This window comes from Mercenaria mercenaria, chromosome 9 (assembly GCF_021730395.1).
Source record: "Mercenaria mercenaria strain notata chromosome 9, MADL_Memer_1, whole genome shotgun sequence".
In the NCBI taxonomy this organism is placed as follows: domain Eukaryota; kingdom Metazoa; phylum Mollusca; class Bivalvia; order Venerida; family Veneridae; genus Mercenaria; species Mercenaria mercenaria.
Window position 1 is genome coordinate 1,751,698 of NC_069369.1, and position 72,089 is coordinate 1,823,786.

A 72,089-nucleotide genomic window follows, 5' to 3' on the forward strand; every position below is an offset into this window, starting at 1 on the left:
ATCAGTATTACAGATAACCAGTTCTGGCTGTTTTTGTGGTTCAGTAACAACAGTGGGAGCATAGTAAATATTGTACTCTAGATAACCAAACCCTATCGTGTGGCAGGTGTGTATCAACAGGAAGAGCATGGTAAATACATCAGTTAATTACACATATACCATTTTCTGGCTGTTTTTTGTGGTTCATTAACAACATGGGAGCATATAATTATGTGTACTAAGATATCCATGCCCTAACTGGTGGCAGGTGTGTATCAACCAGAAAGAGCATGGTTAATATCAGTATTACAGATAAACCATATTCGGCTGTTTTTTGGTTCAGTTAACTACAGTGGGAGCATAGTAAATATGTGTACTATATATAACCATGCCCTAACTCTTGTAATGTTTGGTTAACAACTGGGAAGAGCATGTAATATATCAGTATTACAGATAACCAGTTCTGCTGTTGAGTGTGGTTCAGTAACAACAGTGGGAGCATGGGTAAATACTAGTACTTTAATCACCATGTCCCAACTTTTGTCATAGTTTTGGTACAACAGGAAGAGCATGGTATAATATCAGTATTACAGATGATAATGTTCCCTGGCTGTTGGTTGTGGCTCGATAACACAGCTTGATCACGGTAAATTGAGTACGATAGATAACCAAGCCTAACTGTGTCCATTGTTAGTAACAACAAGAAGACATGGTTTAATATATTATTACAGATGAATATGTTCTGGCTGTTGTTGAGGTTCATATGTATGATTCTTTTGATAACAATGCTCTAATTAATGTCATAGTTTGGTGACAACAGCTGGAACATGTATATATCAATACTATAGTTTTACCATGACCACCATAGCACAGCGGAACATGGTATAACATGAATGCTATAAATAACCATGCACTGACGCTTTTCAGTTTGGAATAACAACAGTCATGCGGTAGTTATGCCCGGTAGCAGCAACTGTAACATGATATATGATACTATGAAAGTAGAGAGTAGTATGTTATCAGTAACGATAGTTAAACATGACCCAACAGTATGGTGGTTTCGGTAAGCAAAAGACTGAGTATGTTTATAATGAAGTACAATAGATAACCAAACCCCAATCCTGTTGTCATGGGTGGGATCAACAGGAAGAGCATGGTTAAATACATATTACAGATCACCATTTTCTGGCGTTTTTTGTGTCACTAACAACAGTGGGAGCATAGTAAATATGTAGTACTATAGATAACCATGCCCTAACTGTTTCATGGTTTGGTAGCAACAGAAGAGCATGGTTAATATCAGTATTACAGATAACCATGTTCTGTCTGTGTTGTGTTCATAACTACAGTTGGGGAGCATAAGTAAATGTGTTACTATAGATAACCATCCCTAACATCTTGTAATTGTTGGTAACAACTGAAGAGCATTGTAATATAGCAGTATTACAATAACCATGTTTCTGGCTGTTGTTGTGTTCAGTAACAACTAGTGGGACATGGTAAATATAGTACTTTAGATAACCATGTCCCAACAGTGTCATGGTTTGGTAACAACAGGAAGAGCAAGGTATATATCAGTATGACAGATGAATATGTTCTGGCTGTTGTTGTGGCTCGATAACAACAGCTGGATCACGGTAAATTTGAGTAGCGATAGATAACCATGCCCTAACTGTTGTCATTGTTTGGTAACAACAGGAAGAGCATGTTTTATATCAGTAGTACAGATAACTATGTTCCTGGCTGTTGTTTGTGGTTTGATATATATGAATTCCTATTGGAGTAACATGCGTTTACTAATGTCATAGTTGTAACAACAGCTGGAAGCATGGTATATATCAGTAACTATAGTTTTACCATGGCCGCCAACTAGCAACAGCTTGAACATATGATACAAGAATGATATAAATAGCCATGCACCGACGCTTTTCATGGTTTGATAACAAAAGTCATGCTGTAGTTATTGTCCGGTAGCAGCAACTGTAACATGATATATGAGTACTATTAAGGTAGAGAGTAGTAATTATCAGTAATATGTAAACATTGACGGTAAATTGAGTACGATAGATGACCATGCCCAACGTTGTCATTGTTTGGTAACAACAAGAAGAGCATGGTTTATATATGTATACAGATGAATATTTCTGCGGTTGTTGATGTTCGATATATATGATTCTTTTGGATAACAATGCTCTAAACTATTGTCATAGTTTGGTGAAAACAGCTGGAACTGGTATATATCAGTACTATAGTTTTACCATGACCACCAATAGCAACAGCTGGAACATGGTAATACATGAATAATTTTTTCGGGTTTGATAACAACAAGTCCATGCGAGTTATTGGCCCGGAAGCAGCAACGTAACATGATATATAGCACTATTATAGGATAAGAGAGTAAATTTATCAGTACTATAGTTAAACATGACCCAACTGTAGTGGTGGTTTCGGTAGCAAAAGACTGAGTACGGGTTATATAGTACAATAGATCACCAAACCCTATCTGTTTGTCATGGTTTGGTACAACAGGAAGAGCATGGTAAAAATACAGTATTACAGATAACCATTTCTGGCTGTTTTTGTGGTTCAGTAACAACATGGAGCATAGTAAATATGTGTACTATACTAACCAAACCCTATCTGTTCTCATGGTTGGTATCAACAGGAAGACATGGTAAAATATTCAGTATTACAGATAACCATTTTCTGGCTGTTTTTGTGTTCAGTAACAACAGTGGGAGCATAGTAAATATGTGTACTATAGATAACCATGCCCTAACTGTTGTACATAGGGTTGGTATCAACAGGAAGCGCATGGCTAATATCAGTATTACAATATCCAGTTCTGGCTGTTTTGTGGTTCAGTAACTACAGTGGGAAGCAAGAAATATGGTGTACTATAAGAAACCATGCCCTAACTCTTGTAATGGTTTGGTAACAACTGAAGACATGGTATATATCAGTAATACAGCTAACCATGTCCTGCTGTTGTTTGTTCCAGTACAACAGTGGGAGCATGGTAAATAATACGAGTAATTTAGATAACCTTGTTCCCAACTGTTGTCATGGTTTTGGTAACAACAGGAAGAGCAGGTATATATCAGTATTACAGATGATAATGTTCTGGCTGTTGTTGTGGCTCGATAACAACAGTGGGAGCATGGTAAATTTGAGTACGATAGATAACCATGCCCTAACGTTGTCATTGTTTGGTAACAACAAGAAAGCATGGTTTATATATGATTACAGATGAATATGTTCTGGCTGTTGTTGAAGGGTCGATAGTATGAGTTTTCTTTCGATAACAATGCTCTAACTATTTGTCATAGTTTGGTGACAACAGCTGGAACATGGTATATATCAGTACTATAGTTTACCATGAATGACCACCAATACCACAGCTGGAACATGGTAACATAATGATATAAATAACGCATGCACTGACGCTTTTTGTGGTTTGATAACAACAGTCATGCTTTAGTTATTGCCCGGTAGCAGCAACTGTAACATGATATATGAGTACTATTATAGGTAAGAGTAGTATTTTATCAGTACTATAGTAAAACATGACCCAACTGTTGTGGTGGTTTCGGTAAGCAAAAGACTGAGTATTGTTTATAGAGTACAATAGATAACCAACCCTAAACTGTTTGTCATGGTTTGGTATCAACAGGAAAGCATGGTAATATCAGTATTACAGATAACCATTTTCCTGGCTGTTTTTTTGTGGTTCAGTAACAACAGTGAGGGAGCATAGTAAATATTGTACTATAGATAACCATGCCTACTGTTGTCTTATGGTTTGGTATCAACAGAAGAAGCTGGTAATATCAGTATTACAATATCCATGGTTCTGGCTGCTGTTTTGTGGTTCAGTAACTACAGAGGAGCATAGTAATATGTTACTATAGATAAACCATCCTAACTGTTGTAATGGTTTGGTAACACCGAAGAGCATGGTATACTACAGTATTACAGAAACCATGTTCCGCTGTTGCTGTGGTTCAGTACAACAGTGGGAGCATGACATATCTCATATACAGATAACCATGTTCTGGCTGTTTTTTGTGGTTCAGGAACAATATGGAGCATGGTAAATATGAGAACTATAGATACCCATGCCCCAACTATTTCATGTTTGGTAACAACAGGATGAAGATGCTAAATATCTGTATACAGATGACCATGTTCTGGCTGTTGTTGTGTTTCAGTAACGACAGTGGGAGCATGGTAAATTTTGAGTACTTTAGATAACCGTACCAAGGCCCCAACAGGGTTATCATGGTTTAGTAACAACGAGTGGAGCATGGTATATATCAGTATTTACAGATGACCATGTTCTGGTTTGTTGTTGCGGTTCGATAACATCTGCTGATGACGATAACTATGAGTACAATATTAACTACCCCTAACATATAATGGTTGGGTAACAACATGAAAAGCATGGTAGATATCAGTATTACAAATGACGATGTTCTGGCTGTTGTTGTATTCGATAACACCAATGATGCCGTAAATAGAGTAGAATAGATTACCATGCCATAACTGTTGTCCATTGTTTTGAAACAACAGAAAGAGCAATGGTTTATATCTATACAGATAAATATGTTTTCTGCTGTTGTTGTGGTTGCTATATATGATTACTATTGATAACAATGCTTTTACTACTGTCATAGTTTGGTAACAACACTGGAGCATGGTAATATCAGTACTAAAGTTTTTACCATGGCCGCCACTAGCAACAGCTTTGAACAATTAAACAGAATGATATAAAATAGCCATGCACCGTCCATTTTCTGGTTTGATAACTAAAGTCCATGCTGTAGTTATTGTTCGGTAGCCAACAACTGTTACATGATATATGATACTATAGGTAGAAGTAGTTATTTATCAGTACAATATTAAACATGACCAAACTGTAGTGTGTTCTGGTACAAGAGACTGAGTACATTTATAATGATACAATAGATAACCAAGCCCTATCTGGTTGTCATGGGTTTGTAGCAATAGTAAAGAGCATGGTATATATCAGTATTAGAGATAACAATGTTTCTGGCTTTTTTGTGGTTCAGTACACAGTTGGAGCATTGTAATATATGGTTCTATAATAACCAAGCCCTAACTTGTTTGTCATGGTTTGGTTAACAACAGGAAGAGCACGGTATATACAAAGTAATACAATAACCCATGTTCTGGCTGTTTTTGTGTTCAGTAACAACAAGTTGAGCATTGTAAATATGTGTTCTATAGATAACCAAAGCCCTAACTGTTGTCCCATGTTTGGTACAACAGGAAGAGCATGGTATATATCAGTTTATTACAGAAACCATGTTCTGGCGTTTTTATGGTTCAGTAACAACAGTGGGAGCATAGTAAATATGTGTACTATAGATTAACCATGTACCTAACTGTGTCATCGTTTTTGATAACAGACAGGAAGAGCACGGTATAATATCATTATTAACAGATAACCATGATCTGGCTGTTTTGTGTTCAGTAACAACAGTGGGAGCATGTAAATATGGTACAATAAAAAACCATGCCCTAACTGTTTGTTATGGTTTGGTATCAAACAAGGAATAGCATTGTATATATTCAGTATTATTACAGCTGACCATGTTCTGGCTGTTTTTGTGGTTCAGATACAACATGGGAGGCATGGTAAATATAGATAACCATGCCCCAACTGTTGTCATGGTTTTGGTAACAACAACAGGAATAGCATGTTATATCAGTATTACATATGACCATGTTCTGGCTGTAGCAAAAGATTGAGTACGGTATATATGAGTTATATAGATAACCATGCCCTAACTGTTGTCATGGTTTGGTAACAACAGAAAGAAGTTTATTATCAAATTACATATGACTATGTTCTGGCTTTGTATGGTTCGATAACAACTGCTGGATCAAGGTAAATATGATAACTATAGATAACTTATGCCTAACGGTTGTCATGGTTTGAAATGCACAGGAAGAGCACGGTAATATTATCGGTATTCAAATAACCTTGTTCTGGCTGTTGTTGTAGAACAATTACCAGTTGAGAGTTTTCTTTCAATAAAGAGCATTGCAACGTATAATTCCCAAAAATGCTTAGATAAAAAGGGAACCGAAAGAGTGTAAAAACTATAAAGGTTAAAGTTTACAGAAGGTAAACCTGAAAATGAATATATTTCTATGACCTACATTTCCACTGTAACAAAACTGAATCACAACAAGGAAAGGAGCTTCTATAAAATCTGATTTACTGCCGATCTACAATCAAGACGTTCCATTATATAAAAAAGGAAGGACCTTCTCTCTAGCTTTGATCTGATGGAACATTATCTTCAGAATTCCATCAGTACTTTCAAGAAATCATGCTTCTGAAAAAGCAGCCAGAGACTGCCTAATCAGACCAGACAATGTTGGAAGTAATGATAACCTGATATTGAAATAGTTGTTAAAACTACAAAAGGAGTTTTTTGGTTTTAAGAGGTAACATCTACTAGAAAACAGATGGAAAACATTCTTTTACTAATATCTAAATGGATTGTTGAAGCTTTGTGTGAGTAATTGTATACAAGTAAACATAATCTTTATTTTATACACCTTTACTCAACATTTCTATTTGTACAAAGTGCACATATTTCCTTAGTCTTTGTAAATCATGCCATAGGGAGCTGTGTGAAATTGGCTAAACAAACCACATAGTTACGATATATGACATTCGAATAATTCAATTTTTTTTTTTGTCGAAGTTCGAATGTCGTATGTCCAATGTCATTTTTTGCAAGACATTCAACTTTTTTTGAATGTCTTATGTCGCGCACTGAATGACATTTAATTTTTTTGGTCAAAGTTCGAATGTCGTATGTCACGCTATGGGCGACATTCAAAATTTTCGAATTTCGTATGTTGTATGTTGCACACTGAACGACATTCAATTTTTTTGTCAAAGTTCGAATGTCGTATGTCGTTTTTTGCACGACATTTAAATTTTTCCGAATGTCGTATGTCGCACACTGAATGACATTCAATTTTATTTTTTTTTTGCAAAGTTCAAATGTCGTATGTCCAATGTCGCTTTTTGCACGACATTCAACCTTTTTCAAATGTATGTCGAAAGTCGTGCACAGAACGACATTCAAATTTTTATGTCGAAGTTCGAATATCGTACGTCCAATGTCGTTTTCTGCACGACATTCAACATTTTTCGAATGTCGTATGTCGCACACTGAACGACATTCAATCTTTTTGTCAAAGTTCGAATGTCGTATGTCATATGTCACACACTGAACGACATTCAATTTTTTTTGTCAAATTTCAAATGTTGTATGTCCATTGTCGTTTTTTGCACGACATTCAACTTTTTTCAAATGTCGTATGTCGAAAGTCGTGCACTGAACGACATTCAACAAATTTTTATGTCAAAGTTCAAATGTCGTACTCAATTCGTTTTCTGCACGACATCCACATTTTTCGAGTATGTCGTATGTTCGCACACAGAACGACATTCAATTTTTATTTGTCCAAAGTTCAATGTCGTATGTTGCACACTGAACGACATTCAAATCTTTGTCAAAGTTTCGAATGTCGTATGTCAAATGTCCAACCACTGAACGACATTCAAAATTTCTTGTCAAGTTCGAATGTCGTAATGTCCATTGTCGTTTTTTGCACGACATTCAACTTTTTTCGAATGTCGTATGTTGCCCTCTGAACGACATTCATCTTTTTTTGTCAAAGTTCGAATGTTGTATGTCGCACAATGAACGACATTCGATCTTTTTGTCAAAGTACGAAGGTCGTTCTAATTCGTATTTTTGCACGACATTCAACTTTTCTCGAATTCTATGGTCATGCCTAAACGACATTCAATTGTTATTTTTGTCAAAGATCGAATGTCGTATGTTGCGCAATGGGACACCTTCAAATGTTCGAAAGTCATATGTCGCGCAAATGGGCACGACATTCAGAATTTTAGAATGTCATCATGTCCCGCACACTGAACGACATTCATTTTTCTGGTCAAAGTTCGAATGTCGTATAAATCCAATGTCGTTTTTGCATGAATATTACATTCAACTTTTTTCGAATGCCGTATGTCGTGCACTGAACGACATTTCAAAAGTTTTGGTCAAAGTTCGAATGTCGCGCATGAATAACATTCAAATTTTTCGAATGTCCGTTTGTCCGCGCAATGGACGACATTTCAAAATTTCGAATGTTTATGTCGTAATGTCTCGAATGACGACATTCAAAAGTTTCGAATTGTCGTATGTCGTTTGTTTTAGCCAACTTCACACCAGCTTTTGTATAAGGCAACTTGTAATCATAGCTCGGTGTTTTTTTCTACCAAATTTGGTGCAGGTATAAATCCGTATACACTGACTTCATGTGCGGTAACTAAATGTGCAGGTATTTAATACCTCTCACAGCTAGTTTACCGCACTGTTGGATAGAAGGGTATGGCCAGCGTGTCTGAACAGTAGACAGCGAAGTGTAATTTTATGGATTTTCTGCTCTCGCATTGGTTTATATTTTACCGGCTTTACACATTTGTAATGCTAAGGATTTCAAGTACTCACTGACTGCTGTATATGCAATGAGAACGACTACATCGACCATAAATGGAAGGCTATGTACAAAACAAAAGACCATTAAAACTCTCGGGTAAACGATTTTATACTCGGGGGCACGCCCCCTCGTACAAATCGTTACCCTTGAGTTCAATGCTCCTTTCGATTATTTAACACATTGAACCCTCCCGAATTATTTGCACTTTGTTTGTATGCCAGATTGAGTTAAGTACAATTTTAACTATAAAATTTACAAAATTTACTATTTAATTTGTGAGAAGTCCTTTTATAGTCTTCCCATATTATAACAACATTGTTGACTATAATATAACTAAATCATACCTAAATATTCCGCATTCGCAATAAAAAGTTTTAGGGGTCTAAAAAAAAAAAAGCCTTTTTTTTTATTTTTTGTTCCCTGTTGCGTTTCTCTCCACATTTGAAAAATGGACTTATACCGTCTGGCTTTAACCCCTCGATATCAGTATTACAGATAAACATGTTCTGGCTGTTTTTGTGGTTCGGTAACACAAGCTGGAGCATGTATATATGAGTACTATAGATAACCATGCACCGACTTTACAATGGTATCGGTAATAGCATCTACAGCAATGGTATATAGAGTACTAAAGAATAACCATACTCCGCTTTCGTAATGGTCGGTAATAGCATTCTGCAAGCATAGTATGATTCTGATAACAAAACAATGCTCCAGCTGTGTGTAACACTACCATGACAACAATTGTGCCCTAATTATCTTTATACTGAAACAGATGCTCCGGCTGTTGGTATCGGACCATACAAACAGTTAGAGCATTTTATCTCCCAGTACTGATACAAACAATGATCAATTGTTGTTACACAACCATGAGAATAGTTGGATCCAGCGTATCTAAAGTAGCTGATACAACCGTACTCTAGCTGTTGTTACAACACACACATGACTACAGTTGCGCCTGTTTATCTATAGTACTAATATAGACAATTCCAGCTGTTGTAACACAACCATGATAACATTTTCGGGCCTAGTTGTCTATGTCCTGTACAAACCATGCTTCTAGCTGTTGTTACCCAACCACGTCAACAATTTGGGCCTGTAACTTGTAGTACTGATGAAACCATGCACTAGCTGTTTGTACCCGGTCAATGACAACAGGCGGACATGTTTATCTATTGTACTGATACAGAACATGCTCCAAGCTTGTTGCTACCGGACCCTGACAACAGCCGAGCAGGTTATTGTACTGATTACAAACCATACTCCTAGCTGTTGTTAACCACAACCACGACAAATAGTTGGGACCTGGTTATCTACAATACTATCTACAGATCATGCTGTACTGTTGTTACCGGACCATACAACAGCCGAGAAGTTTATATATAGTACTGATACATAACCATGCTCAGCTGTTATAACTCAACTTTGACATTGGTTTGGCCTGTTTATCTATAGTACTAAACAGACCATGCTCTACCTGTTCTTACAGACAACCGTGAGAACAGTTGGGCCAAGGTTATCTTAAGCATTGATACAGACCATCTCCGTCTACAATTGCTTCCGGACCATGACAACATCAAAGCAGTTACCTATAGTACGGATACAGATCATGCGCCTCTACTTTTATGTTTACTTATTTTGTTGGGTTTAACTCCGCACACAAACCGCCACCATTTACAGTCATATACGACTTTCCAGCTTTGGATATGTGGAGGGAGACCCAAGTGACCTCCGTGCATTATTTTCATCTCATGAGAGCGGGGACCTGGTAGAACCACACCGACCCTTCAGTAATGGCCAGCTTTGAAGGTTTTCCTCACATGAAGAATTCCGGACCATGGGACCACAAGCCGTAGCAGTTAATTGTACTGATACGGACCATTCCTCAGCTGTGTAACACAACCATGACGGAATTTTGGGTCCTAGGATCTACCGTACTAATACAGACCTGCTGTAGCTGTTGTAACCATACATGTCAACACCGAGCATGTTCATCTATAGTACTGATACAACCATGCTCCAGCTGTTGTTTCCAGGATCAATGACAACAGCCACAGTTATCTATAGACTGATACATATCATGCTCCAGCAGTTGAACGCAACCTTGACATTGGTTGGGCCTTTTATCTATAGTACTAATACAGTCCATTGCTATACCTGTTCTTACACAACCAGTCATCAGTTAGGACAGGCTATCTTTAGTACTGATACAGATTATGCTCCGGCTCTTGATACCAGACTCATGACCACTGTCAGAGCATGTTTAACTATAGGACTAAAACAGAACATGCTCTAACTTTTTGTTACCCAACCATGACAACAGTTGGGTCTGATTATCTATAGTACTATACAGAAACCATGCTTTAGCTGTTGTAACCGGATCATCAACAACACCGAGCATGTTCATGCTATAGTACTAATACAGACCATGGCTCCATTGTTGTTACAACAACCATGACACAGTTGAGGGCTGTGTAATATATAGTACTAATACAGACATGCTCCAATCTGTTGTTCCGTCCATGAAAACGGCGGAGCATTGTATCTGTGCACTGATATAGACCTTGTACTAGCTGTTGCTACCGACCAATGAGAAACACCCGGCACATGTTTATATACTGTACTGATACAAGGCCATGCTCTAGCTGTTGTAACACAACCATACAAAGTTGGGTTCCTGGGATCTGTAGTAACTAAACAGACCATGCTTCTAGTTGTTGTTACACAACTGGATAGTTGGGACCTGGTTATCTACAATATTGATGCAGACCATGACGTAGCTGTTGTTGCTGACCATGACAACAGCCGTAGCCTGTTTCTCTATATTACTAATACAGCCCATGCTCTAGCTGTTTAACCACAACCATGACAACAGTTGGGCCAGGTTATCGGTTGTACTACATACAGATTAATCTCTGGCTATTGTAAACCCGGACCATGCCACAGTCAAGCCTGTTACCTATATACTGCTACAGACCATGTCCTAACTGTTGTTACACAATCATGACAACAGTTGGGGTCGAATATCATAGTACTGATACAGACCGAGGATGTAGCTTTGTAACACAACCATGACACAGTTGGGGTCGGGGTATCTAAAGTAATGATGCAACATGGCTGTAACTGTTGTAACAAACCATGACAATAATTAGGGGTCCTGGGTAATTCTAAAGTAACTGATACAGACCATGAATGTACGTTGTTACACAACCATAGTGACAACAGTTGGGGCCTTGTTAACCATAGTACTAATACAACCATGCTCCATCTTTGCTTACATCCGATCAATAACTACCAGCCGGAACATTTTTAATTTTATGCACCTGATATAGACCATGCTCTAGCTGTTGTTTCCGGATCATGACAACAGCCGAGCATGTTCATCTAAATACTGATACAGACCATGCCAGCTGGTGTTTCCGGATCATACCAACACCGGGCATGTTTATGTGTAGACTGATACATATCATGCTCCAGCTGTTGTAACGCAACCTTGACAATTGTTGGGGCCTGTTTATCTATAGTCCTAATACAGACCATGCTCTAGCTGTTGTTACACAACCATGACATCGTTAAGGTCTGGTTATCATTAGTAACTGATACAGATATGCTCCAGCGTTGTACCAGAACCATGACCACAGTCAGAGCATTTTACCTATAGACTTAAAAAACAGAACATGCTCTAACTGTGTACCCAAACCATGCAACAGTTTTTGGGTCAGGTTATCTATAGATTGATCAATAAATACTGCATCTGTTGTAACACAACCATGACAACATTTGGGATATGGTTTTATCTCAATTAATGATGCTGCCCATGATGGTAGCATGATTAATTTAGTACTGATACAGACATCTCTAGGCTGTTGTTACAGCCAATGACAACAGCCTGCAGCAATATTTTATCTATTGGAATGATATAGACTATGTTCTAGCTACTGCTACCCCGGAAAATGACAACAGACTGGCATTTATCTATTGTAACTGCTACAGACCAATGCTCTAGCTGTTGTAACACAACCTTGAGAAAAGTTGGCGTTGGTATCTTAGTACCAATGCAGAATATGCCCACTATCTGTTGTTACACAACCATGAAAAGTTTGGGACCATGATACAATACCTGATCCAGACCATGCTGGTAGCTGTTGTAACCGGACAGACAACAGCCGAAGCATGTTCATCTATAGTACTAATACAACAGCTGGAGCATGTGTATCTATTGTACTGATTTATACCATACTCCAGCTGTTGTAACACAACCATGACAACAGTTGGGGCCAGGTTATCGTTAGTACTAATACAGATTATTCTCAGGGTATTGTTACCGGACCATGGCCACAGTCAGAGCCTGTTTACATGTAATACTGCTACAGACCATTCTGTAGCATTGTAACACAAAACCGTGACAACAGTTGGGGTCTGGTATCTAAATTAATGAGCAGACCTATTCTGTACTGTTGTAACACAACCATGACAATAATGGGGTCTGGTATCTAAAGTACTGATACAGACCATGATGTAGCTTCTGTAACACAACCATGACAACAGTTCGGGGTCTGGTATCTAAATTACTGCTACAAGACATGCGTAGCTTTTGTAACACAACCATACAACAGTGGGGTCGGTATCTAAAGTAATGATGCAGACTATTCTGTACCTGTTTGTAACACAACCTGACAATAATTTGGGGTCTGGTATCTAAAGTACTGATACAGACCATGATGTAGCATCTGTAACAAAACATGACAAAGTTTGGCATGTTATCTTAAATACGGAACAGACAATGTTTCCAGCTTGTTGTAACACCAATCATGAAAGCAAGTTGGGACCTGTTTATATTTAGTACAGATATCAGATCATGCCTAGCTGTTGTTACAACAACCATGACAAACAGTTTGGGATTAGTATTCTATTAGTACTGATACAGACCATGCTGTATGCTGTTTGTTACGCAATGACAACAGCCGCACATGTTTATATCTATTGTAATGATATAGACTATGCTCTCGCTGATGCTACAACGGTCAATGACACAGCCGGAGCAGGTTTATCTATTGTAACTGATACAGACCAGCTCTAGCTGTGTAACACCAACATAAGAAAAGTTTGATCGTTGGTATCTATAGGATTAATCCAGACCATGCTCTAGCCGTTGTTACACAACCATGACAACAGTTGAGCTTTGATTAACTATAGGTACTTATACACACCAAGCACTAAACTGTTGTTACACACATGACAACAGCGTTGGGGCCTGGTTTATCTATAGTACATTACAGACCTACTTTAGCTATCGTTACCGGACAATGACATCAGTTTTGGAAGCCTTTGTATCTGTAATTTATATACAGATCTTGCTCTGACCATGACAACGTGGCGCATGGCAAAGTAATTTCAAAACAGAACAAATAACGTTTGTAGAAGAAAATGATGCAAATATGATCAAATTCTGCACAATTAACTTTTATGTCTACCATTCGATACAGCACTAATATTTCAAATGGTGCGTGTCGTAGAAAGAATTGTGAGACCGTATCTTCATATATATGTCAATATTGAAGTAGCCATTTCAGTGTATGTTGCCACAAAAAGTAACTATGATACCGTGGTTTTTTAGCCTCGTAAAATTGGCTTATAGGCTGCTCCATGAGGGATATTCACTGGTGAGAAAAATGTACAGCGTGACCAGGACTCGAACTCGGGGCTTTCGCTTACAGGGACAACTCTTTTGACAGAGTACCCCCGATCCCCTTTACACATTTTATCCCACTTCAAACATAGTTTGAATTTTAGAGAACGGCATTCATTTTTCTCATTAGTTATCCAAGGGCCAGTGACTTGTGAAAGCTGGCAATAACCTCTTAAAGGGATATGCAAGATTTAGAATTAATCATAATAAACACACAATTAGGTTTATGGAAATACTGCTGTTTTGCTTTCCTTGAATGCATGTCCTAACTAACAGTTTTATAACTTGAAAGCAATGATTTCTATTCTACAAAAGGAAACACTAAGTTACAGGAGTTTTGTTGCATAGTTTTATATTGAAACATTATTTTAAATGTTCTGCTGGCGATTGTGTTTAATGTATGTCTGTCTACTTTTGATTTACATGAATTTAAATATTTTGAACCATACCTCAAACTTACTATTTCAAGGTAATTAGTAATTATTTTGAACAAATTGCATAGACGTGGCAGTTTCAATGGGTTTATGTAACCTATGTATATAAGAAAAAATTAAAATACGAATTCCAATTGCACCTAACCTGATTCCAGGTAAAATGAAACTACTACATCGTTATTTCAACCGCAGACGTGTCCACTGAGATTTTCAAGGCCACATAAACGAAATAAATGCGACATATCAGCTATAATCATTTTTTGTATGTTACATAACTTGATAACCCAGCTAAGTCCATACTGTAGCGGTAGATTACGACACACTATGGACTTAAATGTGATATGTAAATATTCGGAATTTCCGACATCTATAAAAGTAACTAAGGACGCATGGCCGCATTTGCAACCATGCGCGGCCTGTTGTCGTTATCCCTCTCCCGACTAATAGCAATAATGAAATTTCAAATAAGTCCTATAAGTACTTACTGATATAAATCCATTCTGATTAGGGGAGGTAATCAGATATAAAATAACTCTGGAACCTACGATTGGATCTGATTTGTTATGGAATCAAAGATTTATTGTTGCTGAAGATATTTTGGAAGTTTGTATCAAATAAAACCATAAATGAAGTCTCTATATGGCTGCAAAAGCCAAAATAGCCAATTTTGGACCTTTAAGGGGCCATAACTCTGGAACCCATGATGGAATCTGGCCAGTTGAAGAAAGGAAGCAAGATCTTGTGGTGATACAAGTTGTGTGCAAGTTTGGTTAAAATCAAATCATAAATGAAGCTGCTATTGTGCAGACAAGGTCAAAACAGCTAATTTTGGCCCTTTCAAGGGCCATAACTCTGGAACCCATTATGGGATCTGGCCGGTTCAAGAAAGGAAATAAGATCTTGTGGTGACACAAGTTTTGTGCAAGTCTAATTAAATTCAAATCATAAAAGAAGCTGCTATTGTGCAGACAAGGTCAAAATAGCTAATTCTGGCCCTTTCAGGGGCCATCACTCTGGAACCCATAATGGAATCTGGCCAGTTCAAAAAAGGAACCAAGATCTTATGGTGATACAAGTTGTGTGCAAGTTTGGTTAAAATCAAATCATAAACGAAGCTGATATTGTGCAGATAAGGTCAAAATAGCTAATTCTGGCCCTTTCAGGCGCCATAACTCTGGAACCCATAATGGAATCTGGTCAGTTCAAGAAAGGAACCAAGATCTTATGGTGATACAAGTTGTGTGCCAGTTTGGTAAAAATCAAATCATAAATAAAACTGATATTGTGCAGACAAGGTCAAAATAGCTAATTTTGGCCCTTTCAGGGGCCATAACTCTGGAACCCATAATGGGATCTGGCCAGTTCAAGAAAGGAACCGTGATCTTATGGTGATACAAGTTGTGTGCAAGTTTGGTTAAAATAAAATCATAAATGAAACCACTATCGTGCAGGCAAGAAATTGTTGACGCACGGACTGACGACGGACGACGGACGAAGGGTGATCACAAAAGCTCACCTTGTCACTATGTGACAGGTGAGCTAAAAATAGGGGGTGGAGCCAGACAAAAAATAGGAGGTGCACAAGTTCATATCATGATTAAGACGCATGCAAGGTTTCATGAATCTATATCAAATACTTTTTCAGATAGGCGTGTCACAAGGTGAAAATGTGCATTTTTGACTATTTCAGGGGCCATAACTCTGACAAGAGCTCGTCGAACACGAAATGCCCCACTTGATTTATTCAGTAATTGCACAAGGAACAGAAATTATATGCTCACTGTAAACAAAAGTTCTACCATTCTGGTTTAATCTGACATTGACCTTTAACCTATTAACCTAACAAGAGATAACAGAGTGATTTTGGCGCCATCCACTGAGCCATTTTTGAATGTTCCAAATTTCAAGACTAGCTCAAAGTCAAAATCAAGGTCAAATTTCATTTCGGTACAAAACGATGTGTATGTGGTCCAAATTTGAAAGCTGTGGCTTGAGAAATGAGAAAGTAGGTCACTAGATCAATTTCAAGGTCAAAGTTCATTTCGGTAGACAGAACTATGCATGTGCTTCAAATTTGGAGGCTGTAGCTTGAGAAATGTGAAAGTAGGTAATAGGTAAAAATCAATGTCAAATTTCAATTCAGAACACAACAAGAGCTGTCTATGCCCCCGATGGCACTTTGAATGAATAGTTATGGCCGATGTTAGAGTTTAGGACCATTGACCTACGGACCTGGGTCTTGCACGCGACATGTCGTCTTACTGTGCCACACATTCATGTGTAGTTATTTTAAAATCCATGCATGAATGACAAAGATATGGACCGGACATGCCCATCATTGCACCATCATGAAATATGACCTTTAACGTCTAAGTGTGACCTTGACTTTTGAGCTACGGACCAGGGTCTTGCGTGCAACATGTCGTCTTACTGTGGTACACATTCATGCCCAATAATTTTAAAATCCATGCATGAATGACAAAGATATGGACCTGACATGCCCATCAATGCACTATCATGAAATATGACCTTTAACGTCTAAGTGTGACCTTGACCTTTGAGCTACAGACCTGAGTCTTGCGCGTGACACGTCGTCTTACTGTGGTACACATTCATGCCAAGTTATTTGAAAATCCATCCATGGATGACAAAGATATGGACCGGACACGAAAATTGCGGACAGACCGGCAGACGGTTCAAAAACTATATGCCTCCCTTTGGGGGCATAAAAATATGCATGCAGTCCAAATTTGAAGCCTGTAACTTCAGAAATGTGAAAGTAGGTCACTAGGTCAATCTCAAGATCAAAGTTCATTTCAGTACACAAAGCTATGCTTGTGGTTCAAACCTGAAGGCTGTAGCTTGAGAAATGTGAAAGTAGGTCACTAGATCAAAATCAAGGTCAAACTTTATTTTGGAACAAAAAACTATGCATGTGGTCCAAATTTGAAGCCTGTAGCTTCAAAAATGTGAAAGTAGGTCACTAGGTCAATAACAAGGTCAAAGTTTTTTCAGTACACAAACCTATGCATGTGGTCCAAACTTGAAGGCTGTAGCTACAGAAATGTGAAAGTAGGTCACTAGGTCAAGATCAAGGTCAACTCCTGTCAAGGTTCATCTTGCCACTCAAAACTATACATGTGGTCCAAATTTGAATGATGTAAGTTATGGACATGAAGATTCTAAGTTTTTCCCTATATAAGTATATATGAACCATGTGACCCCTGGTGTGGGGCCATATTTGACCCTAGAGGGATAATTTGAACAAACTTGGTAGAGAACCACAAGATGATGCTACATTACAAAATATCAAAGCCATAGTCTTTGTGGTTTGGACAAGAAGATTTTCAAAGTTTTTCCATGTATAAGTCTATGTAAACCATGAGACCCCCAGGGCAGAGCCATATTTGACCCTAGGGGAATAATTTTAACAATCTTAGTAGAGGACCACTAGATGATGTCATATACAAAATATCAAAGCCCTAGGCCCTGTGGTTTTGGACAAGAGGTTTTTCAAAGTTTTTTTTCCTATATAAGTCTATATAAACCATGTGACCACAGGGGTGGGGCCATATTTGACCCCACGTAAATAATCTGAACAATCTTGGTAGAGGACCACTAGATTGTGCTACATACCAAATATCAAAGCCCTAGGCCCTATGGTTTTGGATAAGAAGATCAAAAACCGTTTAACTGTTCCTGGCCGATGTGACCTTGACCTAATGACCTCAAAATCAATAGGGGTCATCTGCTGGTCGTGGCCAACCTAACTATCAATTTTCCTGACACTAGGCCCAAGCGTTCTTGAGTTATTGCCCGGAAACCATTTTACTGTTCCTGGTCATGTGACCTTGACCTTTGACATACTGACCTCAAAATCAATAGGGGTCATCTGCTGGTCATAACCAATCTCCCTATCAACTTTTGTGACCCTAAGCCCAAGTGTTCTATAGTTATCATCCGGAAACCGTTTAACTATTCAGGGTCACTGTGACCTTGACCTTTGACATACAGACCTCAAAATCAATATGGGTCATCTGCTGGTGATGACCAACCTCCCTATCAACTTTCCTAGGCCCAAGAGTTCTTGAGTTATCATCCGGAAACGGATTGGTCTACATTCCGACCGACGACCGACATCTGCAAAACAATATACCCCTCCTTCTTCAAAGGGGGGCATAAAAATAGGGGGTGGAGCCTGACGAAAAATATGAGATGGGCAAGTTCATATCATGATAAAGACTCAAGCAAGGTTTCATCAATATATATCAAATACTTTTCGAGCTAGGCGTGTCACAAACTTCGGACGGATGGACGGACACACAGACAAGACAAAATCTATATGCCCCCACCACTCATAAGGGGGCCCACAAAAAGAAGTGTGCAAGTTTATATCATGATAAAGACTTTTGCAAGTTTTCAACCATTTATATATCACACTTTTTGAGCTAGGTGCATCACAAGGTGAAAATGTGCACTTTTGACTATTTCAGGGGCCATAACTCTAAAAATAGGGGGCGGACCCAAAGAAAAATAGAAGATGTGCAAGTTCATATTATGATTAAAACTCATGCAAGGTTTCATGAATCTATATCAAACTCTTTTTGTGCTAGGCCTGTCACAAGGTGAACAAGAGGACCATGATGGTCCTGAATCGCTCACCACTCTTCCCACATGACCCAGTTTTGAGTATGACGTAGTTTTTTCTATTATTTGACATAGTGACCTAGTTTTTGAGCTCATGTGACCCAGTTTTGAACTTGACCTAGATATCACCAAGATAAAAATTCTGACCAATTTTCATGAAGATCCATTGAAAAATACGGTCTCTAGAGAGGTCACAAGGTTTTTCTATTATTTGACCTATCGACCTAGTTTTCGAAGGTACGTGACCCTGTTTTGAAATTTACCTAGATTTCATCAAGGTGAACATTCTCACTAATTTTCATGAAGATCTCATGAAAAATATGGCCTCTAGAGAGGTCACAAGGTTTTTCTATTATTTGACCTACTGACCTAGTTTTTGATGGCACGTGACCCACTTTCGAATTTGACCTAGACATCATCAAGGTGAACATTCTGACCAATTTTCATGAAGATCTCATGAAATATATGGCCTCTAAAGAGGTCACAAGGCTTTTCTATTTTTAGACCTACTGACCTAGTTTTTGACCGCACGTGACCCAGTTTCGAACTTGACCTAGATATCATCAAGATGAACATTCAGACAAACTTTCATACATATCCCATGAAAAATATGGCCTTTAGAGAGGTCACAAGGTTTTTCTATTATCTGACCTACTGACCTAGTTTTTGAAGGCATGTGACCCAGTTTCAAACTTGACCTATATATCATCAAGGTGAAAGTTCTGACCAATTTCCATGAAGATCTTGTGAAATATATGGCCTCTAGAGAGTTCACAAGGTTTTTCTATTTTTAGACCTACTGACCTAGTTTTTGACGGCACGTGACCCAGTTTGAAACTTGACCTAGATATCATCAAGATGAACATTCTGACCAATTTTCATAAAGATCCCATGAAAAATGTGACCTCTAGAGTGGTCACAAGCAAAAGTTTACGGACGCACGCACGCACGCACGGACACCGCGTGATCACAAAAGCTCACCTTGTCACTCTGTGACAGGTGAGCTAAAAATGAGCATTTTTAACTATTTCAGGGGCCAAAACTCAGAAAATAGGGGGCGGAGCCAGATGAAAAATAAGAGGTGCGCAAGTCCATATCATGATAAAGACTCATGCAAGGTTTAATCAATTTATACGAAATACTTTTTTAGCTCGGTGCATCACAAGGTGAAAATGTGCATTTCTGACTATTTCAGGGGCCATAACTCTAAAAATAGGGGGCAGATCAATATGAAAAATAGTAGGTGCACACGTTCATATCATGATTAAGACTCATGCAAGGTTTCATGAATCTATATCGAATACTTTTTGAGCTAGGCGTGTCACAAGGTGAAAATGTGCATTTTTTACTATATCAGGGGCTATAACTCTAACAAGAGATCACAGAGTGATCTTGGCGCCCACCAATGTGCCATTTTTGAGTGTTCCAATTTCAAGACTTACTGACTAGCTCAAGGTCAAATTTCATTTCCGTACACAACACTGTGCATGTGGTCCAAATTCTAAAGCTGTAGCTTGAGAAATGTGAATGAAAGTAGGTCACTAGATCAATCTTAAGGTCAAAGTTTAATTCGGTACACAAAACAATGCAAGTGGTCCAAATTTGAAGGCTTAGCTTGAGAAATGTGTAAGTAGGTCACTAGGTCAAAATCAAGGGTCAAATTTCATTTCAGAACACAAATCTATGCATGTGGTCCAAATCTGAAGCCTGTACCTTCAAAAATGTGAAAGTAGGTCACTAGGTCAATGTCAAGGTCAAAGTTTGTTTCGGTACACAATCCTATGCATGTGGTCTAAATTTGAAGCCTGTAGCTACAGAAATGTGAAAGTAGGTCACTAGGTCAATCTTAAGGTCAAAGTTCATTTCAGTACACAAAGATATGCATGTGGTCGAAATTTGAAGGCTGTAGCTTGAGAAATGTGAAAGTAGGTCACTAGGTCAAAATCAAGGTCAAATTTTATTTCAGAATACAGAACTATGCATGTGGTCCAAATTTGAAGCTTGTACCTTCAAAAATGTGAAAGTAGGTCACTAGGTCAATGTAAAGGTCAAAGTTTGTTTCGGTACATAAAATCATGCATGTGGTCCAAATTTGAAGGCTGTAGCTTGAGAAATGAGAAAGTAGGTCACTGGGTCAAAATCAAGGTCAAATTTCATTTCGGAACACAAAACTATGCATGTGGTCCAAATTTGAAGACTGTACCTTCAAAAATGTGAAAGTAGGTCACTAGGTCAAAATCAATGTCAAATTTCATTTTGAAACACGGAACTATGCATATGGTCCAAATTTGATACCTGTACCTTCAAAAATGTGGAAGTAGGTCACTAGGTCAAAATCAAGGTCAAAGTTTTTTCAAGTGCACAAAACTATGCACGTGGTCCAAATTTGAAGGTTGTAGCTACAGAAATGTGAAAGTAGGTCACTAGGTCAAAATCAATGTCAAATTTCATTTTGAAACACGGAACTATGCATATGGTCCAAATTTGATACCTGTACCTTCAAAAATGTGGAAGTAGGTCACTAGGTCAAAATCAAGGTCAAAGTTTTTTCAAGTGCACAAAACTATGCATGTGGTCCAAATTTGAAGGCTGTAGCTACAGAAATGTGAAAGTAGGTCACTAGGTCAAAATCAAGGTCAACTCATGTCAAGGTTCATCTTGCCACTCAAAAATATACATGTGGTCCAAATTTGAATGTTGTAGTTATTGACAAGAAGATTTTAAAAGCTTTTCCCTATATAAGTCTATATGAACCATGTGACCCCCGGGGCAGGGCCATATTTGACCCTAGGGGGATAATTTGAACAAACTTGGTAGAGAACCACTAGATGATGCTACATTACAATTATCAAAGCCCTAGGCTTTGTGGTTTGGACAAGAAGATTTTCAAAGTTTTTCCCTATATAAGTCTATGTAAACCATATGACCCCCAGGGTGGGGCCATATTTGACCCTAGGGGTATAATTTGAACAATCTTAGTTGAAGACCACTAGATGATGTCACATACAAAATATCAAAGCCCTAGGCCCTGTGGTTTTGGACAAGAGGTTTTTCAAAGTTTTTCCCTATATAAGTCTATATAAACCATGTGACCTCCAGGGCGGGGCCATATTTGAACCCAGAGAAAAAATTTGAATCATCTTGGTAGAGGACCACTAGATAATGCTTCATACCAAACATCAAAGCCCTAGGCTCTGTGGTTTTGGACAAGAAGGTTTTCAAAGTTTTTCCCTATATAAATCTATGTAAATTATAGAAATAAACAAAGAGCCATAACTCACTCATAAATTGTTGAACCAGACTGATTTTCAGGGGGACAAAACTAGGGTACCAATACATCATTCTTACAAAGTTTGGTCAAAATCCCCCCAGCAGTTTCTGAGGAGATGCGATAACGAGAAATTGTTAACGGACGGACGGACGGACGGACTGACGGACGGACGGACGGACCACGGACGCAGAGTGATTTTAATAGCCCACCATCTGATGATGGTGGGCTAAAAATAGGGGGCAGAGCCAGACGAAAAATAGGAGGTCTGCAAGTTCATATCATGATAAAGACTCATGCAAGGTTTCATCAATTTGTATCAAATACTTTTTGAGCTAGGCGCGTCACGAACTTCGGACAGACGTCCGGAAGCACAGATGGACAGACGCACACACGAACGCACAGACAAGACCAAATCTATATGCCCCCTCCATTCATGGGGGGGGGGGGGGGGGCGGGGCGGCGGCACAAAAAGCAATATTCTGGCTTCAACACATTGAAAAAAAAAATCTCCTCATATAACTGAAATGATTTTGTTTCCACATCAGACTTTCAAAGAAAGATGTTTACCCTGACAGCATTGTTATTCAAGAAAATCATAAATATGTCTCTATATATTTTCAGTTAATTAAAGTATGGCCAGTAGTTCTGATGTATATCAATTAAATTGCATGTGCATAGTAGAGTGATTTAAATACTTGCATCTGAATGACTACCCATATCTAACTAGAAAATGCTTTTGTAAAAAAGCGCATGTCTCCCCCAATGCAAAGGCCTATAGGCAAGAAGTCAATAGGGGTCAGGAGCGAAAGTCAAAGAGACACTGATGGTTGGCTGCAATAGGGATCATCTACTTGGCATGTCCAGTCATCCCGCTAAATTTCAACACTCTTGGCCTAGTGGTTCTCAAGTCACTGTTCAGGCTCCTGTGACCTTGACCTTTGATCAAGTGACCTCAAAATAAATAGGGGTCGGTCATCTACTCTGCATGTCCAATCATCCTATTAAGTTTCAACATTGTAGGTCAAGTGGTTCTCAAATTATTTCCACAAAACGATTTTACATGAACAGGCCACTGTGACCTTGATCTTTAATAGACTGACCCCAAAATCAATAGGGGTCATCTACTCTGCATGTTCAATCATCCTATGAAGTTTCAACATTCTGGATCAAGTGGTTCTCAAGTTATTGATCGGAACTGGTTATCAATGTTCAGGCCTCTGTGACCTTGACCTTTAACGGAGTGACCCCAAAAACAATAGGGGTCATTTACTCTGCATGAACAATCATCCTATAAAGTTTCAACATTCTGGGTCGAGAGGTTCTCAAGTTATTGATTGGAAATGGTTTTCCATGTTCAGGCCCCTGTGACCTTGACCTTTAACAGAGTGACCCTAAAATCGTTAGGGGTCATATACTCTGCATGACCAATCATCCTATGAAGTTTCATCATTCTGGGTCAAGTGGTTCTCAAGTTACTGACCGGAAATGGTTTTCAATGTTCAGGCCCCTGTGACCTTGACCTTTCACAGAGTGACCCCAAAATCATAAGGGGTCATCTACTCGGCATGACCAATCATCCTATTAAGTTTCAACATTCTGGGTCAAGTGGTTCTCTAGTTATTGATCGGAAATGGTTTTCCATGTTCAGGCCCCTGTGACCTTGACCTTTGATGGAGTGACCCCAAAATCAATAGGGGTCATCTACTCTGCATGACCAATCATCCTATTAAGTTTCAACATTCTGGGTCAAGTGGTTCTCTAGTTATTGATCGGAAATGGTTTTCCATGTTCAGGCCCCTGTGACCTTGACCTTTGACGGAGTGACCCCAAAAACAATAGGGGTCGTCTACTCCAGCAGCCCTACAATCCTATGAAGTTTGAAGGTTCTAGGTCAAATGGTTCTCCAGTTATTGCTCGGAAATGAAGTGTGACGTACGGACGGACGGACGGAAGGAAGGACGGACAGACAGGGCAAAAACAATATGTCTCCTGGGGGAGACATAATTAACTGAGAAAATTATTGGATATATTTATTATTTCAATTCAAACCGCCCTTCAGCACTACTTTTTTGCTAAATATGTCTTTCAGCTGGCCTTTTACTGTTATATAAACACCTCCCCTGCCTTGGAAAGTGATGCACAACCGAAAATTTCTGATATTTACTAGTTTTAAATTAAAGTAGAAAACAGTTACAAATGTAAAAATAAAATTGGAAATAAATACTTTTCAAATATTCAAACTTTATGAAGTCTTTGCAGATGGGTGTCCATAGGACACAAGTGCCCCCCACCCCCCTCCTGCCACTGTAACATGGTTTTATGACTCAGGTTAAATAATTTTTAAGATGTTTGCAACACAAACTTTTAAGAACCTTATGTGTATTTTTCACTTAGTTAGCCGTAACTCTGGCCTAGCTGAGTAAAATCCTAAAGAGAACACTTCACAGGCTATAAAACAATCTTCTAATGTTTTATGATTCTAGGTCAAGTACATTTTAACATACATGTTTCACAAACTTCTTTTTTTTTGAGTAAGTCTGGTCTTGTGTAATGAAAAAATTTAAAAAACAAAATAAGTCAGGGGCCATAACTCCTATATGACTGAATGAATCCGGATGCGAAACCCCAGGTGCACAACTGCACATGCTGACCAACATTCCTGTAAACTTTGGCGACTCTAGGTCAAATACTTTTGGAGCTACGCGCAACACAACATTAAAATAACCAATTTTTTACTAAGTCAGGGGCCATAACTCCTACACAACTGAATGAATCCGGATGCAAAACCCCAGATGCACAACTACATATGCTGACCAGCATTCCTGTAAAGTTTGGTGACTCTATGTCAAATACTTTTGGAGCTAGGTGCGACATAACACTTAAATGACCAATTTTTACAAAAGCAGGGGCCATAACGCCTACATGACTGAATGAATCTGCATGCGAAATCCCAGGTGCAGAACTACACATGCTGACCAACATTGCTGTAAAGTTTTGTGACTCTACGTTAAATACTTTTGGAGCTAGGCGCGACACAACATTCTCGGAAGGACGGACAGAAGGACGGACAAGAGCAAATCTATATGCCCCCACCACTCATGGGTGGGCACAAAAAGGCATATGACTTATGATGACACTCGAATACACAAACAGTGAAATACACTGAGTTGACATTTACGGTTTTTACATTAATAGCACTTGACAAATTGCAAAATGCACAGCCAAATAGATGAAACTGCAATTGAACTGGAAAGTTGGTACTGTGAGGACCAGCGAACACTTTCCCTCAGTTAAAATTGCTTCTTACTCATTAGAAATTGTTTGTCTCAGAAAATTGTATTTTTACTGTTTAGCGCTGAAAAAACAAGAGCTGTCGGAGGACAGCAATGCTCGACTATTCAACAGCCTTGTCAATTGAATGAATACAAAAGTTGAAAAAGGGGCATAATTTTGTAAAATGCAAAGTAGAGGTATTGAACCTCTGTACTGCATGTCATATCATGACAGTGAACAAGTGTGTGAAGTTTCAATCCTTTCCAATTTGTGGATACTGAGATACCAGCTTACATACAAAAACTTAACAAAAAACTGCTAAGTCAAAGGGGCATAATTTTGTAAAAATGCCAAGTAGAGTTATGGGACCTTCACAGTGCATGTTAGATCATGACAGTGAACAAGTGTGTGAAGTTTCAATCCATTCCAATTAGTGGATACTGAGATATCAGATTACATACAAAACCTTAACCAAAAATTTCTAAGTCGAAAAAGGGGCATAATTTTGTAAAAAAGCAAAATAGAGTTATGGAACCTGTGCAATGTAGATCAGTTCATCACAGTGAATAAGTGTGTGAAGTTTCAATCCATTCCAACAAGTGGTTACTGTGAGGACCAGCGAACACTTTCCCTCAGTTAAAATTGCTTCTTACTCATTAGAAATTGTTTGTCTCAGAAAATTGTATTTTTACTGTTTAGCGCTGAAAAAACAAGAGCTGTCGGAGGACAGCAACGCTCGACTATTCAACAGCCTTGTCAATTGAATGAATACAAAAGTTGAAAAAGGGGCATAATTTTGTAAAATGCAAAGTAGAGGTATTGAACCTCTGTACTGCATGTCATATCATGACAGTGAACAAGTGTGTGAAGTTTCAATCCTTTCCAATTTGTGGATACTGAGATACCAGCTTACATACAAAAACTTAACAAAAAACTGCTAAGTCGAAAAAGGGGCATAATTTTGAAAAAAAAGAGAGTAGAGTTATGGTACTTGCTTAGTGCATGTCAGATCATGATAGTGAACAAGTATGTGAAGTTTCAATCCATTCCCATTAGTAAGTACTGAGATACCAGCTTACATACAAAACCTTAACCAAAAATTTCTAAGTCGAAAAAGGGGCATAATTTTGTAAAAAAGCAAAATAGAGTTATGGAACCTGTGCAATGTAGATCAGTTCATCACAGTGAATAAGTGTGTGAAGTTTCAATCCATTCCCACAAGTGGTTACTGAGTTACCATCTTACATACAAAACCTTAACCAAAAATTTCTAAGTCGAAAAAGGGGCATAATTTTGTAAAAAAGCAAAATAGAGTTATGGAACCTGTGCAATGTAGATCAGTTCATCACAGTGAATAAGTGTGTGAAGTTTCAATCCATTCCAACAAGTGGTTACTGTGAGGACCAGCGAACACTTTCCCTCAGTTAAAATTGCTTCTTACTCATTAGAAATTGTTTGTCTCAGAAAATTGTATTTTTACTGTTTAGCGCTGAAAAAACAAGAGCTGTCGGAGGACAGCAACGCTCGACTATTCAACAGCCTTGTCAATTGAATGAATACAAAAGTTGAAAAAGGGGCATAATTTTGTAAAATGCAAAGTAGAGGTATTGAACCTCTGTACTGCATGTCATATCATGACAGTGAACAAGTGTGTGAAGTTTCAATCCTTTCCAATTTGTGGATACTGAGATACCAGCTTACATACAAAAACTTAACAAAAAACTGCTAAGTCGAAAAAGGGGCATAATTTTGAAAAAAAAGAGAGTAGAGTTATGGTACTTGCTTAGTGCATGTCAGATCATGATAGTGAACAAGTATGTGAAGTTTCAATCCATTCCCATTAGTAAGTACTGAGATACCAGCTTACATACAAAACCTTAACCAAAAATTTCTAAGTCGAAAAAGGGGCATAATTTTGTAAAAAAGCAAAATAGAGTTATGGAACCTGTGCAATGTAGATCAGTTCATCACAGTGAATAAGTGTGTGAAGTTTCAATCCATTCCCACAAGTGGTTACTGAGTTACCATCTTACATACAAAACCTTAACCAAAAATTTCTAAGTCGAAAAAGGGGCATAATTTTGTAAAAAAGCAAAATAGAGTTATGGAACCTGTGCAATGTAAGTCAGTTTGTCACAGTGAATAAGTGTGTGAAGTTTCAATCCATTCCCACAAGTGGTTACTGAGATACCAGCTTACATACAAAACCTTAACCAAAATCGGGACGCGGACGCGGACGCCGACGCTGACGCATGGGCGAGTGCAATAGCTCACTATTCTATGAATAGTCGAGCTAAAAACCAGTACTGTACTAGAAACTTGATTGATAAACAAACTTGAGATTCTAGCAGCTATAACATCTAATAAGAAAAACAATAACTAGAGATGGTTCAATTAATTTGAATTTACCCTTATGACAAGGTTTACTACCTCCTAAGGCAGAATTCTATTACAAAAATATTGAATGGATCCCAAAGGACCAGAAAGCATAACAACAATAAATTCAAGTATGGGGAGACACTTAAAAATTGCTGTTGACACAGTGGACAAACTCACCTCGTATATCTTCAGTCTTCCCAGTGGTAGGTTTTCGTTACTTGATTCACTTGAACAAGAATGAGTATCATTTGTTCCTGGGTCCTTAGGGTAAGAAGATTGTTCCTCATCTTCAGAATGATCACTGTCACTTATTCCCTGCGGCACTGATGTGTTGGTGTTTATGGAAGGTGCCATACGTCTCGGTGGACTTTGCATTTTAGCTCTTCCCTTGTCAAATCCTGATAGTGTGCTGTTAGAAGTTCCATAATTTTTATCTGCACGTCTGGAGTCGTAACTCTTTGATCCACTAACAAGCATCTGGGGTTTTGATTTAGGATATTGAGAGGCTGATAAAGGTCTTCCTGGAGGTTTACCCCTCTTGGAATCAGAGCCTGCTTTCTGTTTCTGTCTATCTCTGATGGGCATGACTGGCTCAAAATCTGTTACCAATCCCTGCACCATTCTTTTTATGACCTCAGTTGCAATCCTTGTTTTCTCTGATTCCATATGAACCAGATTGATACTAAACCTGTAGGATTTATTTTTGGAACAAAACATCAACAAACTCTGGAACAATCTTTCTGCACAATACCCTGGATCTCCCTGTCCAATACCTATAACAAAATATAATTCATATATTAGCAATCTGATATTAACTAGAATTCTTAAATGGTAGTGGAAGTGGTTATCATACTAACAGGTAGGATAGTAGTAAATAAATTTGCTTTATGTCCTTTATAAAATGAACAATCTTCTGAGAGCTGTAACACATGGCTAGACCGATTTTAAAATATCTATGTGTCCCATTACCCACCACCACTGTTACTGTACATGGTTTCACATGATTCTAGGCGAAACACTTTTTCTGAAGTTAGCAACATATTTCACCACATTATATAGACTTAATTGTTTACTTACGACTGTGAGAAGTTTTATCAAATTCTACATTGTGGAAAAATTTCTATTGGAAAAAAATATTACGAAAGTTGTGATTTTCCCATAGTCTCTGATTATAAACAAGAGCTGTCCATAAGATAGCACGCTTGATTTTTCTCGGTGCTTGACTCTGAATTACAGCTTTGCCAGTAAAGAAAAAATCCAAGCTAAAAAGGGACATAATTCTGTCAAAATTCAAACCAGAGTTATGGGCATTATGTCCTCCAGTGTAGACTTTGATAGCAAATAACTATTTTGAGTTTCAAGTCAAAAGCTTTAATAGTAACAGAGATATCTGACTTTATCAAAAATTTTAACAAAAAATTCTAAGTTAAAAAGAGACACAATTCTGTCAAAATTCAAATCAGAGTTATGGGGATTGTGTCTCCTGGTGTATACTTTGACATAAACAAGTATTTTAAGTTTCAAATCAAAAGCTTTGATAGTAACAGAGATATTTGACTTTATCAAAAACTTTAATCAAAAATTCTAAGTGAAAAAGGGGGCATAATTCTGTCAAAATTCAAATCAGAGTTATGGGGATTGTTTCTCCTGGTGTAGACTTTGATAGTAAACAACTATTATACTCCTTATGCTTGTTGATGGTATTCTTAGGTCCGTGAACCTGAAAAGCCAAGTTGACCTCATACTTCTTGACTTTTCAAAAGCGTTGGACATGGTCAACCATGAAAAACTATTGTACAAACTCCATTATTATGGTATAACACTTAAAAAGGATCAAAAGCTTTCTAGACAATAGATCACAATCCGTAGTTGTCAATGGCTACAACTCCAGCTCCATACCACTCTCATCCGGCGTGCCCCAGGGTTCGGTTCTAGGACCTCTCTTATTTCTAATCTATATCAATGATCTTCCCGAGTTTGTTAAATTTTCTAAAGTATGCCTCTTTGCTGATGACACTGCCATATATCTCTCTCTAACTGTTGCCTCATATTCTAGCCTACTACAACAAGATCTACACCAGCTTGAAATATGGGAACAAAAATGCAATTTAATCCATCCAAGTGCCAGGTCATCCAAATCACAAAACGCAGTACAGTCACTCCAACTCAATACATACTTCACAACACCATCCTTGAATCAGCCAAATATCTTGGCATTACAATATCAAATGACTTATCCTTTAACAATCACATTGACAACATTACCAAAAAAGCAAATCAGACACTTGGCTTTCTCAGACGTAACATCAAAGTCCACTCGCAAGCACTCAAATCAACGGCATACAAGACAATGGTCAGGCCCCAGCTGGAGTACAGTTCTACAGTTTGGTCCCCGTATTCAGGCACTCGCATTGATCAGCTTGAGTCGGTGCAGCGCAGGGCTGCTCGGTGGGCAATTACTCTAGACTATCCAGTGTCACTGATATGTTGACCTCCCTTAACTGGAGACATCTTGGCCTTCGCCGCATAGACCAGCGCCTTGTTATGTTTCATAACATTCTCCATAACCAGGTAGCCATTTCCCTCCCAAATGATGTTAAACCACTCGCCAGACCATCTAGACACACTCACTCCCAAGCATTCCAGCCAATTCCAACCTCAACTGATTACCACAAATACTCCATCCCTGTACCATTATACACTAGAATGCTATTCCGCCAGACGTGGTAAACATATCCGGTCCGCAGTTCAGTCAGGCTGTTAGCCAGATTGAACATGTCTCCCCATAAACCACCTGCTCTATTTTTCGGCGACGCCGTCTAAATTCATTTTCGTTACCTATGCCACGTGACTTCAGTTTGCAAATCAAACTACTTGATAACGCATTATAGATAATTTATCAAAATGGAAGATTTATGCAACACTCTGCCTGATTGGACGAGAGTGTCAATTTCTTTCACTCTGTTGATTGTGCTACGCTGAGTGAAATGTAGACAAAGCGTTTATCCTAAACGACGCTGTTCACAGTTTTAAAGCTAACTTTGGCTCAGTATATTTAGCAAGAATATTGATATATCTCAAAATGATAAGTAAGTTTAATAAATATGATAAAAACCTGTTCAAATACCAACATATATCAAATTAAAGAAAGAGCTGAATACGGTCAGCGTATCACATGAATAAGGGTGTGATAAGAGTCTTTTATGTAGAGAAGTGCTTTTTAAAAGATTTTCCTTGTTACAATTGTCGTCTGTATATGAAAAGGTTTCTTGCTTTTGTGACTTATTCAGATTGCATAATAAAATGAGTACTTGTTTGCTTTGATATATTTGTTATAAATTATTTAACTGATTTATTATATATGAATATTTTTCTTTAGTATGGTATGCAAATACTGAACTCAGTTGAAATCTGTTTCATTATATATATGCTATAATTATAATGACTGAATCTCATTACACTGAAACGAAGGTACGCTGCAAACAGTTTATCTATGTGATATGACTACGGTCAAACTTTGCTTATGAAATATTGAAATAATTACAATTGCTTGACCTTCACTTTTTTATAGGTGTGACGTCATTGTCCAAAGATTCATGAATAGCGAATATGCATTTGTTAAAGCGGGATCAGTTGGCCTATTTTAGAAATAAATAAAAATAATAAATAAAAAAATCCTTTAATTGATTTTTTCTCATGTATTCTAATCAAACTTGATTTGTAGCATCTTTATTAGGCCCGCAGCCAACTTTGTTCAGCTGGGACATTTGACCCCTTTTAGGGGCTGCTAGAGCTAAAACTAGAAATGCCTTTATACAGCGTCTCATGAACAGCTTGGTGGATCTTTGTCATACTTGGTCTGGAGCATCAGTATAAGGTCCTCTTCCAAATTTATTTATATAGGAACTTAAATTGGGCCCTATTAGGGACCACTATAGCTAAAAGCAGATATGCCTTTCTTCGCATTAACCACTAAAATGTAATGGATTTTTATCAAACTCGATGTGTAACAATATCGTAAGGTCTCCTGCTATTTTGTTACAAATGGGGATAGGGACCAATTTAGCTAAAAATATAAACACGTTAAATGACCTCTTCTCATGAACCGCTTCATGAATCTTCATCAAACTACTGCTGTACTTATTCGTCTAAGGATAAACGAAACAAAATTGCAACCCTACGAAACCTTTGCGAAAAATTAAAAGAGAACCATTTAAATTGTTAAAGTGCGGTGTTTAGTTTTGCAATTTGAAAAATGTTAGATGAAAGATGAATGTTAGATGAAAAATTCATAAACTTCTTTCCTTATTACAATTCGCCGACCATCATTTTTAAAGATATTTCTTGTTTAACCTGTTTTTAACCAACCTTATTTCTTTGTTTTTAAACCTCTTTATGTTCACATTCTAATATTCTTTTGTCGGTTGACGCGTGCAAGGTCTACGTCCTCGCGAGGGGTTTGACCTAAACGGAAGATAAACCACCTGCTCTATTTTTTAACCTGTTTTTAACCAACCTTATTTCTTTGTTTTTAAACCTCTTTATGTTCACATTCTTACTAATATTCTTTTGTCAGTTGACGCGTGCAAGGTCTACGTCCTCACGAGGGGTTTGACCTAAACGGAAGATAGATAGATAACTATTTTAAGTTTCAAGTCAATAGCTTTGATAGTAACAGAGATATTTGACTTTCTAAAAAAACTTTAACCAAAAATTCTAAGTTAAAAAGGGGCATAATTCTGTCAAAATTCAAACAGAGTTATGGGGATTGTTTCTCCTGGTGTAGACTTTGATAGTAAATAACTATTTTAAGTTTCAAACCAATAGCTTTGACAGTAACAGAGATATTTGACTTTATCAAAAACTTTAACCAACGGTGACACCGACGCCGACACCAGGGCAAGTACAATAGCTCTACTTTTCCTTCGATAAGTCAAGCTAAAAATTGCAAGAGGTCCAAACTATCAAATCAGTCTAGAAAAACAAGAGGTCAAAGATGGACCTAGGTTGCTCACCTGAGTAACACTGTAAACATGTTTGACTTAATGATTTCATTAAGACATATATTCTGACCCAATTTCATTAAGATTGGACTAAAAAGTGGCTTCTTGAGTGTAAAGAAGAGCTGCTGACTTAGTTTTTGACCCCACATGACTAAGATAAAAACAAAATTCAGAAAAAGCGGGCTCCACTATTCCAAGGATTGATCCAAGAATGGGGTAAAAAGATAACATTGACCTTAAAGCACTCACCTGTGTACAATGGTCCGTGGGCCAAGGCCAAAAAATTTGAAAGTTGTTACCCAGAAATTAGGCAAAGGTTGAGCTATACCATGATGTTATACTATCATTCAGGAAACTTTTAAGGGTGGATGTCGGTCTGAGAGACATGTCAGTAAAATTTAATGACGATTTTAAAAACGTTGGTGTCTAATAAATATAATTTAGCATGTCATATGGATATCGCTGATTTGGAAGGTAAAAGAGACATTTATGCCACACTTCTTATAACAAATCTTATCTTTTAATGCCTGAAATAATCAATAATTTACTTTGGTTGTCAAAGAATGCTACAGTATGTATTATATACTGAACAAGAGCTGTCACAGGAGACAGCGCGCTCGACTATTTCGATGCTGGATAGTGAAACTGGGCACATGTGAGGAAACTAGAGCTGTCACTGGAGTGTTAAATGACTCCAATTGTGGATGAAGATATTGCACAATAGCCTGAGTCTATGTCAAAAATATCAACTTAAAGTAATAAGAGAGGCAAAGATAAAATGTATCAAAACACTATATAAGTATATCCTAAGCATAAAGGGGCATAATTCATTAAATATTGGTGCCAGAGTTATGCAGCTTGTGTCATATAGTGTGGGTGATGATGTTGAACAACTATTTTAAGTTTGAATCAAATCCATTAGGTAATAACAGAGACAGAGTGAAAGTGCATCAAAACTTTAACCTAAAATTCTAAGTAAAAAGGGGGAATAATTAATGAAAAATTGGTGCCAGAGTTATGCACCTTGCATCATATGGTGTGGGTGATGATGTTGAACAACTATTTTAAGTTTGAATCAAATCCATTCAGTAATAACAGAGACAGAGTGAAAGTGCATCAAAACTTTAACCTAAAATTCTAAGTAAAAAGGGGAAATAATTAATGAAAAATTGGTGCCAAAATTATGCACCTTGCGTCATATGGTGTGGGTGATGATGTTGAACAACTATTTTAAGTCTGAATCAAATCCATTCAGTAATAACAGAGACAGAGTGAAAGTGCATCAAAACTTTAACCTAAAATTCTAAGTAAAAAGGGGAAATAATTCATGAAAAATGGTGTCAGAGTTATGCACCTTGTGTCATATGATGTGGGTGATGATGTTGAACAACTATTTTAAGTTTGAATCAGATCCATTCAGTAATAACAGAGATAGAGTGAAAGTGCACCAAAACTTTAACCTGAAATCCTAAGTAAAAAGGGGGAAGAATTCATGAAAAATGGTGTCAGAGTTATGCACCTTGCGTCATATGATGTGGGTGATGATGTTGAACAACTATTTTAAGTTTGAATCAAATCCATTCAGTAATAACAGAGACAGAGTGAAAGTGCATCAAAACTTTAACCTAAAATTCTAAGTAAAAAGGGGAAATAATTCATGAAAAATTGGTCCCAGAGTTATGCACCTTGTGTCATATGATAAGGGTAATGATGTTGAACAATTGTTTAAGTTTGAATCAGATCCATTCAGTAATAACAGAGATAGAGTGAAAGTGCACCAAAACTTTAACCTGAAATTCTAAGTAAAAAGGGGGAATAATTCATGAAAAATGGTGTCAGAGTTATGCACCTTGCGTCATATGATGTGGGTGATGATGTTGAACAACTATTTTAAGTTTGAATCAAATCCATTCAGTAATAACAGAGATAGAGTGAAAGTGCATCAAAACTTTAACCTGAAAATCTAAGTGAAAAGGGGGGGATAATTCATGAAATATTGGAGCCAGAGTTATGGCCCTTATATCAGATGATGTGGATGATGATGAGGAATAAGTATTTCAAGTTTGAATCAAATCCATCAAGTAATTACAGAGATAAGTTGAAAAAAGAGAAAGTGCACCAAAACTTTAACCAAGGTGGGGACGCGGAAAGACGCCGACGCCGGGGCGAGTAGGATAGCTCTCCTTATACTTCGTATAGTCGAGCTAATAAAATGTAAAATGTAGAGGTTGATGTACCCCACCCACCACATTAGTACATATACTTATGCCGGAAATCTTTAGAACTTTTAATCCTTTATAAAGGACCCGAATCCTAATGTTTACAGTAAAGAAAACAAAATGAATGAATAACTGAATAAAAATTCAGACACCTTTGCATTTTAATGTCAGTTGGCTAAACCTATGGTTTGTGTTTCATTTCTGGGCAAATTGCATACTGACAGACCTATTCTTTGCTAGTGCACTAGAAATGATGAAAGTATTGCAAAAACTAACAAGACTGCAAAAGTCATACATCAAAATGGAAGCAGATCCAGCAATATAAGTCTTTATTCAAGATGACACCTATTTCAAATTTATCCAAAATTATTATATAATATATTATATGAGTTAATGCCACCAAAGGTTTTATATTTTGATGACTTTAATTGTCTTCTGTTTTAGCTTAGGTTTTCTTAGTAGTCATTATGTATGTAGAAATTAAATTAACCAAATTTAAGTTTGTTAGTCTACCAACAAAATAGGTTATTTAGTTACACAGACTATTCAAATTAAGACGGCTACAACTTTCCAAATAACTGCCTTAAATTTGATCAAACATGCACATATGAAAGAGGCGTAGCTCTTTAAAAATCAAAACCGTAACAGGAATCACCTGATACTGACTGAAACATGTTACAGAAGATTTTACCGCTTACAAAATGACCACCTGAGATCGGTTACATGTACAAATATTGATGAGCTACTACTGTTTAAATGTTCAGTATTATAAAATAAACCAAATAAGTTTTCAAGATTGAAGTTTGGTTATCCAGATCAGTCTAATTAAGATACTGTCCTGTCATTTTCAAACTGGCCCCCAGAAATAAGTCTGCATACACACATATGGATAAGATCTAATACATCTATAGTCATGCATTTGCTTGACATAATGAACAGGTAGTACGTACAGAGCTTCGCAACTATAAATTGAGCAAGTCCTGGAACCAAGAAGTCATATATCGTATCTGTTTGTTATTTGGTTGTATGAGTAATAATTATTGGTATTGTTGTAATTAATATTTAACGTAACGTATGTTTCCATCCCTTTTAGGATGTAGCTTCATGATTTTACTACGGAATAAATCACTTAACTAAAAAGAGCTTTTACAGATATGTCATAAAGATATCAATACACCACTGGCATTTTCTTAACAAATAGTGCAGACTCTGTAAGTACGTACATATGCATCTATGCGTGTATGATGAACTTATTCTGATACTGATACCGAAGAGTGACTTCTCGCAACCTCTCATATCAAAATTTAGAGTATATTTCTGTCATATGGTGTACATAGGTCTTATAATGTGTCCTCTTGTGTAGTTCTGAAACATATGTTACCGAAAGTAGATTAAGGTAGTTACTAGACTTTAATGGTTGAAACACAGTTCCATACCGAGGTAATTTATATCTAACAGTTGAAATACAGAAATTTTTGAACAAACTAGTTTTTTTTGTATTTGTTAATAGTTTTGAAAGTAGAATATTGAATTTTAGTAAGAACTTAGAACTGACAATAATGATACTACAACCATGATATGAACAAGAAGTCTTATCTAAGATTTCGTAAAGGAAATGTAATATGAATTCGTAGTTCAGTAATTCCATCCCACAGTATAAGTGATATTTGAAAATCTCCATGATCAAAAAAACAGAACTATTTTAAAAAGCATGTTTTACCAAAAGTGTCATTTGTTTCACTACATGTACTCATGTTGTACTGTACATGTATGATGCTCCATAAATTCAAAATGTGCCTTGTTTATTTACATCAGAATTTACATCAGCAACTTTGAACACATAATGCATATAAACCGATAATTTCAGTAATGAATACAACCTTACCTTCCATAAATATCAAAAGAATGCATTAAAAATATAAAATCCTCTGTCTTGAAACCACCTAAGTTCATCGAAACCCCAAAACTATCCTAGCTTTAATGTTACTTAATGGTCTGTGTAATCTTGGTAACGTATGTTTCATAATATATGATTCATTTCATCTTTGTAATGCTGTAAAAACTGACTGAGTAGGGGCTTTGCAATGCCAGTAAGCACAATTTATGTATTAGCCTGGAATTATAACATACGACATACAAAATTGAATAGGTGACCTTTAAAACCTAGGTAGGAGAGGTGGTCTAGTGGATAAGGTGCCGGCTGCTCAATCCAGGGGTTGTAGGTTCTTCCGAGTCCCACTGGGGTCACGACCATGACCTCTCATATGGCACCAGTATTGACTTTTCCAGGAAGCGGACTCAAGAGTGGTTTGAAACAGCTTAAACTTTTCATTACAATTGGACTAAAACAAATTAGTATAAACTAAAACCTAGGTAACGTATATTTGATTCTTAGATATCCTCACTTTCTGTATTTATTTTGAATGAAAGTCAAAAATATTTAGACTGCATACATATTGTAACCAAGTCTACTGTTAATTTTCAATATGCTATCTTTTGAAGCAGAAGCCATAAAAAATTGCTATTAAATCTATGCCATCTTTACAGTGATGCTGAAAGAGGCACCTTTGTTTTACTGCAGTTTGTCGACATCCTATAACTGAAAATAGTAACAGGGTTAAGTCCAACAAAATTATAACGGTTTTGTATGCATGTTCAGTAAACATAGTTTATTTCAATTAAAAGCATACAAATGCAATTGTTGGAGAATTTTCAATGTTGCTAATTCTTCAGAGTGGAAAATTTGAGTGGCAACTGTTACGTATGTTACATATTAAAGTATCTTTATCAAATAAAGGTCAACATTATACATGTAAGCCTACTTTGACATTTAAAACAGAAGAAAACTATTGGTACCCAAAACCTTTCTGAATAAAACACAAATAGGCTCAATTTATTGAGAAACAGCATGTGATTTATATGTATTACATTTACATGCACGTTGTCTATAACCTAAACTGATAGCAATATTTTATATTTTCTCATGAAAATATATAAAACTGTGAATCTTAGCACAATTACTTGATGATGTCTTATTAAACAAGAGGGCCATGAAGGCCCTGTATCGCTCAACTGACCTACTGACCTAATGATCATCAAGATAGTTTTATTAAGATATGGTCATAAATGTGGCATCTAAAGTGTTAACTAACTTTTTCTTTGATTTGACCCGCTGACCTAGTTTTTAACCCCACATGACCCAGATTCAAACTTGACCTAAAGATCATCATGATTAACATTCTGACCAAGTTTCATGAAGATACAGTCATAAATGTGGCCTCTAGAGTGTTAACAAGCTTTTCCTTCGATTTGACCTGGTGACCTAGTTTTTGACTCCACCTGACCCAGATTTGAACTTGACCTGTAAATCATCAAGATTAATACTCTGACCAAGTTTCATTAAGATATGGTCATAAATGTGGCCTCTAGAGTGTTAACTAGCCTTTTCTTTGATTTGACCCGGTGACCTAGTTTTTGACCCTAAGTGACCAAGATTCGAACTGGAATTTGAGATCATCATGATTAACATTCTGACCAAGTTTCATGAAGATACAGTCATAAATGTGGCCTCTACAGTGTTTAGCAAGCTTTTCCTTTGATTTGACCTGGTGACCTAGTTTTTGACCCCAGATGACACAATATTAAACTCGTCCAAGACTTTATTCAGGGTAACATTCTGACCAAGTTTCATTAAGATTGGGCCAAAATTGTGACCTCTAGAGTGTTAACAAGCTTTTCCTTTGATTTGACCTGGTGACCTAGTTTTTAACCCCGGATGACCCATTATCGAATTTGTCCGAGATTTTATTGAGGGTAACATTCTGACCAAGTTTCATTAAGATTGGGTCAAAATTGTGACCTCTACAGTGTTAACAAGCCTTTTCTTTGATTTGACCCGGTGACCTAGCTTTTGACCCCAGATGACCCAATATCAAACTCATCCAAAATTTTATTGAGGACAACATTCTGGCCAAGTTTCATTAAGATTGGGCCAAAATTGTGTCCTCTAGAGTGTTAACAAGCTTTTCCTTTGATTTGACCTGGTGACCTAGATTTTAACCCCAGATGACCCATTATCGAACTCTTCCAAGATGTTATCGAGGGTAACTTTCTGACCAAGTTTCATTAAGATTTGGTCAAAATTGTGACCTCTGGAGTGTTAACAGTCAAATTGTTGACGACGGACCAGGGACGGATGACGGACACAGGGCGATCACAAAAGCTCACCTTGAGCACTTCGTGCTCAGGTGAGCTAAAAATACAGTAATTTTGATAATTTTAAGAGTTATTTAAAATGGCAAAAATGTAGCTTGGGTGGGTGGGGTATTTCAACCCCTAAATCTTGGTAGAAATCATCAAAATTTGGAAAACATTGTTACAGTGAACCTTTAATTGATTTAGAAGAGTTACATAAGCAAAACTCTAATATCTTAAAGTCAGTATTGAAACAATCTATTAAGAATTTGTGTGTAGCTAACAATACTTTCAAAGAGAGAGAAAGCAACATCCGGTCTTAAATAATCCCAGAATGAATGTATTAATGGCTGAAGTGGATGCACCTTTGCCTAATTTTTGGGTTACGAAATCGAAAAACTAGAGGACTTACAGAAACTGGCCCACAGACCACAAGGCTTCAAGTGTGTTTGTTTAAGTACAGAGTTAGGTTTCTTCTTTATTACCCTATATTATATAGATGTCTTACACACCTTTGAACCTAGGGCAATAATTTCAACAATTATGGTGGACATTACAATTCTGATATCACAGCCCAAATATCAAGGCTCTAGCTATTATTGATTTAGAGAAGAAAAGTGACCACGCCCCCACCAAGACAGCCATGATTTTTTTTTGATGAATCAGGATAATTTGAACAATCTTGGTAGAGGGTCACATTAGAACAATTGATTATTGTGTGCAAAATTATTGTAAAATTGGGCCAGCAGTTTCATACAAAAACAAGAGCTGTCACTAATGGTGACAAATGCCCCCGCAGCGCCTTGACCTTCGACCTGGTGGCCTTGACCTATGACCTAGTGACCCCAAAGTCAGTAGGGGTCGTGTACTCAATAAGTACTATCAGCATGTGAAGTTGGAAGGTCCTGGGTGCAGTGGTTCGCGAGTAAAGTGCCTTCATGCCTTCATGCGTAACGTTGTGACGAACGAACTAACGAACGAACGAACAGACGGACAGTTGAAAACTAATATGCCTCCCTTTGGGGGCATAAAAAAAAGATTTTTAAAGTTTCCACTATATACATATACTATTAGGTAAAAGTGACCACGCCCTCTGGTGACCATGTTGTTGTTTTTTTGGAATCAAAATAATTTTAACTTAAAGAATCTTTGTAGAGGTTCACACAAGGACCATTTGCGTAAAATTATTTTAAAATTGGGCTGGCAGATTCAAACAAGAAATTTTTTAAGTTTCCACTATATACATATAGGGAAAAGTGACCACACCCTCTGGCATCTATATTTTCTGATGAATCAAAATGATTTGAACCAAATGGTAGAGGGTCACACAATTCTGTAAAATTATTCTAAAATCGGGCAAGTACTTTTCATACAAGAGATTGTTAAAGTTTCCACAATATACATATAGGGAAAAGTGACCACGCCCTCAAGTGGCCAAGTTTTTTGACGATTAATTTGAACAATCTTAGTAGAGGGTGACATAAGGACCATTTGAGTGAAATTATTTCAAATTTGGACTATCAGTTTAGGAGTAGATCTTTTAGACAAAATATTGAAAGGTATGAGAAACTTAACTAATTCCTATGTCAAACAAGAGATCACAGAGTGATCTTGGCGCCCACCAATGTGCCATTTTTGAGTGTTCCAAATTTCAAGACTTATTGACTAGCTCAAGGTCAAATTTCATTTCCGTACATTTCATTAAGATTGGGCCAAAACTGTGACCTCTAGAGTGTTAACAAGCTTTTCCTTTGATTTGACCTGGTGACCTAGTTTTTAACTCCGGATGACCCAATATCGAATTTGTCTGAGGGTAACATTCTGACCAAGTTTCATTAAGATTGGGCCGAAATTGTGACCTCTAGAGTGTTAACATGCTTTTCCTTTGATTTGACCTGGTGACCTAGTTTTTGACCCCACATGACCCAATATGGAACTCATCCAAGATTTCACTGACTGGGGTTATGATGCTAAACAAGTATGCAAAATATGAAAGCAATATCTCAATGGACTTTGAAAATATTTGGGATGGTACGCAAACTTTTATTCTAAGTTGAAAAGGGGCCATAATTCAGTCAAAATGCTTGATAGAGTTGCCTCCTCCTTTTAACAGACTGGGATCATGATGGTAAACAAGTATGCAAAATACGAAAGCAATATCTCAATGGACTTTGAAAATATTTGGGGTGGTACGCAAACTTTAACATTTGTGTGACGCTAACGCTAACCCGATGCCGGGGCGAGTAGGATAGCTCCCCTATTCTTTGAATAGTCGAGCTAAAAACTAGGTGAGATAGTCATGGTAAAGATTCTTCAAGATAAGTACTGAAATATGTTAAAAAATTATACAAATATCTTTGCTGTAGCTTCAAAAACAAGAAAATAGGTCAGTAGGTCAGGGCTATGAACATTAAAGATGAGTATTGAAATCTTTATCGAAAGTGGTCCAAATTTCTAAGCTGTTATGATCGATATGCAAAGCTGTACATCTCATCCAAATTTAAAGGCCATATCTTAAACAAGAGGGCCAAGATTGCCCTAGGTCGCTCACCTGAGAAACACACAATAACAGTGTAAACATGTTTGACCTAGTGATTTCAAGCAAACATTCTCACCAGTTTTCATTAAGACTGGACCAAAAGTGTAAACAAGTATATATTTTTTCTTCAATTTGACCTAGTAGTCTAGCTTTTGAGCCAAGATGATCTACATTCAAAGTTTTTTTTCTATACAAGTGTATAGAAGTCTATATAAAATTGGAACCCCCAGGGCGGGGTCTCTTTTCACCCCAGAGACATATTTCAAACAATCTTGGTAAAGGACAACTAGATGATGTCACAAACCTAATGTCAAAGCCCTATGCCCTGTTTTTGAAAAGAAGTTTTTCAAAGATTTTCCTACACAAGTCGATATAAATCATTTGACCTAGAAAGCATCCTGACAAACATTCTAACCAAGTTTTATAAAAATTTGTCACAACTGTGGCCTTTTAGAGTATTAGCTAGACAATGCACATTGCACAAAACAGAACAAACACTGGTCACAATAGCTCACTTTGAGCACAAGCTAAAATGATACTAACTTAATTTAATGAAGAACAACCAGATAAAAACATTTAGAGATATTTCTACTTTAGTTAAAGGGGCCAGAAGCAACCCCATTTGAATTAATTTAAGGGAGGAATTTATATAATGCCACAGATCAGGTTTAACAAAAATCTATTTATAAAGAATTTCTTGAGAAGTTGTGTAAAGGTATTTTTAGCTCAAGTTTTCAAACATAGGATCTAAGAAGCCTCATTTTAACAAGATAAAGAGAAAATAGTGCAATGATGCTAAAGGTTGAGTTTGACGAGTTCTATCTTTGTCTCAAGTGGCCCCAAAATCTGGTCAAGTGCATCCGCTGAGTGAATTTAAGAAATGACCTCATAATGATGCTACAGACAGAGTTTCGGGGAAAATAAAGGAGAATCTGTCCAGCAGTTCATGAAAAGTTGCTTGAAGATTTTTTTCTATTTCTAGATCTAATGGCTCCTAAAATGTGCCAAGTGACCCAATTTGAACAAATCTTGGACTGGACATTGCAATGATGTTACAAACTACATTTGATTAAGATCCATGAAGTGGTTTATGAAAAATCCTTTAAATGTTTCTTTTATATTTTCAATTTCAGCATTCCTATTATAAGGGCAAGGTGCCCTGATTTGAAAAATTTGAAAGAGTACTTTACAAGGATGCTACGGACCAAGTTTGGAGTAATGCTGTCCACCAGGTTCAGAGAAAGAGATACTTATGTAAATTGTGGACAACAGATGATGGATGCCAGACAGTCAACCTATACTGATAGCTCACCATAACCATCCTGAACTTTTAGTTCAGATGAGCTAAAAACAGATATTGGCTTAAATAAACATGAAAATGACACTTCAACTGGTAAAAATTGAAGATTTCTTCTTTCCAATATCCAAATAGACTGAAAAAGCTACTTGACTGCCTAATTAGTAATGTTAACTTGACATTTTACCTCGCCAAAATCAATGGGGATCATGGGGAATATGCTTGCTAAATTTGAGTTATTGGTCATAGGGGTTCTTGATACAGAGTGGAAACCATTTTCTCTGTTGGTGTGATCTTGACCTTTGACAAACTGACTCAAAATCAATTTGATTTATGCATGAGCAATGTGAATATCATATTGCAAGATGATAGGTCAAAGTATTCGTAAGTTAATGAGCAAAAACTAAACTACTAAAAACCTAATTGCCTGCAAACAGTCAAACAACCTGTGTTATCACATAATGACTCCCTTCAGGTGCATAAAAAGTGATAACGCCCATAGTTCTGACATACCAGAATATTTGAACAAACATGGTACAGGACCAGCCAAGGAACATTGCTCGTAACTATTTCAAAATTTGACTAGCTGTTTCTACACATAACAGGAAGGGTGACCATGGCCTCCTCTAACCTTTTTTTCACAAATTAAATCTATTTGAACACTCTCTCATTGGTAGAGAGTGCCCATGAGGAACATTCAAGTAAAATAATCTGGTCAACAATACCTAATGATTCCCAAGATTACGCTATATATTTAGGAAGAAGCTCTACTGAGCTCCCTAGTTGCAATATCAAAGAAGAAGAATCTGACAGAGTGTTGTAGAAGTTCACATTAGATATTGTATGAAATTATTTCGAAATCAAGTATGCAGTTCCTGACTGCTCCATAACTAAGGATAAGACCCAATGGATATTTGTGGAAAAATAATTTTAAACTGTTTTTGTAGGAGATGTTCTTTAAAGAAATTGTAGACAACTGACATCAATCGATCTTAAAAGCTCACTATGAGTGAGTGATTTTTGCTCAAGTGAGTTAAACATTGACATACCTGTGCCTAAAAGAGGTAAAGCTAATGAATGGCATTTGCATTGCTTCATCCCATGAAATATCTCTGTAAATATTGAGGTTACAGCTTTCCTTCTCTCCTTCTCTGTATCTGACTTTTTCCATGGAGTCAAAATTGCATGAGCAACAAATCTGAAGTTGTTGTTACCACCATTACAGATAACCACACTTCCATTGGTAACAAATTTTGATCTGAAAGCATTCTCTTTAGCTTTCTTGTAGTCTTTCCCTCCCATTTCAATCAGCTTTTTTGTGACAGCGCCATGTCCATTCCCTGCAGGGACATCCCCACATGCAATCATCTCAATCTTTTGCAAAGTTAATAAATTTGTTGAATATACATAAACCACTTGTCCTTGACCAAGATGGCAAGTAAAAGTCTCTTTGTAATGTCCAAGTGGCTTTTCATAATGAATATAAGGATATCCTTGTGCAAGTGGTTTTTCTCTTTGATTCCTATTGTTACTGGTCAAAGGGTAAGCCTTATTTTTGATTTCAGGTCCAGCAGTTTCAATATCTAAAGTCTTATGCTTCTGTCCATCTATTGCACCTAAAATAAAATATCTCTATGTAAGTAATATACCTACTAAACATAAACATAACCATATCAAAATGCATTAAAGACTGGGAGTCGACAGTGTGCACCTTTTGAGCATTCACTTTCATGTTACAAACAGGGGCCTCCGTGGCAGAGTGCTTAACGTCACTGACTTCAAATCACTTGCCCCTCATTGATGTGGGTTTGAGCCTCACTCAGGGCATTGAATTCTTCATGTGAGGAAGTCATCCAGCAAATTTCAAAAGGTCTGTGGTTCTACCCAGGTGCCCGCTCGTGAAGAAATAATGCACGAAGGGGCACCTAGGGTTTTCCTCCATAATCAAAGCTGGAAAGTCGCCATATGACCTGTAATTGTGTCAGTGTGAGGTTAACCCAACAAAATAAATAAATAAATTCAGGTTACAAAAGGCTGTTAACTCATTCAGGCCGAATCCTGTCTACTTTAAAATCATGACTTGAGGTGTGATCCGACTTTCAGAGCAGAAAGAATAACATGTTGATAAGCGGGATTTGACTGCAGTCTTAAAGTGCTTGTTGCATGAAGCCCCTTTGTCTAAAGTTAAGGATTTTACCAAACCTATTAATATATAATCTATAACCTTTATCTTTTCTTCTGTTTTGGTCTCTAGCTGTCTGCTTTTTAACATCCACTGGCTTGTAAAGCCTTGACGTTCTTTCTCCTGGCATCATAGCTGCAAATGCTTCTTGTATATGGGAAATTATGTCCAAGTTTTTGTCAACAAAATGTATTTCTCTCAATGGATATTTTGACAACTGGCTGTAATGAAGGATAGCCTTTCCATACTGAACACAGCATAACTCTGCTGGACAACCAAATATGCCTACAGGAAAGAAAACATTATCATGAAAATTGATAACAATGACTGTAATGAAGCATTTACAAGGCATATGAACATAGGAAAGGGAAAAACTGATGTGTGCTCACCAAATATATCCTGGACCTAGTAAGTATGCCTAAGATGCCAGGCCAGTGAATTACCAAAACCAAGAGGGCCCTGAAGGCCCTGTATCGCTCACCTGACCTAATTTTAACCCCTAATAAGTTAGAATCTAAGTTGTCCTTGACTTAATAGAGACAAACATTTTGACAAAGTTTTATGAAGATCAAGTAGAAAATGTGACTTCTAGAGTTTTATGAGTGTTATTCTAGCGCTCAAAAAAAGCCTAAAGATCATAAAGATTAACATTCTGACCAAGTTTCATTAAGAAATGGTCATAAATGTGGTCTCTAGAGTGTTAACTAGCTTTTCCCTTGATTTGACCTGATGACCTTGTTTTTGACCCAACATGACCTATATTCCAACTTGACATAAAGATCATCAAGATTAACATTCTGACCAAGTCTCATGAAGATATAGTCATAAATGTGACCTCTAGAGTTTTAACAAGCTTTTCCTTTGATTTAACCTGGTGACCTAGTTTTTGACCCACATGTCCCAGATTCAAACTTGACCTAGAGGTCATTAGACAAACATTCAGATCAATTCTCATAAGTTTCAAAAATAAAATTAGGTCTCTAGAGTGTTAACAAGCTTTACCATTTTGACAAAGTTTTATGAAGATCAAGTAGAAAATGTGACTTCTAAAGTTTTATATGAGTGTTATTCTAGCGCTAAAAAAAAGCAGGGTGCTGTTTGAACTTGACCTAAAGATCATAAAGATTAACATTCTGACCAAGTTTCATGAAGATACAGTCACAAATGTGGCCTCTAGATTGTTAATAAGCTTGACCTTTGATTTGACCTGGTGACCTAGTTTTTGACCCTACATGACCCAGATTACAACTAGACCTAAAGATCTTCAAGACTAACATTCTGACCAAGTTTCATTAAGATACGTTCATAAATGTGGCCTCAAGAGTGTTAACTAGCTTTTCCTTTGATTTGACCTAGTGCCTTAGTTTATGACCCCACATGACCCAGATTCGAACTTGACCTACAGATCATCAACATTAACATACTGAACAAGTTTCATGAAGATAAAGTCATAAATGTGGCCTCTAGAGTGTTAACAAGCTTTTCCTTTGATTTTTTGACCTGGTGACCTAGTTTTTGACCCCACTTAACCCAGATTTGAACATGACCTAAAGATCATCAAGATTAATATTTTGACCAAGTTTCATAGAGATATTGTCATAAATGTGGCATCTCGAGTGTTAACAAGCTTTTCCTTTGATTTGACCTGGTGACCTAGTTTTTGACCCCACCTGACCCAGATTTGAGCTTGACCTAAAGATCATCAAGATTAACATTCTGACCAAGTTTCATTAAGATATTTCATAAATGTGGCCTCTAGAGTGTTAACTAGCTTTTCCTTTGATTAGATCTGGTGACCTAGTTTTTGACCCCTTATGACCCAGATTAGAACTTGACCTAAAGATCATCAAGATTAACATTCTGACCAAGTTTCATTAAGATATGCTCATAAATGTGGCCTCTAGAGTGTAAACTAGCTTCTCCTTTGTTTGACCTGGTGACCTAGTTTTTGAAGCTACTTGACCCTGATTCAAATCTGACCCAAAGATCATCAAGATTAACATTCTGATCAAGTTTCATGAAGATACAGTCATAAATGTGGCCTCTAGAGTGTTAACAAGCTTTTCCTTTGATTTTTTGACCTGGTGACCTAGTTTTTAACCCCAAATGACCCAGATTTGGACTTGACCTAATGATCATCAAGATTAACATTCTGACCAAGTTTCATAGAGATATTGTCATAAATGTGGCCCCTAGAGTGTTAGCCAGCTTTTCTTTTGATTTGACCTGGTGACCTATTTTTTGACCCTTATGACCCAGATTAGAACCTGACCTAAAGGTCATCAAGGATAACATTCTGACCAAGTTTCATTAAGATACGGTCATAAATGTGACCCCTAGAGTGTTAACTAGCTTTTCCTTTGATTTGACCTGGTGACCTAGTTTTTAAAGCTACTTGACCCTGATTCAAATCTGACCCAAAGATCATCAAGATTAACATTCTGATCAAGTTTCATGAAGATACAGTCATAAATGTGGCCTCTAGAGTGTTAACAAGCTTTTCCTTTGATTTTTTGACCTGGTGACCTAGTTTTTAACCCCAAATGACCCAGATTTGGACTTGACCTAATGATCATCAAGATTAACATTCTGACCAAGTTTCATAGAGATATTGTCATAAATGTGGCCCCTAGAGTGTTAGCCAGCTTTTCTTTTGATTTGACCTGGTGACCTATTTTTTGACCCTTATGACCCAGATTAGAACCTGACCTAAAGGTCATCAAGGATAACATTCTGACCAAGTTTCATTAAGATACGGTCATAAATGTGACCCCTAGAGTGTTAACTAGCTTTTCCTTTGATTTGACCTGGTGACCTAGTTTTTGAATCCACTTGACCCTGATTCAAACCTGACCCAAAGATCATCAAGATTAACATTCTGATCAAGCTTCATGAAGATATAGTCATAAAGGTGGCCTCTAGAGTGTTAACAAGCTTTTCCTTTGATTTTTTGACCTGGTGACCTAGTTTTTAACCCCACATGACCCAGATTTGGATTTGACCTAATGAACATCAAGATTAACATTCTGACCAAGTTTCATAGAGATATTATCATAAATGTGGCCCCTAGAGTGTTAGCCAGCTTTTCTTTTGATTTGACCTGGTGACCTAGTTTTTGACCCCAGATGACCCAATATCAAATTCGTCCAAGATTTTATTGAGGTTAATATTCTGACCAAGTTTCATTTAGATTGGGCCAAAATTGTGACCTCTAGAGTGTTAACAGTCAAATTGTTGACAACGGACGACAACGGACACAGGGTGATCACAAAAGCTCACCTTGAGCACTTTGTGCTCAGATGAGCTAAAAATGCAAACGATACATAAATAAGTGATTATTGCAGATTAGTCATTAATCAGTATATTTATTCTCATATCCATTAAAAATTCGTAATACTAAACAGAAGACCAAAATGACCTTAATGGCTCACCCTTGAGTCACTTCAGCAAAACCTATACAGTTCACTAAATACATTAATTATTGATATGTTTTAATTACATCTTGACCATTTCATTAAAATGAGAATGAAAGTAAGTCCCATCCCCTAGTGGCTATATTTTTTTAATAAACAAATTTGGAATATTATCCTAAATCAATCGCATCTCTGAAATTGTTTGGTTCTGAAAAAAAGATAATAATTATTATTATGCAAAGTGTAAACAAATTTATGTGCTGATTAATCATATTGGAAAAAGATTAAAGGCAACATATATACCAAACTGTTAAGCAATGTCTAAAGGTCATAAAAGATGTTTCTGCAACCACAGCCAGTTTTAAATATATTTGGTTGTGTATCTTAAAATTAACTTCAGTTAAACAGCAAAATTGAATAATAATATCTTTTTCTTTTTTTTATTCTGGAATATCTATTTTTTAATGCAATTGCAATATTGACAGATATCCCAACTTTTTCTGAATGTAAAGTGGGAGTTTTAAATTTGCATTTCAAAGTGGGAGATTGAGGTGTTCAAGTGGGAGATTTAATACTGCGGTATTTACGTTCATGGTATTACTCAATGGAAGCTTTTAATACATACTTAGGTACTAAAAACACATGTAAAGTGTACAACATCTCTTTAGCACTCCTAACAAAAAATAATAAACTAGTACATGCAATGCAGATAATATTAACTTATTTGCACTTATAATATCACTTAAGTCATTACTCTTCACAAGTTCATGCATTTTTCAAGTCCTGAAATGTTAATATCTACCTAGTCACAACTCTTCAACTCTTTGTTGTAACCTATGCAAGCCTTCTTTGCACAATTTAATACTTACTGCACTTTTAGCACTACTGTATGTCTAAATTCAAAACTCCACTGAGAATTAAACCTGCACTGATCCATGTTTCTTTTGAGGGGAACAAGACCTAGGTCAATGTTTACATTTTTGGCATGACAAACAATGCAACTGTTAGAACTGTCAAAACAAAAAGTTAAACATAATACAAGTTTAGGCAATAGAAAATTAACTGTTTCATTCTCATCCCCGACCACCGGTATCTAAAACCCCTAGCCAATTTTTTTATTGATAAAAATCCGGATATCCAAAATTGTATGTCCTGATACTGTTATGCTTTTGTAAACATTGCCGAAATCTCCTGGATGTGTTTGACAAATTGTGATGATGCAAAGACAGTTTAACAGCATTTAACAGTATCTGATATTAAAATTTACCATGACATTTCCTCTTATTAAAATGATTTAAGAGAAATGTTTATCAAAACTGCACCGCGACAACCTACTTTCGATTTTAAAAACATATAGAAAAAGGTAAAGCCAATATATTTTCTGAGCTAAATTTGATTGTAATTGATTTTTATTGATAGAAATTAAATACCTGTTTCAGTTGTGACACATTAATTAACACCTGGCTTTGTTATATCATACAATAAACAACAATCAACAAGGGTAAATAGGTGTGAAAATATCCGAAAACTGTTGTTTACAGATTTGTTATTAGCGAGGATTAATTAATGTAAAGGAGTGGATAAAATTTTCTTTGTTTGATTTTTTTTTAATTGGGAGATTTGGACTTCTTATCGGGGTGATTGGGTTTTACATCCAGAATCGGGAGAAACCCGACGGGATCGGGAGAGTTGGGATGTCTGTATTGAAGTACAGAAACAATGAAACGGTGTAAAATACTATGCCCCAACAATAACATGATGTTTACAAACATTAACTATAAATAGATTTAAATGGAACATAGTGAATTCAACATTTTTGTACCTTGTCAAAATCTAAATATTTAACGCTTTCGTAACAACTGTTTATGTTCATCAGATCTTTTGCCGCATGGGTTCAAAACTCAGCGACGGCAGTAAATTGTTATTTAACAGACTTTTTTCATTTTCTCTATGACACAACAACAGAGAAATATATGAAGCCGACATGGCAGATGAAAAAAGTTTAATATCATATCAAAGATGATATTAGTTTAATTAATGTACTAAACATATAAATAGAAAGCGAATAATGAATATAACGTTATATAAAATGAGGGTCATGATGATCCTGAATCGCTCACCTGAGTTATATGAGCTACATGTTTTCAAATGTCAAACTGATGCTAAAATATTAAGAAAGTAGGTCAGTAGGTCATATTTAAAGTCAGTTTGAAGATCAGTATGCAAAACTGTACATGACACAGGGCGATCACAAAAGCTCACCTTGAGCAAGAGCTAAAAACAAACAATAAGGGAACAGAATTGAAAACGGATAGGGAAAAAGATAAACAAATTCTTATGAGGATTTGAAGTCATGCATTTAATGATTTGCTATTGGTACCTGCATTTTATCTGACTGAGCTATTTTGCCATATACTTATTGGTTAGTCAAAATGAATTATTATTATTATACCCGATTTATATAGCTTTCTTTTTATGATAAACACGTTCATGCTTTATATTTTAGACAGTTGGTGAAAGCCACAAGTAAACAAGAGCTGTCACAGGAGACAGCGCACACGACTATTTCGATGCTGGATAGTGACACTGGGCACATCTGAGGATGCTGGAGCTGTCACTCGAGTGTTTAATGACTCCAGTGGTGGATGAAGATATTGGACAATAGCTCGTCAAAAATATTAAGTAATAAGAGAGATAATCATAAAGTGTATCAAAACACTAAATAAGTATAATTCTAAGCAAAAAGGGGGCATTATTCATAAAATATTGGTGCAAGAGTTATGCACCTTGTGTCATATGATGCGGGTGATGATATGGAACAACTAACTCAAGTTTGAATCAAATCCATATAGTAATAACTGAGATATAGTGAAAATGCATCAAAATTAACCTTAAATTCTAAGTACAAGAGGACCATGATGGTCCTGAATCGCTCACCTCTTCCCACATGACCCAGTTTTGAGTATGACGTCGTTTTTTCTATTATTTGACATATTGACCTAGTTTTTGAGCTCATGTGACCCAGTTTTGAACTTGACCTAGATATTATCAAGATAAAAATTCTAACCAATTTTCATGAAGATCCATTGAAAAATATGGTCTCTAGAGAGGTCACAAGGTTTTTCTATTATTTGACCTATTGACCTAGTTTTTGAAGGTACGTGACCCTGTTTTGAATTTTATCTAGATATCATCAAGGTGAACATTCTCACTAATTTTCATGAAGATCTCATGAAAAATATGGCCTCTAGAGAGGTCACAAGGTTTTTCTATTTTTATACCTACTGGCCTAGTTTTTGACCGCAAATGACCCAGTTTCAAAACTGACCTAGATATCATCAAGGTGAACATTCCGACCAATTTTCATGAAGATCCATTGAAAAATATGGCCTCTAGAGAGGTGAAAAGATTTTTCTAATTTTAGACCTACTGACCTAGTTTTTAACCACAGTTGACCCAGTTTCAAACTTGACCTATATATCATCAAGATAAACATTCAGACTAATTTTCATACAGATCCCATGAAAAATATGGCCTCTAGAGAGGTCACAAGGTTTTTTCATTATTTGACCTACTGACCTACTTTTTGAAGGTACGTGACCCACTTTCGAACTTGACCTAGATATCATCAAGATGAACATTCTGACCAATTTTCATAAAAATCCCATGAAAAGTATGGCCTTTAAGAGAGGTCACAAGGTTTTTTTATCATTTGACCTACTGACCTAGTTTTTGAAGGCACGTGACCCAGTTTCAAACCTGACCTAGATATCATCAAGGTGAACATTCTGACCAATTTTCATGAAGATCCATTCAAGGGTATGGCCTCTAGAGTGGTCACAAGGTTTTTCTATTTTAAGACCTACTGACCTAGTTTTTCATCGCAGTTGACCCAGTTTCAAACTTGACCTATATATTATCAAGGTAAACATTCAGACCAACTTTCATACAGATCCCATGAAAAATATGGCATCTAGAGAGGTCACAAGGTTTTTTCATTATTTGACATACTGACCCACTTTTGAATTTGACCTAGATATCATCAAGATGAACATTCTGACCAATTTTTATGAAGATCCATTCACAAGTATGGCCTCTAGAGCGGTCACAAGGTTTTTCTATTTTTAGACCTACTGACCTAGTTTTTGACCGCACGTGACCTAGTTTCGAACTTGATCTAGATATCATCAAGATAAACATTCAGATTAACTTTCATACAGATCCCATGAAAAATATGGCCTTTAGAGAGGTCACAAGGTTTTTCTATTATTTGACCTACTAACCTAGTTTTTGATGGCACGTGACCAAGTTTAGAACTTGACCTAGATATCATCAAGGTGAACATTTTGACCAATTTTCATGAAGATCTTTGAAATATATGGCCTCTAGAGAGGTCACAAGGTTTTTCTATTTTTAGACCTACTGACCTAGTTTTTGACCGCACTTGACCCAGTTTCGAACTTGACCTAGATTTCATCAAGGTGAACATTCTGACCAATTTTCATAAATACCCCATGAAAATTGTGACCTCTAGAGTGGTCACAAGCAAAAGTTTACGCATGGACGGACGAGATCACGCACGCACGGACGATGGACGCTGCGAGATCACAAAAGCTCACCTTGTCACTTTGTGACAGGTGAGCTAAAAACAAGAGCTGCCGGATGACAGCGCGCTCGACTATTCGAAGAACTGATTGAAGAATGGGGTCAAAATATTTCCATAGATTTTCAGACTAAACAAAAAAATGGATTAAACAAAAAATGTTCCTGTATTTGTGGATTTCGATTAGTCTTGCACTAAATGGCAATGTGTGACCATGATGGCAAATATGTTAAGTTATATGTTAGGCAAAACATGGACTTATATGAAAAATTTAACTAATTTCCAAGTCCAAAAAGGGCCATAATTCAGTCAAAATAGTTGACAGAGTTATGTACTCTTGCCTACAGATGGAAATCATGTTGATAAACTAGTGTTAAAAGTTTCAAAGCCACAGTTCAAATAGTTTTGACAAAACGCTGACTTGTTAAAAACAAGAGGACCATGATGGTCCTGAATCGCTCACCTATCTCCACATGACCCAGTGTTCAACTGAGTATGACATCGTTATTTCTATTATTTGACATAGTGACCTAGTTTTTGAGCACATGTGACCTAGATATCATCAAGATAAAAAATTCTGACCAATTTTCATGAAGATCCATTGTAAAATATGGCCTCCAGAGAGGTCACAAGGTTTTTCTATTATTTGACCTAATGACCTTGTTTTTGAAGGCACGTGACCCACTTTTAAACTTGACCTAGATATCATCAAGGTGAACATTCTCACCAATTTTCATGAAGATCTCGTGAAAAATATGGCCTCTAGAGAGGTCACAAGGTTTTTCTATTTTTCGACCTACAGACCTAGTTTTTGACAGCACATGACCCAGTTACGAACCTGACCTAGATATCATCAAGCTGAACATTCTCACCAATTTTCATGAAGATCCATTGAGAAATATGGCGTCTAGAGAGGTCACAAGGTTTTTTCTATTTTTAGACCTACTGACCTAGTTTTTGACCCCACGTGACCCAGTTTCGAATCTGACTTAGATATCATCAAGATGAACATTCTGACCAATATTCATGAAGATCTCATGAAAAATATGGCCTCTAGAGATGTCACAAGGTTTTTCTATTTTTAGATCTACTGACCTAGTTTTTAACCCCACGTGACCCAGTTTCGAACTTGACCTAGATATCTTCAAGGTAAACATTCTGACCAATTTTCATGAAGATCCATTGAAAAATATCGCCTCTAGAGAGGTCACAAGGTTTTCCTATTTTTAGACCTACTGACCTAGTTTTTGACCACACATGACCCAGTTTCGAACTTGACCTAGATATCATCAAGGTGAACATTCTGACCAATTTTCATGAAGATCCATTGAGAAATATGGCCATTAGAGAGGTCACAAAGTTTTTCTATTTTTAGATCTACTGACCTAGTTTTTGACCCCACATGACCCAGTTTCAAACTTGACCTAGATATCATCAAGGTGAACATTCTGACCAATATTCATGAAGATCTCATGAAAAATATGGCCTCTAGAGAGGTCACAAGGTTTTTCTATTTTTAGATCTACTGACCTAGTTTTTAACCCCACGTGACTCAGTTTCGAACTTGACCTAGATATCATCAAGATGAACATTCTGACCAATTTTCATGAAGATGCATTGAGAAATATGGCCTCTAGAGAGGTCACAAGGTTTTTCTATTTTTAGACCTAATGACCTAGTTTTTGACCCTACGTGACCCAGTTTCGAACTTGACCTAGATATCATCAAGATAAACATTCTGACCAATATTCATGAAGATCTCATGAAAAATATGGCCTCTAGAGAGGTCACAAGGTTTTTCTATTTTTAGACCTACTGACCTAGTTTTTTGACCCCACGTGACCCAGTTTCGAACTTGACCTAGATATCATCAAGGTGAACATTCTGACCAATTTTCATGAAGATCTTGTGAAATATATGGCCTCTAGAGAGGTCAAAAGGGTTTTTTTCTATTTTTAGACCTACTGACCTAGTTTTTGATGGCACGTGACCCAGTTTCGAACTTGACCTAGATATCATCAAGATGAACATTCTGACCAACTTTCATAAAGATCCCCTGAAAAATGTGACCTCTAGAGTGGTCACAAGCAAAAGTTTACGGACGGACGCACGGACGCACGGACGGACGACGGACGACGGACACCGCGCGATCACAAAAGCTCACCTTGTCACTTTGTGACAGGTGAGCTAAAAAACTGAACAAGTTTCAAAGTCCAAAAAGGGCCATAATTCAGTCAAAATAGTTGTCAGAGTTATGTACTCTTGCCTACAGATGGAAATCATACTGATAAACAAGTGTTTAAAGTTTAAAAGCCATATGTCAAATAGTCTTGACAAAACATGGACATATACAAAACAGAACCAATTTCCCAAGTTCAAAAGGGCCATAATTCAGCAAAAAAAAGATGAGAGAGTTACGTACTCTTGCCTATTGATAGAGACTATTATACTGAACAGATATAAAAGTTTCAAAGCCATAATGTCAAACACTTTACACAAAATATAAACTGGTACGAAAAACTTAACCAAGATTTCTAAGTCAAAAGGGGCCATAATTCAGTCAAATGCTTGATGGAGTTTATGTACTCTTGCCTACAACTGGACATTGTGATGGTAAACAAGTGTTGAAAGTTTCAAAGCTTTATCTCAAAAGACTTTGTCAAAATGTGGACTGGTACCAAGATTTCTAAGTCAAAAAGGGGCCATAATTCAACCAAAATGCTTGATGGAGTTATGTACTCTTGCCTACAACTGGACATAGTGATGGTAAACAAGTGTTGAAAGTTTCAAAGCTTTATCTCAAAAGACTTTGTCAAAATATGAACTGGTACGAAAAACTTAACCAAGATTTCTAAGTCAAAAGGGGCCATAATTCAGTCAAAATGCTTGACAGAGTTATGTACTCTTGCCTATAACTGGACATGGTGATGGTAAACAAGTGTTGAAAGTTTCAAAGCTTTATCTCAAAAGACTTTGTCAAAATGTGGACTGGTACGAAAAACTTAACCAGGGTGTGACGCCGACGCCGACGCCGACACCGACGCCGACGCCGTGGTGAGTAGGATAGCTCTACTTATTCTTCGAATAGTCGAGCTAAAAACGAGGAACCATGGACTATATCCTAAACGTAGTGTATTGACTTTATTTTATGTTATTGTTTGTTTACATTTCAAAATGCCATAGTACTGTGCGATACCTATACGTATGCGCTCTATTATCATGTTTGGTGTTGTTTTCTCTCACTGTCACGTGATGTTTGTAAAGTGCTCGCTGAACGGAATTCCTTATTTTTTATAAACCGGGAAACCCTTATCAGAAATCGTAAATGAATGTTTTTATTTTAAATTTATTAAGAAAACAACAATTTTCAACAGAATTCAATAAAAAAATTCATTGCTAGAACATCAAATATGCGACAAAGGTGAATATAGGAAAAGTTTGATTTTTTAAAATCTCACACTAGGATGTGTGGGTAAGTCTCTTTAAATCATAATAAACAAAATGTAAGAAAGTGCACTTTACAAATCTTGGAGTGGAAATAGTGCATCTCTTTTTGAAAATATACATGTCCGGCACCTCTTCATTGCACCGTTTATTGCACTTTTTTTTGCTTTTTGTTTGCTATATTTAAGGACATTTTTTATATCTTGGCATGATGGAACTCGTCTTCACCTAACATATGAAAAGAACATTAGAATTATTTTCAAATCATTGTTTAACCCTTTCCCACATCGATACGTTTATCACCGTATCTATCGATTACCAAACAGAAACGTATTGACCCGTGTCTATCGGTTCCCCGATAGAAACGTATTATACCGATTAACGGCCATTTGAACAGAATCGTTTTATCCCGTGTCTCATAATCAATCGCTTTATTTTCGTTCTTTTCCTAAAGAAACAAATTCCGGATGTTTACTAACTCAAAATATGGGATTTCGTCATCATTATTTACGTACAAGATCATGTGGTTACTATTTAAATTTATCGAGTACTTTGCAAAGAAAGACACCGGGGTTTTTTCCTACATGTACACGACGCTACGTCACGGAAAATTACTGAGAAAACTGCTTGCAACTGGCCGGTTCGCGGGCTTTCCTCGTTCTAAAAATAACAACCATTTAACATCAAAGTATTTTTAAATGTGTTAGGTCATGAAGGTCACGCGTGATACATGCAGACATCCCCTAAACAACAATTTGTGTATACGATGGCTATGAATTTATGGCCTTACATAACGGGAAGTGTTAATCAAAACAGAAGGACCGCGGCTTTCAAATATTTTATGACACCCCAAGAGTTAATTGCAGCGGAAGTCACCCGTGATGTACCGACGTTTGATCATCAAAATATTACGTAATATTATCCTAAAAATATTTTAATTTTTAGCACAAGAATACTGTAGTCGGTTAAGAGTCTCGATCTCAGCGATCGTTTTGCACTTTCAGAAATTTTACAATCCGTAATTTTTGTAGTGTTATTCAGTTTGATGGTTGTTTTTTTTATATAAATACTTACTGATTCCGATTCGGAAGATAAGTCTATTAACTATAAATCAAACTTTCAAACATCAAAATGAAATTGTATATGAATTTCAATGTGAAAGTAATCCAAAACAGAATTTTATGCCTAAAAATATATATTCCCGTACTTTAACACTTTATATCTTCGAAACTCAAAGAGAAACTACAATAAAGGGGGGGTCGCAGTTAGGTGTCTGCGCAAAATGTTTTTTGATTTTCTTTATATTTTATGACAATACACCTACATGTATTAAGTTTCATTCACAAGTGTTACTGTTATCAGTTTTGACTTACTTTTATAAAAATTCACATTTAAAGTGGGTGGGGTAATTTGACATGTAACCAGCCAGGAACACAATCTCCGCCGCGTTTTAAAAATGGTTAAAAACTTTTTACCTGGAACTTTCCTGATAAAATAACTATGCAATGGACTTTACACAACATGTTGCGTTTTAAATTGTCTTGAATACTTTTTTCAACACAGACCCACAAAGTGGCCTAATCAAATTTACTGATTTTCAATGGACGAACTTCACCAAAAATCTAAAACATTTTTTATTAGTTGAGATTTTTTAGGTGTTATTTTCAGCAGATATTGTAAGCTAAATAACATTAAATGACAATATATCAGTACACTCTGATTAATATTGGAAGAGTGGTACACTCTCAAAATAGGGAAAAGTGGGTGGGGTAAATAAATATGCGAAGCTAAACATTCGAAGCAACACAACTATAGGAATAATAATTTTGCAGTTCAAGAAATGGCCTCAGATTATCTACTACTATCTAAATTATGCCTCTATGAGTGGTAGGGGCATATAGATTTGGTCTTGTCCGTGCATCCGTGTGCCTGAGCGTCCGTCCGTCGCACGAAGTTCTTGACGCATCTAGCTCAAAAAGTATTTGATATAAATTGATGAAAAATTGCATGAGTCTTTATCGTGATATGTACTTGCGTATCTTCTATTTTTTGTCTGACTCCGCCCCTTATTTCCAGAGTTATGGCCCCTGACATAGTCCAAAACAGATATTTTCACCTTGTGACATGCCTAGCTCAGAAAGTATTTGACATAGAATGTGTCTGTAGGACACATGGTGTGCCCCCACTGGTACATTTGTCAAAAATAAGGGGCAATAATTCAGTGATTCATGTTTGCAGTTTTAAGGGGATATAGCCTCAACAAACATTTTATACAAAGGATTCATCATTCTAGGCCATATACCTCTTGAACTATGAGCATCACAAACAAAACATCCACTATTTTGGCTATTTTAAGGGCAATAATCTGTAATAAGCGCTAAGGTTCTCAAGAGAATGCCAAGTGTGCAAGGTCACATCATAATCAAGACTCGTGCAGTGCTTCATGAATTTACATCAAACTTTCTGAGCTAGGCACGTCATTAGGTAAAAATGTGCATTTTGAACCATTTCAGGGGCCATAACTCTGGAAATAGGAGCCAGACGACAAATAGGAGGTTCACAAGTTCATATCATGATAAAGACTCATGCATGGTTTCATCAATTTATATGTAATACTTTCTGAGCTAGGCGCACAACAAGGTGAAATATGCATTTTTGACTATTTCAGGGGCCAAAACTCTAGAAATAGAGGACAGAGTCAGGCGGAAAATAGGAGATGCTCAAGTTCATATCACAATAATGATTCATGCAAGGTTTCATCAATTTATATGAAATACTTTTTGCGCTATCCACATCACAACGTGAAATGTGCATTTTTGACTTTTTCCCAGGGGCCAAAAACTCTGGAAAAAGGGTGTTTAGAGACCGTAAGAAAAATAAAGGTGCCCCAAAGTTCATATCATGGTTAAGATTAAATGCAAGGTTTCATCAATCTATATCAAATAATTTCTGAGCTAGGCGTGTCACAAGGTGAAAATATGTGTTTTTGACTATGTCAGGGGCCATAATTCTGAAAGAAGGGGCGGAGCCAGACAAAAAGTAAAAGGTACGCAAGTACATATCACGATAAAAACTCATGCAATTTTTCATCAATTTATATCAAATACTTTTTGAGCTAGGTGCGTCAAGAACTTCGGGCGACGGACGGATGCTCAGACACACGGATGCACGGACAAGACCAAATCTATATGCCTCTACCACTCATAGAGGCATAATTAAGATAGTAGTAGATAATCTGAGGCCATTTCTTGAACTGCAAAATTATTATTCCTATAGTTGTGTTGCTTCGAATGTTTAGCTTCGCATGTTTATTTACCCCACCCACTTTTCCCTATTTTGAGAGTGTACCACTCTTCCAATATTAATCAGAGTGTACTGATATATTGTCATTTTAATGTTTATTTAGCTTACAATATCTGCTGAAAATAACACCTAAAAATCTCAACTGATAAAAAATGTTTTAGATTTTTGGTGAAGTTCGTCCATTGAAAATCAGTAAATTTGATTAGGTCACTTTGTGGCTCTATGTTGAAAAAAGTATTCAAGACAATTTAAAACGCAACATGTTGTGTAAATGTCCATTGCATAGTTATTTGATCACGAAAGTTCCAGGTAAAAAGTTTGAACCATTTTTAAAAACGCGGCGGAGATTGTGTTCCTGGCTGGTTACATGTCAAATTACCCCACCCACTTTAAATGTGAATTTCTATAAAAGTAAGTCAAAACTGATAACAGTAACACTTGTGAATGAAACTTAATACATGTAGGTAAATTGTCACAAAATATAAAGAAAATCAAAAAACATTTTGCGCAGACACCTAACTGCGACCCCCTCTTTTGTATCATCGGAATGAGAATTTAAATTGCTATAAACTTTATATTGACAAAAATAATGTCAAAATATTAAAATAATGACATTTTTAACATAAGTGTGTGTAATCACAAAATAATGCCAACATCTCTGTTCAGATAAGACAGTCACCTTTATCAGCCATATACCGATTATTGATTATTGATTATCACTTATCAGTGTTATGTAAAAGAGGTTACTTTGGCTTTTGTTCTGTGTGGTAAAGGGTTAATGAGATCGTCTTATAGAGTTTAATAAAGTCAGTGCATTCAATTGTAAGTCGCACATTACACTCTACCTATATTCATGAAAATATTACAAGGTTTTTATCAAAACTAGTTTTTATTTCAGAACATCACAGGGCCATGTGATGCTAAACAAAATGTGCAACCCCAACCGTAGACATAGAACTGATGCATGCATATATCTGTAGTGTTCAAAATACCATAGAAGCCCAATCACCTGATGAAAAAACAAGCGAACGTGCGATAATTTTAGCAAATGTCCACAAGTTTGCAAGTTTGGAACCATTTCACTCGCTTGAAGTAAGTGTGCAACCACTTCACGTCCTGCCCCTTGTGTCAGCAAAACTGTCATTTAGAAAGGTTTCACAGAAACAAATGATATCCAACTCATTGTGTTCACTGAGTAAATTTCTAACTTCATCAAGTTTTGGAGAGAAAAAGCATATATTTATGTAAGATTGAGCAGTGATTTTGTAGATTGTGTTGTGCTTCTGATGTCTCTGATTTTGTGTTTGAATTTTCTCTTAATATGGTGCGGATTCATAAAAATCCATGGAAGGTGTCTCCACATCCCTATAATGTTTCATAATCCTAAGTCAAATACTTTTTGAGATAGATGTGACACAAACATTTAGACTCTTTTTATGCATATGTTTGACTATGGAAAAGGCCATATCTTTAGTCTGGCTATATGTGAACTCTCAATTATAACACCAAGTGCACAACTTCACATGCTGAATGAATATCCTGTGAGGTTTAATGACTCTGGGCTAAATGCTTTTTAAGATGTGCTTAACACAAATTCAAACAGATGGACATAATTTTCACTTAATCAAGGGACATAACTCCAGTCTGGCTACGTGAAATCCCAATTAAAACACTAGGTACACAACTTCTCATGCTGAATGACAATCCTCTGAGGTTTGATGACTGGATCAAAAACTTTTTGAGATGCACAACACAAATTTGGATAGATGGACAGACAGACAGACTGACAGACAGACATATGGACAAGGGCAGACCTAAAGATAGGGGCAGATCTTAGTGACCCCTAATGATTTTGGAGGGCACAAAACTTATTTCTAAATGATTTTAAATATGTGAATGCAATATAGATTTGATCAGTAATATTAGAAAACTTGGATTTTGTCATAATGTAAATTTTTAAATAACAATCGAGTCTTCTTCAACCAACACAGTTTTAGTGTGAGCTGTGTTTTGTTAAACAAGAGGGCCATGATAGCCCTATATCGCTCACCTGCTATAATTGCATTTGAGGACAAGAAGGTCCTCAGAAAAAATATCTAAGTCCAAAGACAGGAACAACAAAGGAAAGAAATTTAACAAAAAAGAAAAAACAAATTCTTACAAGGTACAGATATGTCAAAATACACCTAAAAATTGGCCGTACCATCCATGTTGTACCACAGAAAAGTGGTCTCAGTTTTTCCCTACGGCCAATAGTAAAAAAGTTACTAAAAATAAGCTATTTATAGTAATGTAAAAGGGAAATAATTTTAAAAAAAATATTGCAAGTGAACAAAAGAAGGATCTGCCAAATAAATCTGTTGACATAAATGAAATTTCAGATCAGTATCTTCATTAGTTACGGAGATATACCCATTTTAATTTGAAATAAAGGGAGGTAATTTGACATAAAATCAGTCCATATTTATCTACCCTGATTGTCTCAGTCCAACTTATAACAATAATGAAAATTCAAATAAGTCCTATAAGTACTTACTGATATAAATCCATTTTGATTTCAATCAGGGGAGGTAATCAAATATAAAATAACTCTGGAACCTATGACTGGATCTGATTTGTCATGGAATCCAAGATTTATTGTTGTTGAAGATATTTTGGAAGTTTCTTTCAAATAAAACCACAAATGAAGTCTCTATATGGCTGCAAAAGCCAAAATAGCCTATTTTGGACCATTAAGGGGCCATAACTCTGGAACCCATGATGGAATCTGGCCAGTTCAAGAAAGGAAGCAAGATCTTGTGGTGATACAAGTTGTGTGCAAGTTTGGTTAAAATCAAATCATAAATGAAGCTGCTATTGTGCAGACAAGGTCAAAATAGCTAATTCTGGCCCTTTCAGGGGCCATAACTCTGGAACCCATAATGGAATCTCGCCAGTTCAAGAAAGGAACTGAGATCTTATGGTGATACAAGTTGTGTGCAAGTTTGCTTAAAATCAAATCATTAATGAACCTGCTATTGTGCAGACAAGGTCAATATAGCTAATTCTAGCCATTTCAGGGGCCATAACTCTGGAACCCATAATGGAATCTGGCCAGTTCAACAAAGGAACCAAGATCTTATGGTGATACAAGTTGTGTGCCAGTTTGGTAAAAATCAAGTCATAAATAAAGCTGCTATTGTGCAGACAAGGTCAAAATAGCTAATTTTGGCCCTTTCAGGGGCCATAACTCTGGAACCCATAATGGGATCTGGCCAGTTCAAGAAAGGAACCGTGATCTTATGGTGATACAAGTTGTGTGCAAGTTTGGTTAAAACAAGTGAATGAAGTATTGCCATGCAATACAAAGTCCCCTACTGGAAGGCACCTAATTTTTTCTACTGCAGTATAACATAATGAACTGATATCTGTCAATGATGTATAAACAATATTGTACTACATATACAATATGTTATAACATTATAACAACACACTTGGATTAAAATGTGCATATATAAAAACCCACAGTTGTTTTCATATTGAATTTTTTGGGCTGATTATAAAAATGTTATCATGTAAGTTATTTATAGTAACAACAAAGGGAAATTAATCTTTAAAAAAAAAAAAAAAAAAAAAAAAAAAAAAAACTAATAATAATAATGTAAGTCCACAAGAAACTCTTTACCAGGTAGAGATAGGTCAAAATACACCTAAAAATTGGATGTAACATGCATGCTGTACCACAGAAAAGTGGTCTCGATTTTTCTCTACCGCCAGTAATAAAAAAGTTAAAATAAAATCTATTTATAGTAAAACAAAGGGACGTAATTCTAAAAACAAGGGTGCCTCATGGTGGTGAACATTTGGTCCAAGTTACATCAAAATCCCTCTATGCATGAAGAAGAAATGTTCCGTACAAAGTCATTCTTGAATTTGACCTTTGACCTCTAAATATGACCTTGACCTTAGAGCTAGGGACCTGCGCATGACATGTTGTCTCATCCAGGGGAATATTTGTGCCAACTGATATCTAAATCCTGCTTTGCATGACAAAGTTATAGACCGGACAGGAAAAAAATCCTCTTGACCTTTGATCGCAATGTGTGACCTTGACCTTTAAGCTAGGGTACTGGGTTTGCGCATGACACGTCGTCTCATCATGGGAAACATTTGTGCCAAGTAATATTAAAATCCCTTCATGGATGGCAGAGTTATGGACGGGACAGGAAAAAAACTCTGTTGACCTTTGACCCCCAGTTGTGACCTTGACCTTTGAGCTAGGGGTCCGGGATTTGCGCATGACACGTCGTCTCATCATGGGGAACATTTGTGCTAAGTGATATTATAATCCCTTAATGAATGTCAGAGTTATGGACCGGACACGAAACAGACCCTGTTCATGCTATGTTAACATTTGACTGCTAAGTGTGACCTTGACCTTTGAGCTAGGGGTCTGAAAGTTGTGCATGACACATCGTCTTATTATGAGGTACATTTGTGCCAAGTAATATTAAAATCCCTTCATAGATGGGAGAGTTATGGACCGGACAGGAAAAAAGCCTTGTTGACCTTTGACCTCCAATTGCGACCTTGACCTTTAAGCTAGGGGTCCAGGTTTTGCGCATGACACGTCGTCTCCTCATGGGGAACATTTGTGCCAAGTAATATTAAAATCTCTTCATGGATGGGAGAGTTATGGACCGGACAGGAAAAAGCCCTGTTGACCTTTGACCTCCAATTGTGACCTTGACCTTTGAGCTAGGGGTCCGGGATTTGCGCATGACACATCATCTCATCATGGGGAACATTTGTGCCAAGTAATACTAAAATCCCTTCAAGGATGGGAGAGTTGTGGACTGGACAGGAAAAAAGCCCTGTTGACCTTTGACCTCCTATTGTGACCTTGATCTTTGAGCTAGGGGTCCGGGTTTTGCGCATGACACGTCGTCTCATCATGGGGAACATTTGTGCCAGGTAATATTAAAATCCCTTCATGGATGACAGAGTTATGGACCGGACACGAAATTGCGGACGGACGGAATGACGGAATGACAGAATGACGGAATGACGGAAAGACGGAATGACGGAATGACGGAAAAGAGCATTCCTATAGTCCCCAAAACTGGTTTTCAACCAGTAGGGGACTAATAAAATCATAAATGAAACCATTATCGTGCAGTCAAGAAATTGTTGACGCACGCACGCACAGACAAAGGGTGAACACAAAAGCTCACCTTGTCACTATGTGACAGGTGAGCTAATAAATAAATAATGGAGGGGTAACTCCCCTCTTGATGAGGGGGGTCAGGGGGGTTTCCCCCCAGAAAATTTTGAAATACAGGTATGAAATAGTGGCCTCTGGTGTGTTTCTGGGTCTAAATTTGAGAAACAAGAGGGTCATGATGACCCTGGATCGCTCACCTGAGTAATATGATTGAGCTACATGTTTCAAATGTCAAACTGGTGATAAAATATTCAGAAAGTCAGCAGGTTACATTCATGGTCAATGAAATTCAATTTTACGATTGGTGTGCAAAACTGTGTATGTCATCAAAATTTCAAGGCTGTATCTTAAACAAGAGGGCCATGATGGCCCTGTATCGCTCACCTGTTATCATTGCACTTGAGGACAAGAAGGTCCTCAGAAAAATATCTAGGTCCAAAGGACAGGAACAACAAAGGGAAGAAATTTAACCAAAAAGGAAAAAAAATCTTACAAGGTACAGATATGTTAAAATACACCTAACAAGAGTGCCAGAATGTCACAATATACGCCAGTCACAGCAAATTTCTTTCCACACAAAAATCCTTACCAGGTAGAGATAGCTCAAAATACTCCTCAGAATTGGATGTAATATGCATGTTGTACTACAGAAAAGTGGTCTCGATTTTTCCCTACGACTTCTAATGAAAAAGTTACAATATAAGCTATTTATAGTAACAGCAAAGGGAAGTAATTCAAAAGAAGGGACCAGTGCATGACACTTTGTCTCATGATGGTGTACAATTGTGCCAAGTTACATCAAAATCCCTCCATGCATGAAGTAGAAATGCTCCGGACAAAGTCATTCTTGTATCTGACCTTTGGCCTCTAAGTGTGACCTTGACCTTAGACCTAGGGACCTGGTTCTTGTGCATGACACTCCATCTCATGCTTGTGAACATTTGTGCCAAGTTGTATCAAAATCCCTCAATGCATGAAGAAGAAATGCTCCGGACAAAGTTTTTATTCTTGTATCCTTGACCTCTAAGTGTGACCTTGACCTTATCCCTAGGGACCTGGTTCTTGTGCATGACACTCTGTCTCATGATGGTGAACAATTGTGCCAAGCTACATCAAAATCCTTTCATGCATGAAGAAGATATGCTCCGGACAAAGTTTTCATTCTTGTATCCTCTGACCTCTAAGTGTGACCTTGACCTTAGACCTAGGGACCTGGTTCTTGCGCACGACACTCCCTCTCATTATGGTGAACAACTGTGCTAAGCTACATCAAAATCCTTCCATGCATGAAGAAGATATGCTCCGGACAAAGTCATTCTTGAATTTTTCATTCTTGTATCCTTTGGCCTCTAAGTGTGACCTTGACCTTAGACCTAGGGACCTGGTTTATGCGCATGACACTCCGTCTCATGATGATGAACAATTGTGCCAACTTTCATCAAAATCCCTCCATGCTTGTTGTACCACAGAAAACTGGTCTCGTGTTTTCCCTACGGCCAATTATAAAAAAGTTACTAAAAATAAGCTATTTATAGTAACATAAAAGGGAAGTAATTAAAAAAATAAATATTGTAAGTGGACAAAAGAAGGATCTGTCAAATAAATCTGTTGACATAAATGAAATTTCAGATCAGTATCTTCATTAGTTATGGAGATATAACAATTTTAATTTGAAATAAAGGGAGGTAATTTGACATAAAATCAGTCCATAGTTATATACCCTGATTGTCTCAGTCCAACTAATAACAATAATGAAATTTCAAATAAGTCCTGTAAGAACTTACTGATATAAATCCATTTTGATTACAATCAGGGGAGGTAATCAGATATAAAATAACTCTGGAGCCTATGATTGGATCTGATTTGTCATGGAATCCAAGATTTATTGTTGTTGAAGATATTTTGGTGTTTGTATCAAATAAAACCATAAATGAAGTCTCTATATGGCTGCAAAAGGCAAAATAGCCAATTTTGGACCTTTAAGGAGCCATAACTCTGGAACCCATGATGGAATCTGGCCAGTTGAAGGAAGCAAGCAAGATCTTGTGGTGATACAAGTTGTGTGCAAGTTTGGTTAAAATCAAATCATAAATGAAGCTGCTATTGTGCAGACAAGGTCAAAATAGCTAATTTTGGCCCTTTTAGGGGCCATATCTCTGGAACCCATTAAGGGATCTGGCCGGTTCAAGAAAGGAACCGAGATCTTATGGTGACACAAGTTTTGTGCAAGTTTGATTAAATTCAAATCATAAATGAAGCTGCTATTGTGCAGACAAGGTCAAAATAGCTAATTCTGGCCTTTTCAGGGGCCATCACTCTGGAAACCATAATGGAATCTGGCCGGTTCAAGAAAGGAACCGAGATCTTATGGTGATACAAGTTGTGTGCAAGTTTGCTTAAAATCAAATCATAAATGAAGCTGCTATTGTGCAGACAAGGTCAAAATATCTAATTCTGGCCCTTTCAGGGGCCATAACTCTGGAACCCATAATGGAATCTGGCCAGTTCAAGAAAGGAACCAAGATCTTACAGTGATATAAGTTGTGTGCATTTCGTAAAAATCAAATCATAAATAAAGCTGCTCTTGTGCAGACAAGGTCAAAATAGCTAATTTTGGCCCTTTCAGGGGCCATAACTCTGGAACCCATAATGGGAACTGGCCAGTTCAAGAAAGGAGCCGTGATCTTATGGTGATACAAGTTGTGTGCAAGTTTGGTTAAAATAAAATCATAAATGAAACCACTATCGTGCAGACAAGAAATTGTTGACGGACGGACGCACGGACGGATGGACGCACGGACTGACGACGGACGAAGGGTGATCACAAAAGCTCACCTTGTCACTATGTGACAGGTGAGCTAAAAACAAGAAAGTAGGTCAGTAGATCCAGGTCACAGTCAAGTGACATCATATCACTTGGGGTCATCAGGTAATTATAATTAAACAGTCTTGGAAATACTCACTGGATCAGATGATTTTTAAAGTATTTTTCCTATATAACTCAAATAATAACTAAGTGACCCCAGGGCTGGGCCTCTTTTAACCCCAGGGGCATAATTTGAATAATTTTGGTAGAGGACTACTAGACAATGCACCATACCAAATATCAAAAGCCTATGTCGTATGGTTTCAGACAAGAAGATTTTTAAAGCTTTTTCCTATATAAGTCTATATGAAACTTGGGACCCCCAGGGCAGAGCCATATTTGACCCTAGGGGGATAATTTGAACAATCTTGGTAGAGGACCACTAGATGATGCTACATACCAAATATCAAAGCCCTAGGCCATGTGGTTTTGTACAAGAAGATTTTCAAAGTTTTCCCTATATAAGTCTATATAAACCATGTAACCCCTGGGGCGGGGCCATATTTGACCCTAGGGGGATAATTTGAACAATTTTGGTAGAGGACCACTAGATGATGCTACGTACCAAATATCAAAGCCCTAGGCCATGCAGTTTTGTACAAGAAGATTTTCAAAGTTTTCCCTATATAAGTCTATTATAAACCATGTGACCCCTGGGGTGGGTCCATATTTGACCCTAGGTGTATAATTTGAATAATTTTGGTAGAGGACCACTAGATGATGCTACACAACAGATATCAAAGCCCTAGGCCCTGTGGTTTTGGACAAGAAGATTTTTGAATTTTTTCCTTTCAGTTGCCGTGGCAACCAGAGTTCTGCATGGAATTCAATTCTTTCAATAATTTTGAAAGGGGGCAACCCAAGGATCATTCCTGTGAAGTTTTGTGTAATTCTGCAAAGTGGTTTTCAAGAAGAAGATTTTTTTAGAAATTGTTGACGCACAATGGACTGCACACGATGGACGACGGACATCAAGCGGTCAGAATAGCTCACCTTGTCACTTCGTGACAGGTGAGCTAGAAATTATTCCTTTGCAAAAACAGTAGGTTGCATCTTTGATGAGTATAGGTCACTTCTCAGCCAAAGGGGGGCACAGGCCCCCTCGGCCTGGCCATGGATCAGGGCCTGGTGTTCAGCTGACTGTAAATTTGCTTTTGCAGTTTCTGTTTAGCATCACTTAAGCACAGTCCAAATGTATCAGTGACACCAAACCACTACTGCCAGTAACACAGGCAAGTCAGCTGAACATCTTTACATTGTTTTCTGCAAGAAAATCTTCAAAACACATTTAAAACACATAATTGAAACTTTCAGACATAATGCTGCAAATGAAAAACTAGGAATACTAGGAGCATTTTAGAACATGAGGACCATGATGGTCCTGAATCGCTCACCTCTTCCCACATGACCCAGTTTTGAGTATGACTTCGTTTCTTCTATTATTTGACATAGTGACCTAGTTTTTGAGCTCATGTGACCCAGTTTTCAACATGATCTAGATATTATCAAGATAAAAATTCTGACCAATTTTCATGAAGATCCATTGAAAAATATGGTCTCTAGAGAGGTCACAAGGTTTTTTTATTATTTGCCCTATTGACCTAGTTTTCGAAGGTACGTGACCCTGTTTTCAACTTTACCTAGATATCATCGAGGTGAACATTCTCACTAATTTTCATGAAGATCTCATGAAAAATATGGCCACTAGAGAGGTCACATGGTTTTTCTATTTTTATACCTATTGGCCTAGTTTTTGAACGCACGTGGCCCAGTTTCGAAAATGACCTAGATATCATCAAGGTGAACATTCAGATCAATTTTCATGATGATCCATTGAAAAATATGGCCTCTAGAGAGGTCAAAAGATTTTTCTAATTTTAGACCTACTGACCTAGTTTTTGATCACAGTTGACCCAGTTTCAAACTTGACCTAGATATCATCAAGATGAACATTCAGACCACCTTTCATACAGATCCCATGAAAAGTATGGCCTCTAGAGAGGTCACAAGGTTTTTTTATTATTTGACCTACTGACCTAGTTTTTTAAGGCACGTGACCCAGTTTCAAACTTGACCTAGATATCATCAAGGTGAACATTCTAACCAATTTTCATGAAGATCCGTTCAAGGGTATGGCCTCTACAGAGGTCACAAGGTTTTTCTATTTCTAGACCTACTGACCTAGTTTTTGATCGCAGTTGACCCAGTTTCAAACTTGACCTATATATCATCAAGATAAACATTCAGACCAACTTTCATACAGATCCAATGAAAAATATGGCCTCTAGAGAGGTCACAACGTTTTTTCATTATTTGACCTACTGACCTACTTTTTGAGGGCACGTGACCCACTTTCGAACTTGATCTAGATATCATCAAGATGAACATTCTGACCAATTTTTATGGAGATCCATTCACAAGTATGGCCTCTAGAGAGGTCACAAGGTATTTCTATTTTAGACCTACTGACCTAGTTTTTGACCGCACATGATCCTGTTTCGAACCTGACCTAGATATCATCAAGATGAACATTCAGACTAACTTTCATACAGATCCCATGAAAAATATGGCCTTTAGAGAGGTCACAAGGTTTTTCTATTATTTGACCTAATGACCTAGTTTTTGAGGGCACGTGACCCAGTTTCGAACTTGACCTAGATATCATCAAGGTGAACGTTCTGACCAATTTTCATGAAGATCTTGTGAAATATATGGCCTCTAGAGAGCTCAAAAGTTTTTCTATTTTTAGACCTACTGACCTAGTTTTTGATGGCACGTGACCCAGTTTCGAACTTGACCTAGATATCATCAAGGTGAACATTCTGACCAATTTCCATGAAGATCTCATGAAATATATGGCCTCTAGAGAGGTCACAAGGTTTTTCTATTTTTAGACCTACTGACCTAGTTTTTGAAAGCACGTGACCCAGTTTCGAACTTGACGTAGATATCACCAAGGTGAACATTCTGACCGACTTTCATAAAGATCCCATGAAAAATGTGACCTCTAGAGTGGTCACAAGCAAAAGTTTACGGAGGACTCACAGACGGACGGACGAGGGATACTGCGCGATCACAAAAGCTCACCTTGTCACTTTGTGACAGGTGAGCTAAAAACTAGGAAAAACTAGGAGCACTTTTAAAAAACTAGGAAAAACTAGGAAAAACTAGGAACGGCTGGAGAGCCTGAAACTATGTAAGAAAACGTTTTTATGACTGGGACTAATGATCCTGTTTTTGACCTCAGTGGACACAATTTTAAACAACTCCAACCAATTTCTAAGGATAAAAAACACCACAATTTTAGTGACATCTTCAATTGGTCCAGTTGTAGAATTCAGACTGGTGACAAACCTTAATATTAACTTCACACATTGTTGAACAGATTGATATATGTTGCCATTAATCATTCTTTCAATCACGCAGGACCCAAAATATGGCTCTAATTAAAACACGACACTAGTATACTATCTGATTTAGGATTAATCAACAATTAAGCTTTTTTGTATAAATCAATCTGCCAGGAAATTTTGAATATTAGTATTTTAACACTGTTTTTTTAACACATTTATTGCTATATTGTCAAGCA

General features: G+C 37.0%; 1 protein-coding gene across 1 annotated transcript; it reads right to left on the reverse strand.

Moving 5' to 3' along the window:
• Positions 1–10,816: 10,816 nt before the first annotated feature.
• LOC128559632 (uncharacterized) lies at positions 10,817–49,854 on the reverse strand. The gene is made up of 5 exons (XM_053551940.1): positions 49,836–49,854; positions 45,711–45,953; positions 44,536–45,102; positions 28,412–29,007; positions 10,817–10,957 (listed from the first exon to the last, which is right to left on the reverse strand). The coding sequence occupies exons 1-5, from the start codon at positions 49,852–49,854 to the stop codon at positions 10,817–10,819; spliced, it is 1,566 nt and encodes a 521-aa protein (XP_053407915.1).
• Positions 49,855–72,089: the final 22,235 nt, after the last annotated feature.

Excerpts from the sequence above, each read along its gene's own strand:
- LOC128559632 (XM_053551940.1), bottom strand. Across the intron at positions 45,103-45,710 it reads AAACAGAAGAAAAGATAAAG|GTGCAATAGATGGACAGAAG; the intron begins GTTATAGATTAT and ends ATTTTATTTTAG. Across the intron at positions 10,958-28,411 it reads GAAGACTGAAGATATACGAG|TACTATAGCATGAACATGCT; the intron begins GTGAGTTTGTCC and ends GGTCTGTATTAG.